This window comes from Pseudophryne corroboree, chromosome 7, assembly GCF_028390025.1.
Source record: "Pseudophryne corroboree isolate aPseCor3 chromosome 7, aPseCor3.hap2, whole genome shotgun sequence".
Lineage (NCBI taxonomy): Eukaryota > Metazoa > Chordata > Amphibia > Anura > Myobatrachidae > Pseudophryne > Pseudophryne corroboree.
Genome location: NC_086450.1, coordinates 424,752,289 through 424,824,377, shown reverse-complemented (window position 1 = coordinate 424,824,377; position 72,089 = coordinate 424,752,289). Strand labels below are relative to the sequence as shown.

Genomic DNA, 72,089 nt, shown 5'->3' with positions numbered 1-72,089 from the left:
ATTCCTAGGTATGATTCTCGATAAGGAAAATCAAAGAATTTACCTACCAGAACAGAAAGTATAGATTATTCGTCATCTGGTACAATTAGTGCTCAAGCCACGCACAGTCTCGGTACATTTGTGTATTCGCCTCTTAGGCACAATGGTGGCGGCTTTCGAAGAGCTTCAGTTCGGAAGATTTCACTCACGTCCTTTTCAACTGGATGTGCTCGCACAGTGGTTGGGCTCGCATCTGCAGATTCACCAGAGGGTGAGGTTGTCGCCACGGGCCAGGGTATCTCTACTCTGGTGGCTCAAAGTACACAATCTATCCGCAGGGAAACGGTTCGGCGCCTGGAATTGGATAATTCTAACGACGGACGCGAGTCTCAGAGGTTGGGGAGCTGTAGTTCAAAATTGTCAGCTCCATGGTCTCTGGGCGGATCATGAAAGATTGCTGTCGATAAATGTCCTGGAACTCCGGGCAATTTACAATGCACTACGACAAGCAATGCACATGCTTCGGTCTCAGACTGTCCAGGTGCAGTCAGACAACGCGACGGCGGTCGCGTACATCAACAAACAAGGAGGAACGAGAAGCCGCATGGCAATGCGGGAAGTAGCTCGAATCCTCAATTGGGCCGAGCATCACCAAGTGATATTGTCGGCAGTGTTCATTCCGGGAGTGGACAACTGGGAGGCGGATTATCTCAGCCGTCGGGATTTTCATCCAGGAGAATGGGCATTAAATCCAGAAGTGTTTCACATGTTGGTCCAGAGGTGGGGTTACCCTCAAGTGGACCTGATGGCATCTCGCCACAATCACCAAACGCCCCAGTATGTGTCCAGAACGTGAGATCCAAAGGCAGTGGCAGCTCTCACAATCGCGTGGCCGTACAGCCTCGTGTATCTGTTTCCACCGTTTCCGCTGCTCCCTCTGTTGCTAAAACGGATCAAAAGAGAGTCCGCCACAGTCATACTAGTGGCGCCTCATTGGCCTCGGAGAGCTTGGTTCTTGGATCTCCGCGGACTACTCGCAGACGATCCTTGGCCGCTCCCACTTCGTCCGGACCTGTTACAACAGAGTCCGTTCCTTTACCCCGATTTAGCGCGGCTGCGTTTGACGGGGTGGCTGTTGAGACCGCCCTCTTAAGAAGAGAGGGCATTCCAGAATCTGTTATACCAACCATGTTACGAGCTAGGAAGCCAGTTACGGCAGCGCATTATTACAGAATTTGGCGTGCCTATATAGGTTGGTGTGAAGTTCGGAAGTTTCCGACATCATCTTTCAAGTTATCCCGTCTTTTGTTATTTCTACAGATGGGGTTAGATGGAGGACTGCGTTTATCTACATTAAAGGTGCAGGTATCTGCTTTGTCGATTTACTTTCAAAGACGATTGGCTCTATTGCCGTCTGTACACACCTTTCTGCAAGGTGTCCTCAGAGTGCAGCCTCCATTCATTCCACCTACAGCGCCATGGGACTTGAATCTGGTTTTGGATTTCTTACAGTCTTCATATTTTGAACCCTTACAACAAGTGGATATTAAGTTTCTCACTTGGAAAACAATTTTTCTACTAGCCTTAGCTTCGGAACTTCGGACAAGTTCCGCTTTCTTGCCAAAGGTAGTGTCATCTTTTCACCAATCAACCAATAGTAGTTCCTGTGTTAACAGGACATTCTGGAACTTTGGATGTGGTACGCGCATTACGCGTTTATGTATCCCGAACGTCTACAGCAGAGGTTCTCAAACTCGGTCCTCGGGAGCCCACACAGTGCATGTTTTGCAGGTCTCCTCACAGAATCGCAAGTGAAATAATTAGCTCCACCTGTGGACCTTTTAAAATGTGTCAGTGAGTAATTAATACACCCGTGCACCTGCTGGGTTACCTGCAAAACATGCACTGTGTGGGCTATCGAGGACCGAGTTTGAGAACCTCTGGTCTACAGTTCGTAAGACGGATACAGTGGGGTATATTTACTAAGGTCCCGATTTTGACCGAGATGCCGTTTTTTCTTCAAAGTGTCATTTCGGTAATTTACTAAGCAAAAATCTCGGCAGTGATGAGGGCATTCGTAATATTTTGGAAGTCCTAGGAATAAATCACGAATCAATACACCATCGGTCAAATACGCCTGCAATTTGGTAGAAATCGGTAATTTACTAAAAAGTGCAAATCACAAACACTGCCGACATCAGCCAAACACTGCCGTGATGAAATACAATTCGTGAAAAAGTGCTAAAAAAAACCAGACCTGCTTTTTTATCCCGTGTTTGGATAGGCATGCAGGGATCCATGAGATCCATGCATGTTTATCAGTGGGAAGGGGATGGGAAAGTGTTTATTTTTTGGAAAAAAAATGCGTGGGGTCCACCCTCCTAAGCAAAACCAGCCTCGGGCTCTTTGAGCCGGTCCTGGTTGCAAAAATATGGGGAAAAAAATGATAGAGGTTCCCCCATATTTAAACAACCAGCACCGGGCTCTGCGCCTGGTCCTGGTTCCAAAAATATGGGGTACAAAAAGCGTAGGGGTCCCCCGTATTTCTGAAACCAGCACCGGGCTCCACTAGCCACATACATAATGCCACAGCCGGGGGACACTTTTATATAGCTCCCGGCGGCCCTGGCATTACATAACCAACTAGTCACCCCTGGCCGGGGTATCCCTGGAGGAGTGGGGACCCCTTCAATCAAGGGGTCCCCCCTCCAGCCACCCAAGGACCAGGGGTGAAGCCCGAGGCTGTCCCCCCCCATCCAAGGGCTGCAGATGGGAGGCTGATAGCCGTTGTGTAAAAAAATGAATATTGTTTTTAGTAGCAGTACTACAAGTCCCAGCAAGCCTCCCCCGCAAGCTGGTACTTGGAGAACCACAAGTACCAGCATGCGGAGGAAAACCGGGCCCGCTGGTACCTGTAGTACTACTACTTAAAAAATACCCCAATAAAAACATAAGACACACACCTTGAAAGTATAACTTTAATACATACATACACACCTCCATATACACATACTTACCTTATGTTCACACGAGGGTCGGTCCTCTTCTCCATGTAGAATCCATGGTGTACCTGTGGAAAAAATTATACTCACAAAATCCAGTGTAGAAGGCTCTTCTTCTTGTAATCCATTTGTAATCCACGTACTTGTCAAAATAAAAAAACGGATACCCGACCTCGCACTGAAAGGGGCCCCATGTTTTCACATGGGACCCCTTTCCCCGAATGCCAGAAACCCCCTCTGACTTATGTCTAAGAGGGTTCCATCAGCCAATCAGGGAGCGCCACATTGTGGCACCCTCCTGATTGGCTGTGTGCTCCTGTACTGTATGACAGGCGGCACACGGCAGTGTTACAATGTAGCGCCTAAGCGCTCCATTGTAACCAATGGTGGGAACTTTGTGGTCAGCAGGTGACCGAAAGTAACCTCACCGCTGACCACAAAGTTCCCACCATTGGTTATAATGGAGCGCATAGAAGAGCCTTCTACACTGGATTTTGTGAGTATAATTTTTTCCACAGGTACACCATGGATTCTACATGTAGAAGAGGACCGACCCTCGTGTGAACATAAGGTAAGTATGTGTATATGGAGGTGTGGATGGATGTATTAAAGTTATACTTTCAAGGTGTGTGTGTGTGGTCTTTATTGGGGTATTTTTTTTAGTAGTAGTACTACAGGTACCAGCGGGCCCATTTTTCCTCCGCATGCTGGTACTTGTGGTTCTCCAAGTACCAGCTTGCGGGGGAGGCTTGCTGGGACTTGTAGTACTGCTACTAAAAACAATATTCATTTTTTTACACAACGGCTATCAGCCTCCCATCCGCAGCCCTTGGATGGGGGGGACAGCCTCGGGCTTCTCCCCTGGTCCTTGGGTGTCTGGAGGGGGGGACCCCTTGATTGAAGGGGTCCCCACTCCTCCAGGGTACCCCGGCCAGGGGTGACTAGTTGGTTATGTAATGCCAGGGCCGCCGGGAGCTATATAAAAGTGTCCCCCGGCTGTGGCATTATGTATCTGGCTAGTGGAGCCCGGTGCTGGTTTCAGAAATACGGGGGACCCCTACACTTTTTGTCCCCCGTATTTTTGGAACCAGGACCAGGCGCAGAGCCCGGTGCTGGTTGTTTAAATATGGGGGAACCTCTATCATTTTTCCCCCCATATTTTTGCAACCAGGACCGGCTCAAAGAGCCCGAGGCTGGTTTTGCTTAGGAGGGGGGACCCCACGCAATTTTTTAAAAAAAATTTAACACTGATTTTTTTAAATAAAAAAGTGCACAATGAAGCCCAGCACGGATCTATCAGATCCGGCCGAGATTCATTGTATTAAAGTCGGCAGTGTTTTACAAATCACTCACGTAAAACACTGCCTAAAACAACGAATGACATCGACATCGGTAAACCCGAAAATGCAGAATACGGCAGCTTAGTAAATTAGTCGTACTAAATTCAAAAAGTTGCATATTTACACTTTCGATGTCATTCGTGATTGAACTTTGACCTCAAACGGGAAAATACGATTTTTAGTAAATATACCCCGTTGTTTGTTCTCTATGATGCTTCCAAGATGGGTTGGCCAGCTTCTAAGCAGACCTTATCCAGATGGATAAAACTGACCATACGTCAGGCTTACCTTCATGCTAGGTTACAACCGCCTACATCAGTAACAGCTCATTCCACACGTTCTGTGGGAACTTCATGGGCAGCTGGTCGTGGGGCTTCTACGACGCTGCTTTGCCGTGCAGCTACATGGTCATCAGTGCACACGTTTGTGCGCTTTTACAAGTTTGATACGTTTGCGGCATCAGCATCTAGCTTTGGCCGCCTAGTGTTACAGGTGCCAAACAGCTCTCCCGCCCACGGGGGAAGCTTTGGTACGTCCCAAGAGTACTCCAGTGACCCCTAGTGGATGAAAAAGAAAATAGGATTTTGGTACTTACCAGGTAAATCCTTTTCTTTGAATCCATAGTGGGCACTGGACGCCCACCCAGAGCAGTTTACCTGGTTTGTTTTAAGTTCAGGGGATCTTATGGTAACACATTCTCACCGACTGGTTCAAAGTTTCATGTTCTATCGGTTATGGTGTCAACTGTTTAGTTGTCAGTAACGTTATGTGTCAACTTTATCGTTGTCCGTTATGTTATATGTAATTCTCCATTGTCAACCTCTCTATAGCTCCTGTTCGGCTCAGTAAAAAACACTGAGGTACTCTGGGATATGGAGGGGTGGAGAGTTCTAAATTTAAATATTCAGTGCCCTGTTCCTGCGGAAGCCATCCATGTCCCAAGAGTACTCCAGTGCCCCCTATGGATTCAAAGAAAAGGATTTACCTGGTAAGTACCAAAATCCTATTTTTACTTACCTTCTGAGTTACTGTAATAGTGAAATATTTGATTTAACACCATGAAAAGTGTACACTAAGGCCAGGTTACCGTCTCCCTTCTCTTTCTCCGGCAGGGTCCACAGGTTATCCACAGGATAACAATGAGATATGATGGAGCGACAGCAGATTGGCACCAAACGATCACAAGCTTTCAGTCCTCCCAGGATGCAACGGGCCCGTATATATATCTCCGCCCACTGGCTCAGGCAAATCAGTTTTTTGTTTGGTGCGGCAGGAGCCGGACCATGGTCAGAGGGCTGCTGTTCTTGGCAGCCCTAAGCTTTCTTATTTTATTTTTATAGTCTTACTATGTTTTTCAGCGATCTTTCCTAACAGTGTCTTATACGCATATTGGAAAGAGTCGCTCCAACAGCTCTCCACCGGGTCGCAAAAACGCTTACCCATGTGTACAGTGCTGTCTCGATGGGCGTCTGTGTCGGATATACTAGCAGGTCCAGCAGATGTTACCAGGCTGTGGCCGGAGCACGGGGAGAAGGTAAGGCATCGGTTCCACGTAGTCGGGGAATTCGGACACAGCCGCACTGTATTGGGGGGAGACTACCAAACAGTAGCTGACGCGCCACCACCACGGGTGCTCCAGCGCTAGGCCTTAGGGATCATAAAGCACCAGGATTATTATGAGGCTACGATCCCTAGGGTTGATGTCAGCGGTGGGGAGTTAGACGCTCTCCTGGTCGCCCCTTCCCCCAATTCATGACCAGTTTCCGTGAGTCTCCCGCCATGAACTGTTGCCTCACTTCCATCTCGGTCGCAGCATAGGCCGCTGCGTCTGTGTTCACTAAGCGCTACCACGAGGAGACCCGGTCGCAGTACAGGCATCTGTATGACCGGTGCGTCTGTGTCCACCTAAACGTTCCCGGAGCGGCAGTGTACACTAGTAGCGTCTGGAACCACTCAGCGTTCGTTAAAGTATTGATCGATCTTGGAAGTGAGGTGAGTCTCCCTGTATCCCACTCTACTGAGTATGGGTTATACAGCACTAAATTTCTATCTACTTTTGTCAGTATGAATAGTTAAATTTTAATGCCTTTTGCATATGAGTCTGTGTACATTACTGTGGTTTTCTTTGCATTGCGTCTGAATACTTTAAGATCTGTATAAAACAGAATTCAGTAATATGTACTCCTACATAATTTCAAATGTGTTTCTAGTTGATTATATGCTCATATGACTAATATATAACATGTGACTGACTGCTAGTGTGATTGCTGACTTTAATATATGTTTGTTAGTTGTTTCTTCTGGTCCTCAATGCTGGTGCATGGGTAGGATCAGATTGATATCACTTTAGAAAGTTAAAGTGATTAGTGTCACAAATTGTGTAGTACACTGTGAAAGTGCTGATTATTTATCATGATTAAGAGCGGCAAAGGTGACGAGGGTACACTCACAGCAACACCAACACTCATATCATGTTTGTCTTGCAAAACTGTATTATCCTCTCAGGATCTGGTACAGGATGGTTTATGTGCAAATTGTTTTGCATTTCAGCAGATTACAAGGCAGATCCCTGTTCAACGTCAGGTACAGATAGATCCACCTTGGGCGATGTTTGCACAGACCTTGTCCAGTATAGCTGAACGGGTAATTCCTACAGCTTCACTACCAGGAATGGGGAACACTAATAACCCATACATGCAGCTCCCTACTTACAGTATATCTTTTCCCTCACCAGCTTCTCCAAAGAGACAAGCTGATAAATCTAGTGTAAGTAAACTGTCAACTTCACAGGCTACAAAGGATGATTCATCGGACGATGAAAGCTCTATATACTCTACTTCGGCATACGAGGAACAAGTAGAAGGTCTCAGCTCAGTGGATATAGCTGAGCTAATTAGAACAATAAAGGCCATTCTATCCTTAGAGGATTCAGCAGAGCCTGTGTTAAAAACCAAGGCACCTGTATTTAAACGGCCCAATGCAGGTAAGACTGAGTTTCCAGGGTCAGACCAGCTAACGGAAATCATGGAAGAGGCTTGGCCTACACCCAGTAAAAAATATAGAATTCCCAAAAAATGGGATTCCAATTATCCTTTTCCAGTTCGGGACTGTTTAAAATGGGAAATGGCTCCCAAAGTAGATACGCATGTCATTCGATTATTGCGAAAATCTATATTTCCTTTGCCATCAATGTCATTGGATGATGTCATGGATAGGAGAGTAGATGGTTTTCTGAAGACCATATTTTCTCTGTCGGGGGCAGTCATAAGGCCAGCCGTGGCTTCAGCTTGGATGGCAAAAGCAGTTGCTGCCTGGATAGAGGTACTGGAAGACGGTCTTTCAGCACCTTCAAGGGAGCAAGAATCCTATATAGCTCACATTAAACAGGCTGCAATATTCTTGGAAGAAGCAGCAATAGATATGGGCACTATTTCCTCCAGGGCATCGGCTTCAACAATAGCTGCTCGCAGAGCACTTTGGTTACATACATGGAAAGCTGATTCAGAATCTAAGAAGGTTCTGGAATCTTTGCCTTTTACTGGAGGCATTCTGTTTGGTAAAGAATTGACAGATATTCTGGAGTCAGAAGCAGACTCCAAAAAGGTAAAATTTCCTTCCACATATAACCCCAAACGTAGAGGTCCTACTCTTCGGCCCTTTGGGTCACAAGGAAAAGCAAAAGGAAAAAGTGATCAGAAGCAGCCCCAATATAATACATTTGGTAAGGCGAAAAAGCAATGGGCTACCAGAACGTCAGTCTCAAAACCAGAGAATAAGCCATCAGTTTGATGGTGCGGGCCTCCTCCTGGGGGACCCCATGGTAGGGGGTTGGCTTCTTCAGTTTGCACAGATCTGGCAGCAGTCTACAACAGATGCCTGGGTGCAAGTAGTATCTCTGGGGTATGTTTTTCCCTTCAAGAAGTATCCTCCTCGAAGGTTCTTCTGCACACCAGCCTATCTCGGGTAGAAATGAAGGCCAGGGCTTTGCAAGAAGCAGTTCAGAAATTTCTTCAGTCAGGAGTAATTATTCCAGTACCCCCTGCACAACGGGGACAGGGGTTTTACTCCAACCTGTTTTTGGTTCAGAAGCCAAATGGGTCATTCCGGCCAATTCTCAATCTCAAAATGCTGAACAAATATATTTGGGTCCCACGGTTTCACATGGAGACGTCACGCTCCATAGTTTTGGCCATGGAACCAGGGGATTATATGGTATCCCTGGATATTCAGGATGCTTACCTACATGTTCCTATAGCACTGTCCCATCAGTGCTATCTCAGGTTCGCTATCCTCCAGCAGCATTTTTAGTTCCATGCATTACCTTTTGGATTAGCCACAGCCCCGAGAGTATTTACCAAGATCATGGTGGTTATGGCAGCTTATCTTCGCAAGCAGGGGATAAGAATTTTTCCATACCTCGACGACCTGTTAATACTAGCACAATCACAGGAAATGCTCCTGGACCATCTCCAACAGACAATAACATGTCTGCAGAGGCATGGATGGCTCATAAATTGGGCAAAATCGTCTCTAGTTCCGTCACAACGAATGAATCACTTGGGGGTTGTACTGGATTCAAGTCAGCAGAAAATATTTTTACCTCGGGACAAGATAGCCAAGGTACAGTCAAGGACTCAGGAGTTGTTACACAGTCAAACAATATCAATCCACGCAGCGATGCGACTGATGGGTTTGATAGTGTCAACATTCGACATGATGGAGTATGCACAATTCCACTCAAGACCTCTGCAGTGTCTGATTCTGGCCAGATGGAATGGAATACATCAGACAATAAAGAAACAGACGATGGTACTTCCAGTAAAGGTAAGAAAGTCATTAGCCTGGTGGCTATAGACATCTCATCTAAACAAAGGGAGACCCTTTTGGATATCAGAGTAGGAGATCCTGACAACAGATGCCAGTCTTCAGGGCTGGGGAGCAGTGTCCGGAAGATTATGGTTCCAGGGACAATGGACCACAGAAGAAAGTTGCCTGCCAATAAATCTGTTAGAACTTCGGGCCATATACATGGCACTGATTCAGGCAAAGGACACTCTTCAAGGAAGACCAGTCCAGATCCGCTCGAACAATGTAACGGCGGTAGCGTACCTCAACCATCAGGGAGGAACGCGCAGTCAAACAGCAATGAAGGAGGTAAGTCACATACTAAAATGGACAGAACTCAATTTTCCAGCATTGTCCGCAGTATTCATTCCGGGAGTCCTAAACTGGGAAGCAGACTTTCTCAATCGACACGCCATTCAAGCAAGCGAACGGGCTCTACATCTGGAAGTCTTTCAGACTCTAGTAGACAAGTGGGGATTGCCAGAGATAGATCTGTACAACAAAGTGCCCGTGTATGGGTCAAGAACAAAGGATCCCGGAGCGATCTTTGTGGACGCCCTGTCAGTGAAATGGGATTTTCATCTGGCGTATCTGTTTCCTCCGATCATCCTGCTACCCAGGGTGGTGAGGAAGATAAAGGAAGCAAAGGGTGCCGTGATTCTAATAGCTCCGGCTTGGCCCAGAAGGCATTGGTACATAGATCTGCAGAGAATGTCGATGGATGCTCCACTTCTGCTCCCTCAACGTCCAGATCTACTAATGCAGGGTCCTTGTTACCACAGGCATCTGGATCGACTATCATTGACAGCGTGGCTCTTGAAACCTCTATCCTGAAGTCAAGAGGATTCTCACAACAGGTAATTCAAACAATGCTCAGAGCAAGGAAACTCTCCTCCGCTCGCATTTATCACTGAATATGGCAAGCCTATATTTATTGGTGCAGTGAAAGAAATATGGACCCGAAATCTTTCCAAGTTTCTAGGGTCTTAGATTTCCTTCAGGCGGGAATGGATAAAGGTTTGAAGGTGGCTTCCTTGAGAGTACAAGTATCAGCATTGACTGTATGGTTCCAAAAGAAAATTGCCAATTTACAGGATGTGTGTACTTTCTTCCAGGGAATGCTGCGCATTCAACCTCCCTTTGTTCCTCCTACAGTGCCTTGGGACTTAAATTTAGTCCTGAAAGCCCTTCAAGTTGCTCCATTTGAACCACTTATACCCCTACCCCTTTTACACTCGCACACCCGGGTCACTCCCGGTATGCTTCCCGGGATGCGTCCCAGGATGCATTCCCGGGACTGACCCCTTTCACACTGCACTAAGACCTGGGATCGACCCGGGACAGCCCCATTTACACTGATCCCGGGATATCCCTGCAAATGCATATGTATGTCATTAGAAATGGCCTTGGGCTCAGAAAAGATGACATCTTCTTTTCTGAGCCCAAGAAAGCTCCAATCCGAGGCCTTTTAACAGTCCCGGGATAGTGAATCCCGGGACGGGCCCTTTCACACTACACAGCTTCCCGGGACGGTCCCGGGACGGTCCCGGGACCAACCCTGGTCGAGACCTGGGTTGAAATCCCGGGATGCTCGTCCCGGGAAATTGACCCTGTACCCTTTCACACTGAGAAAAATCCCGGGATGATGCGCGTTCACGTGCAAAGTCCCGGGATTTTCATGCGAGTGTAAAAGGGGTAGATTGTCAGAGCCGGGTCACACCCGGGAATGTGTTCCGGGACGCATCCCAGGATTGATCCCTTTCAGACTGCACTTAGACCTGGGATGGACCCGGGACAGCCCCATTCACACTGATCCCGGGAAATCCCTGCAAATGCATATGTATGTCATTAGAAATGGACATTTCTCTGACGTCCTAGTGGATGCTGGGACTCCGTAAGGACCATGGGGATATAGCGGCTCCGCAGGAGACAGGGCACAATAATAAAAGCTTTAGGATCAGGTGGTGTGCACTGGCTCCTCCCCCTATGACCCTCCTCCAAGCCTCAGTTAGATTTTTGTGCCCGACGAGAAGGGTGCAATCTAGGTGGCTCTCCTGAGCTGCTTAGAATAAAAGTTTAAGTTAGGTTTTTTATTTTCAGTGAGTCCTGCTGGCAACAGGCTCACTGCTACGAGGGACTTAGGGGAGAGAAGTAAACTCACCTGCATGCAGGATGGATTTGCTTCTTAGGCTACTGGACACCATTAGCTCCAGAGGGATCGAACACAGGCCCAGCCATGGAGTCCGGTCCCGGAGCCGTGCCGCCGACCCCCCTTGCAGATGCCGAAGTTGAAACAGAGGTCCAGAAACAGGCGGCAGAAGACTTTCAGTCTTCATAAGGTAGCGCACAGCACTGCAGCTGTGCGCCATTGTTGTCAGCACACTTCACCAACAGTCACCAACTGTCACTGAGGGTGCAGGGCGCTGGGGGGGGCGCCCTGGGCAGCAATGTATAATACCTTTTTATGGCTAAAATACATCACATATAGCCCTTGAGGCTATATGGATGTATTTAACCCCTGCCAGATCTCACAAACTCCGGGAGAAGAGCCCGCCGAAAAGGGGGCGGGGCCTATTCTCCTCAGCACACGGCGCCATTTTCCTGCTCAGCTCTGCTGTGAGGAAGGCTCCCAGGCTCTCCCCTGCACTGCACTACAGAAACAGGGTTAAAACAGAGAGGGGGGGCACTTATTTGGCGATATGATTACATATATAAAAATGCTATAAGGGAAAACACTTGTATAAGGGGTTGTCCCTGTATAATTATAGCGTTTTTGGTGTGTGCTGGCAAACTCTCCCTCTGTCTCCCCAAAGGGCTAGTGGGGTCCTGTCCTCTATCAGAGCATTCCCTGTGTGTGTGATGTGTGTCGGTACGTGTGTGTCGACATGTAGGAGGACGATGTTGGTGAGGAGGCGGAGCAAATTGCCTGTATTGGTGATGTCACTCTCTAGGGAGTCGACACTGGAATGGATGGCTTAATTTGGAATTACGTGATAATGTCAACACGCTGCAAGGTCGGTTGACGACATGAGACGGCCGGCAAACAAATTAGTACCTGTCCAGGCGTCTCAGACACCGTCAGGGGCTTGTAAAAACGCCCATTTACCTCAGTCGGTCGACACAGACACGGACACTGACTCCAGTGTCGACGGTGAAGAAACAAACGTATTTTCCTTTAGGGCCACACGTTTCATGTTAAGGGCAATGAAGGAGGTGTTACATATTTCTGATACTACAAGTACCACAAATAAGGGTATTATGTAGGGTGTGAATAAACTACTTGTAGTTTTTCCTGAATCAGATAAACGCTCACACGCTTATAAAAACAAGGGGCGTTACCGTCTCCAGATACGGCAGCCCTCAAGGAGCCAGCTGATAGGAAGCTGAAAAATATCCTAAAAGTATATACACACATACTGGTGTTATACTACGACCAGCAATCGCCTCAGCCTGGATGTGCAGCGCTGAGGGGGCTTGGTCGGATTTCCTGACTGAAAATATTGATACCCTTGACAGGGACAAGATTTTATTGACTATAGATGCATTTCTATATATGCGAGATGCGCAGAGGGATATTTGCATTCTGGCATCAAGAGTAAATGTGATGTCCATATCTGCCAGACGAAGACACGACAGTGGTCAGGTGATGCAGATTCCAGACGGCACATGGAAGTATTGCCGTATAAAGGGGCGGTCCATCGGACCTGGTGGCCATGGCAACAGCTGAAAAATCCACCTTTTGTTACCCCAAGTCACATCTCAGCAGAAAAGGACACAGTCTTTTCAGTCTCAGTCCTTTCGTCCCCATAAGGGCAGGCGGGCAAAAGGGCCAGTCATATCTGCCCAGGGGTAGAGGAAAGGGAAGAAGACTGCAGCAGGCAGCCCATTCCCAGGAACAGAAGCCCTCCACAGCTTCTGCCAAGTCCGCAGCATGACGCTGGGGCCGTACAAGCGGACTCAGGTGCGGTAGGGGGTCATCTCAAGAGTTTCAGCACGCAGGGGGCTCACTCACAAGTGGACTCCTGGATCCTACACGTAGTATCCCAGGTGTACATTGGAAATTCGAGACGTCTCCCCCTCACAAGTTCCTGAAGTCTGCTTTACCAACGTCTCCCTCCGACAGGGAGGCAGTATTGGGAACAATTCACAGGCTGTATTCCCAGCAGGTGATAATCAAAGTACCCCTTCTACAACAAGGGAAGGGGTATTATTCCACACTATATTGTGGTACTGAAGCCAGACGGCTCGGTGAGATCTGAAATATTTGAACACTTACATACAAGCGTTCAAATCAAGATGGAGTCACTCAGAGTAGTGATAGCGAACCAGGAAGAAGGGGACGATATGGTGTCACTGGATATCAGGGACGCTTACCTACATGTCCAAATTTGCCTTCTCACCAAGGGTACCTCAGGTTCGTGGTACAGAACTGTCACTATCAGTTCAGACGCTGCCGTTTGGATTGTCCACGGCACCCCGGGTCTTTACCAAGGTAATGGCCGAAATGATGATTCTTCTTAAAAGAAATATGGACGCTTTCCTGATAAGGGCAAGGTCCAGAGAACAGTTGGAGGTCGGAGTAGCACTATCTTAAGTAGTTCTACGACAGCACGAGTGGATTCTAAATATTCCAAAATCGCAGTTTTTTCCGACGACACGTCTACTGTTCCTAGGGATGATTCTGGACACAGTCCAGAAAAGGATGTTTTCTCCCGGAGAAGAAAGCCAGGGAGTTATCCGAGCTAGTCAGGAACCTCCTAAAACCAGGAAAAGTATCAGTGCATCATTGCACAAGGATCCTGTGAAAAATGGTGGTTTCTTACAAAGCGATCCCATTCGGTAGATTTCACGCAAGAACCTTTCCGTGGGATCTGCTGGAAAAATGGTCCGGATCGCATCTTCAGATGCATCAGCGGATAACCCTGTCTCCAAGGACAAGGGTGTTTCTTCTGCGGTGGCTGCAGAGTGCTCATCTATGAAAGGGCCGCAGATTCGGCATTCAGGACTGGGTCCTGGTGACCACGGATGCCAGCCTGAGTGGCTGGGGAGCAGTCACACAAGGAAAAAATTTCCAGAGAGTGTGATCAAGTCTGGAGACTTCTCTCCACATAAATATACTGGAGCTAAGGGCAATTTACAATGCTCTAAGCTTAGCAAGACCTCTGCTTCAAGGTCAGCCGGTATTGATCCAGTGGGACAACATCACGGCAGTCGCCCACGTAAACAGACAGGGCGGCACAAGAAGCAGGAGGGAAATGGCAGAAACTACAAGGATTCTTCGCTGGGCGAAAAATCATGTGATAACACTCTCAGCAGTGTTCATTCCGGGAGTGGAAAACTGGGAAGCAGACTTCCTCAGCAGGCATGACCTCCACCCGGGAGAGTGGGGACTTCATCGGGAAGTCTTCCACATGATTGTAAACCGTTGGGAAAAACCAAAGGTGGACATGATGGCGTCCCGCCTGAACAAAAAACTAGACAGATATTGCGCCAGGTCAAGGGACCCTCAGGCAATAGCGGTGGACGCTCTGGTAACACTGTGGGTGTACCAGTCAGAGTATGTGTTCCCTCCTATGCCTCTCATACCAAAAGTACTGAGAATCATAAGAGGGAGATGAGTAAGAACGATACTCGTGGTTCCGGATTGGCCAAGAAGGACTTGGTACCCGAAACTTCAAGAGATGTTCACGGAAGACCCGTGGCCTCTACCTTTAAGAAAGGACCTGCTCCAGCAGGGGCCTTGTCTGTTCCAAGACTTACCGCGGCCGCGTTTGACGGCATGGCGGTTGAACGCCGGATCCTGAAAGGGCATTCCAGATGAAGTCATCCCTACCCTGGTCGAAGACAGGAAGGATGTAACCGCAAAACATTTTCACCGCATTTGGTGAAGATATGTTGCGTGGTGTGAGGCCAAGAAGGCCCCTACAGAGGAATTCCAACTGGGTCGTTTCCTACATTTCCTGAAAACAGGACTGTCTATGGGCCTAAAATTAGGGTCCATTAAGGTTCAAATTTCGGCCCTGTCGAATTTCTTCCAGAAAGAACTGGCTTTAGTGCCTGACGTTCAGATGTTTGTAAAAGGGGTACTGCATATACAGCCTCCTTTTGTGCCCCAGTGGCACCTTGGGATCTCAATGTTGTTTTGAGTTTTCTAAAGTCACATTGGTTTGAACCACTCACCACTGTGGACTTAGCATCGTCACCTTCCATGTGAGATATTTTATTAGCCCTGGCTTCAGCCAGGCGTGTGTCAGAATTGGCGGCTTTATCATATATAAAGCCCTTACTTAATTTTTCATTCTGACAGGGCAGAATTGAGGACTCGTCCTCAATTTCTCCTTAAGGTGTTTTCTGTTTTTCACATGAACCATCCTATTGTGGTACCTGCGGGTACTAGGGACTTGGAGGACTCCAAGTTACTTGACGTTGTCAGGGCCCTGAAAAATATGTTTCCAGGACGGCTGGAGTCAGAAAATCTGACTCGCTGTTTAGCCTGTATGCACCCAACAAGATGGGTGCTCCTGCTTCTAAGCAGACGATTGCTCGCTGGATTTGTAATACAATTCAGTTTACACATTCTGTTACAGGCCTGCCACAGCCAAAATCTGTAAAAGCCCATTCCAAAAGGAAGGGGGCTCATCTTGGGCGACTGCCCGAGGGGTCTCGGCTTTACAACTTTGCCAAGCAGTTACTTGGTCAGGGGCAAACACGTTTGCTAAATTCTACAAATTTGATACCCTGGCTGAGGAGGACATGGAGTTCTCTCATTCGGTGCTGCAGGGTCATCCGCACTCTCCCGCCCGTTTGGGAGCTTTGGTATAATCCCCATGGTCCTTACGGAGTCCCAGCATCCACTAGGACGTCAGAGAAAATAAGATTTTACTTACCGATAAATCTATTTCTCGTAGTCCGTAGTGGATGCTGGGCGCCCATCCCAAGTGCGGATTGTCTGCAATACTTGTACATAGTTATTGTTACAAAAATCGGGTTATTCTTGTTGTGAGCCGTCTTTTCAGAGGCTCCTTCGTTGTTATCATACTGTTAACTGGGTTCAGATCACAGGTTGTACGGTGTGATTGGTGTGGCTGGTATGAGTCTTACCCGGGATTCAATATCCTTCCTTATTATGCACGCTCGTCCGGGCACAGTATCCTAACTGAGGCTTGGAGGAGGGTCATAGGGGGAGGAGCCAGTGCACACCACCTGATCCTAAAGCTTTTATTATTGTGCCCTGTCTCCTGCGGAGCCGCTATATCCCCATGGTCCTTACGGAGTCCCAGCATCCACTACGGACTACGAGAAATAGATTTATCGGTAAGTAAAATCTTATTTTTTCTGGTCAGCCCCATTCTTTTTACGGCTGTTGTCATGCACCTTCAAGAACTGCTTCTTTAGAGTCTTCATTTTATGTACAACTTGCTGTTGTGTACGTATAATGCCTCTTGCTTCAAGCAGCTTTGCAATGTTTTTATAAATGACTGCATCCTTCACTTTGCCTGTGATCTGTTTTTTAATCTCCTCCTCACCCCTTATGCTGAGCAGCTCTTTCACCTCCTGATCTGTCCAGGTCGCCATGACTGTCTCCTCCGCTTCCTGGATGTTTCCCCCGGGCTCTGGATGATGACATCATCTTTTCTGAGCCCGGGGAAGCTCCAATGAGAGGCCTTTTAACAGTCCCGGGTACTGTATACCGGGTAGGGCCCATTCACACTACACTGCATCCTGAAACGATCCCGGATTCAACCCTGGTCGAGACCTGGGACGCTCGTCCCGGGATATTGTTCCTGTACCCTTTCACACTGAGCAATTTCCCGGGTTGATGCGCATTCATGTGCAATAACTCGGGAAATTTTTGTCAGTCTGAAAGTGGTATTAATAAAGTGGATCTTAAATGACTGACGGCTAAAGTTCTCTTTCTACTGACTATGGTATCAGCTAGAAGAGTGTCAGATTTAGGAGCGCTGTCATGTTGTTCTCCTTTTCTGATTTTTTATCCAGATAAAGCAGTTCTCAGAACTAGGTCTGGGTATCTTCCGAAGGTGGTGTCTAAATTCCACCTTAATGAAGAAATTGTAGTCCCGGCTTTTCAGGTATCGGAACTTTCTGCGGGAGATGCGTCGCTGGACGTGGTCCGGGCATTAAGGATCTACGTGGATCGTACCAGTGCCATCTGAAAGACAGATTCTCTGTTCATTCTCTACGGATTTCACAAGAGAGATGGCCTGCTACTAAACAGACACTGGCGAGGTGGCTTCGAATGACGATTTCAGAAGCATATTCTCAAGCTGATCTCCCTGTTCCGGATAATGTCTCTGCTCACTCTACACGTAAGGTAGGTCCTTCATGGGCAGCACAAATGGAGCTTCAGCAGAAAAGATATGTAAGGCAGCCACATGGTCTTCCATTAACACATTTATTAGACATTATGCCTTGGATACTTTTGCCTCTCATGACGCTGAATTCGGGCGTAAGGTTCTCCTGTCCAATCAGGAGCGTCCCCACCACTAAATTGCTTTGGGAAATCCCATTGTTATCCTGTGGATAACCTGTGGACCTTGCCGGAGAAATATACGTTATGGTAAGACCTTACCGTTGATAACGGTATTTCTCCTAAGTCCACAGGGATCCCACCCTGACGCACCTGATTTGAGGATCTTTCTACTCCCTAAACCTCTTCCTTCTTGTATGGAAAGGTGTGCATGTGTGTTCTTCTTGCCTGATTAGGGCTCTACATGATGCTCCTGCCTAAATGCTTTGGAATCCAACTGATTTGCCTGAGCCAGTGGGCGAGGATATATGGACGGGCCCGTTGCATCCTGGTAGGACTGAAAGCTTGTGATCGTTTGGTGCCAATCCGCTGTCGCTCTATCACATCCCATTGTTATCCTGTGGAACCTGTGGACTTAGGAGAAATACCGTTATCAACGGTAAGTTCTTACCATAACGTATATTTCTCCTTATCTTCCTTGATTTTGAACTGGATTAATCCCTAATCAAAAGCACAAGATGTTCTTTAATTTACTGTATAATAACCTTACACCAGATATACAATTATTCACAGAATGGTATTTGTCCAAATCAGTTTATTGGTCCATCACATGTAAGGGATGAGTTAGTCTATACCATGCTTTCCCAACCTCGGTCCTCAAGGCAAACTAACAGTTCATATTTTAGTGATATACATGCTCAAGCACAGGTGACTCATGCCGCTTTCACATCTCCAGTGCCGGATCCCACTCGGGAATTGGAAACGGGTCCTTCCCGGGCGGGATCCGGCATTGGAGACTATGTGCTGGCTTCCCGACCCGGGAAATTGCCGAGTCAATTGCCATAGCGGTGGGGGGCGGAGCCGGCAGCGGGGGAGGGAGTGGGGGTGGAGGAGGCGCTGGGAGATGAGCTCATTTCCACGCTGCCTCTCCCTATGCTGTGAATGGGCACTGGGTCGCATCGACCTGGCAAACCACTCATACTGCACCTGACCCAGTATTCAACCCGGGAATAACCCTTTTTATTACCCGGGTTGAATTACTGGGTCAGGCGACCCGAGAATTCGGACATGGCCCTTTCACATCGGACACTGACCCGTGTTGACCTGGCAATATGCCGGGTCGATACTGGGTTGTTTGTGCGGTGTGAAAGGGGTATGAGGGGGTTATTCAGGTTTGGGTGGGTTATATTCTTTCTGTGCAGGGTAAATACTGGCTGCTTTATTTTTACACTGCAATTTAGATTTCAGTTTGAACACACCCAAATCTAACTCTCTCCGCACATGTTACATCTGCATTGCGACGTCCGGGATCTCGACTAGATGTATGGTGACCGCTTCCTATACATCCAACATGATAATAGTGCAGAGATATTAGTTACTGTACGTACATTGCACTGATGTAGTAAGTCACAGCAAGGTGCCTCTGCTCTGTTGGTCCTCTGCTACGTGATAATATAGCATTACTGTTATCATGTCAGATATATGACTTTTGCTGGCCCATTATTTGTTTTTTAACCAACCCCTATTCTGGAAGTGTCATCTTACTGGTGATATATCTGGAAATACATAGGCGTGCGCAGCACATTTTATTAGGGGGTGCACCATCGGAGGGGTGTGTCTACACCACCTTTTGGGTGTGTCTAGCACCATCTATTGACGGTCAACGCAATATAAAATATCCACCCTTGTACCAATCCTAATAAAGCAGATACATTGTCAGATGTTGTGGAGTGCACCAAACAAACACCCCTGATGGCACTCACTGCAATTACACTGCTCCTCCTCAGCCTGGTCTGGCTCCCTCTCACTTTCCCCTGTAAGCTGCAGCAGCTTACTTACAAGTCAGTCACTCACTAACACTGACAGTCACAGACTAGTACTGCTGCTGCTGGAAAAACGAGTGACGTGTCAATGTTCCTGCCGACCACCTGCCAGTATTGAATTTGTCTTCCTAAGAGGAACGCTGGCTGCATGCTGCTCCTCATCAGTGGCTAGCGTTGGCATAGCATAGAAGGATAGAGGTGGGCATGTGGCGGGTGCGATCAGCATGATGTAATCACGTCACATCACACTGTTTTTGTACATGGAGGTGGAGCCGGGAGTTTGAAAGCTGGTGGCAGTGGCACCCTTGATTAACCCAGGCGTCCGATCAGTACTGCAGTCCTGACAGGGTGCAGCACAGAGGGGACAGTAATCAGCCTGCTCGGCGATCCCTGCATCAGGCATGTGTGATCGGAGTGCCAGACATTAGGGGGTGCATGTGCGCACGAGGCACCCCCCCTGCGCACCCCTATGTGGAAATATATAGTGCCTGCTCAGAGGAAAGACTCGGTGGCACAGTGCTGGTGGGCTCTGGGTGGTGCTCCCCAGCTAGAGTAGGGGTGAAGGGTGTGTGGTGCTGGGCCCCCTAGGTGCTATGGGTCCATGTGCACTCCACAGCACCAGGCAGCCTTGTGCCACTGAAGGGAAGTATGGTTTGGGTCATACTGTAGTGGGGAAGGCAGTATGTGGCTTACTAATTCTGTACGGGTGTGGGTTGATAGACAGTGTCTAGTTAGACAGTCAATAAATAGACACCATATGTTAGACGGACATTAGGTCGACAGGGTCAAAAGGTCGACATGAAAATGGTCGAGATAAAAAAGGTAGACACCATGTTTTTTGCATTTTTGTGGTTTGTGTGGATAGTTTTGTCATCTGGGACCCCCACTTGTAGAAAGGCATACCCTCGCGGGGCTCGCTTCACTCGTCACGCTTCGGGCTCGGTGGCTTGCTGCGTTTGCCACAAGGTTTATAACCAACTCTATGCCGACATGGATAGAGAAGGTATGAAATAGTCCAAAACCATGTTAAATAAAAAAAAAAATTGTCAATCTTTTTTATGTCAACCATTTTCATGTCGACCTTTTGACACTTGACCTTTTGTACAGTCTACCTTTTTCATGTTGATCTTTTGATCCTGTCGACCTAATGTCGGTCTAACATATGGTGTCTATCTATGGACTGTCTAACATAACTAGACACTATCAACCGGATACCCTCTGTACCATGAGGTAATAAGACTATAATGGATTTCTGCTAGAGTAGACGCTGGAGAGTGACTAGCTCTGCCCTGCAGTAACACGCTCACACCACTGGAGGGAGCATGTGCAGATGACAGCTCCCAGTAGCTGAGCTGGCCGGATCAGCTGACATACCTCGTGCAGGCGCTGCGGGTCAGACCATTCTCTCGCTCTGTAGGGGGGACCCGCGGTATTGGCGAAATCTCTTGCGACACCCGCCGGCCCCCCTACTCGCGGCAGCATTACACCCGGTGCGGGCGGTGTAACCATATGTCCGCGTTGTTGTGACACTGTTTCCCGGAGTGTACGGTCTGTATCCCCCCCACCCCCCCGTTACAGTGTCCTCGCCTAGAGAGCAGTCAGCTGTCATGTGATGTAAACATGGCGACCTGACAGGTGGGTATGAGTGCCTGCTCTGGGGTATACAGTCCGTATAATATAAAGTTAAGGTGGGGATGCAATCAGTGTAACATGAGGTTATAGGGGGGATGTAGTGAAACACGGGGTCCTAGGGGGAGGATACAGTGTCACATGGGTTTATAGGGGGGATAATACACTGTGACACAGAGTTATGGGGGGAGGGTACAGTGTAACATGGGGTTATGGGGGAGGATACAGTGTAACATGGGGTTATGGGGGGATAATACATTATAACATGGGGTTATGGGAGTATGATACAGTGTAACATGGGGTTATGGGGGGATAATACATTATAACATGGGGTTATGGGAGTATGATACAGTGTAACATGGGGTTATGGGAGTATGATACAGTGTAACATGGGGTTATGGGGGAGGATACAGTGTAACATGGGGTTATGGGGGAGTATACAGTGTAACATGGGGTTATGGGGGGATGATACAGTGTGACATGGGGTTATGGGGGGATAATACATTATAACATGGGTTTATGGGAGTATGATACAGTGTAACATGGGGTTATGGAGGGATGATACAGTGTGACATGGAGTTATGGAGGGATGATACAGTGTGACATGGAGTTATGGAGGGATGATACAGTGTGACATGGAGTTATGGGGGGAGTATACAGTGTAACATGGGATTATGGGGGGGATGATACATTAGAACATGGGTTTAAAGGGTGGATGATACTGTGTAACATGGAGTTATGGGGGGGTACATAGTGTAACATGGGGGAAGATACAGTGTAAAGTGAGTTTATAGGGGGACACATCACATTGGATCTTAGGGGGGGTCGTGGTGTAATATGGGGTTATAGGGGAGATTATACAGTGTATCATGGTGTTATATGGGGGACATAATGTAACATGGGGTTATAGGGGGGCATCAAACAGTGTTACATGGGATTATAGTGGGGATGATACAGTGTAATATATAGAATAATTAGAATGTAAGCTCTCACGAGCAGGGCCCCCAACCCTTATGTCCTTATCCTTATCTTACTTAAACCATCCTCGATGGCACCTAATCCTGCGGTTTTCTGTCACCCTGATACGTATGTATAATGACTTTGTACAGTTTCCAATATAGAGCAACCAGCAGATACTAGGTGTACTTGATAGAATATTTGTTGCCCACACTGAAAAGGTGATGGCTCTTCAATGAAAATTATAAGTGTTAATTTTGTTCACCACAACACTCAAGACAAATGAATGGACTGCATGCAGAGGGAGAGTCATTCCATAATTGCTATTGTAGGGCTGAAGACCTGATAGTAAAAAGAAGCAGCACGCAGAGAGAAAATGTTTGGAATGAATGCATGCTCTTATCTACGGGTTGCAGACACGCATCACCTCTGGATATGGCCACAATCAACGGTTAAAAAGCACCAGTGGCCGGGAGGACAGCGGTAACAATTCATTCATTCATTACAAACATTTTCTCTCTGCAATCTGCTTCTTTTTACTATCAGGCTTTCAGCCCTGCAATAGAAATGATGGAATGACTCTCCCTCTGTATGCAGTCCATTCATGATAAGGCTTTAGCTTTTTTCATCACTGCCAAATTAAATAAATTGCAGTCCAATGGACTCTTTCTCCACACAGTAACAATCAACTTCATTTGCCTTGAGTGTTGTGGTGAACAAAATGAACACTTAGAATTTTCATTGAAGTGCCATCACCTTTTTGGGCAACAAATATTCTATCAAGTACACCTAGTATCTGCTGGTTGCTCTATATTGGAAACTGTATACAAAGTCATTATACAGGTTTAGCGGATCACAATTACTATTGCAAATTTGCATATATATTTTTATTACTGTTTTTTATCCCAGTAGTGGGAAGGGTAATTATGTGTAATTTGTAAGTTATAATTTTCTGTGTGTTCGGCCGGCCGATATATGTTCAAGCTCTTGAGATAATCTATATGCTTATAAATTTTAAATAAAAGCTAAATATGTGTTAGCCAATTACTAGCACTTTTTCATTTTTCTGTACATTTTCCTTGTTGTATATGGGTTAAGTATACCCATGGAATAAGCTGCATGTATTTGGCTTGTTAATAGGTGCCGGGTCATATTGTTTTCTAGAGGAGAGGTTGCCCATAGCAACCAATCAGCATCTCCCTTACATTTTATAGAATGTATTCGATAAAGGCTTCCTTCAAAGCTGGTCCTTTTCTCCACTCTTTCCACTGCTTCATAAATAGACCCTTAAATCTAATGACTGTCTCGCCAGAATCTCGCAGGCTCCCGCAAACATTAAAAAAAAAAAAGTTTCAAAACCCAACTTTATTAGTAGATAAAATACTGAGCATGTGAGAGCTGTGGGGATCCTTCTGCATCAAATCTCTTGTGATCACAGGAGAGATTGACTGTGCTTCATTTTCAATAAGTATTAAAGTTAATCAATACTAGAAAAAAACCTACTAACCACTTTCATAGGTTTGTAGAGAATCCTGACACAACATTTTATTTTGTAGGTTTATTTCTATTTGTTTTAGCCCGTGTTGAAGCACCGCAGCATTACATGGCTGCTGGTTGGGTTCCATGAGACCAGCAGCTCTGTGACGTCTTTGCATTTTGGATTAGAGGACTCTCGGCAGACAACATGAATGCCATGGTGGCGCTGTGCCACTTCTGTGAGCTCCATGGACCACGCACTCTGTTCTGCACCGAGGCTCTGCATTCTCCGCTGCCCCAAGGGGCTACTTGTGGGGACACTTTGGGCCATGGGGAGCAGGCGGAGGAGGAAGAAGGGGGCATCCAGATGAGCAGCAGGATCCGTTCACACAGTCCTGCGGAAGGAGCTAGCGCAGAGTCCAACAGCCCCAGGCTCAAGAAGTCAGACATGTGTGAGGTGAGTAGGAATAACGGTTGGGAATGAATTATACTAACTTCTGGACTGATCCTTTTTTTCTTGGGGGTATATCCTGATCACCTGCCATGCAACTGGCAGCTGTAAACCATATTGTATGGTAGTAGTGATAAGAATGTTTCAAACATTATTTCTCTGTCCACATTCAGGGCTGCCGGTCTTTGGCTGCTGGACATCCTGGATACATTAGCCATGATAAGGAAACCTCCATTAAATATGTCAGCCATCAGCACCCCAACAATCCGCAACTGTTCAGCATTGTGCGCCAAGCCTGTGTGCGGAGCCTGAGCTGTGAGGTAATAATGACAACACGGCTCAGATGATTAAATGTTCTTTGAAATGTGATTACTGCAGAAAAAGCAATTGCAGTACAGTACCTCCGGCATCCGGCTAGATCATGGCCAATTAGGTACTTCAGTACTATGAGTTATCACATCCCAAAATTCTACGATTAGCGCATTCCTAGAGGTGACTCTTTTCCACCAGTAGTACTGAGGAAAAGTCCACTATCTTCTGTTTAAAGGGTTTGCTAGCAGTTCAGGGAAATATGCATAGACTTTGTGATCCTAATAAATGAAGGAATACAAGATTACTCTGTCAACAAACTGTCTGTACCCTATGCAAGTCTTCAGTTACATTACAGCTGCAAATTCATATTGCCCAGGGAAATATAGGGAAAGTCTTCTGGTGGGATTGAAAATCGACACCAGGGGCCAGATTCAGGGCTAATTCAGTAAGGATTGTAAAATTTGCGAATCATAATCCGGGCGATTATCATTCGCATTGCGCATGCGCTAGCAAAAACACCAACCAAAAATGTGTACATATTGCGATTGCAATGTAGCCGCTGTTTGAGTGACAGGAAGATGGCATTTTTGGGCGGAAACATGCCGTTTTCTGGTTGTGTCTGAAAAACTGCAGATGTGCCCAGGCGTTTTAAGGATGGCCTCTGACGTCAGCGATGACCACTTCCAGCTTCTTGTGTAGCAAAAATTGTGACAAGCTTGCCTGGCGCAGATAGGAAAAATCTTCGATGTCCCAGTAATTGCGTATGGTTTTGCGATCAGCCCACATATTGCGATGCATTTGCAGTTTTTATGATGCGCATTATTTCTCACTTTCTGGGCGGCAACTATTTGATCGCAGAAACTGGTTCTTAGCAGGAACTGCAATCCTTACTGAATGAGGCCCTTAATTCAGACCCGATCGTAGATGTGCGAGAAAACACACATCTACGATCAACTTCTTTGACATGCGGGGGGACGCCCAGCACAGGGAAAGTCCGCCTCGCATGTCGAATCCAGCCCTACCCCCCATGCAGACATGCAAGGGCATCGCACGGCGGTGATGCTTTCTCATGTTTAGAGTAGCCCTCTGCCTGTGAAGGCAGACGGCTACCCGCCATGTTAAGGGTCGCAGCGGCTGTGTGTGATGTCACACAGCCACTACGGTCCACCACGCAGACGGTCTGGATACGCCTGCGTTGTCCGGACCGCACCGCTAAAACGACGCCCCGTTCCCACCCCCTCCAGGTCTTAAATTGCGTTCTGAAGAGAACACAGTTTAGAACATTGCACATGTGCGTACCGGCATACGCAGATGTGCATAAATCGGTTCATATTGATTCTTGCACATCAGCACCAGGGTTTGAATCTGCCCTTCAGTTAGCCGCGGTTAATTACAACAGGGTAACTGATCTGCCGGGACTATTCAGTTAGAGTCCACGATCAGCCCACAGGCTGCACTTAACGCAGATTTTTGTCAGAGCCTGAGAGAGGCTTGAAAAGGAATGCGTGTTAAATGCCCTGATTGCGGGGACCTGGAACACGTTACCCATAGCTACAGGAACTTTTCCTGGATTCTATGAATTAACGTGCAAGGAAAAGGGGCTGTAATTGAATAGCCCCGGGTGTTAAAGCCAGAGGCTTCCATCCTGTAAATGGTGTTGAGTATGATAATGTAATAGCTAAAATGAAACAAGAGCTGCTGTAGGAGGAGCTTCTTCTCTCTCTGTGTCTGTTTTTTAAATAACAGCAATAAAATAAAATACTCTTATATTATATACTCTTATATTATCTAATGAACAGCTGATGAGAAAGCCAAACAGATTATTATACAGTAATAACATTGTTACAATACTAACAAAGAAGAGACTTTGTGTCACATCACGCTCTCAGTATAATAAGTACATGTAGAACATGATATACCCGTGTAGGGTTTGACAGGTCCTATTATAATCCCCATGTGTACCACTGAGGTTCCAGAGCTGTATCATTTCTAGGCTGTACCGGAGGACAAAGCTTTTCCTCTTTGTGTACTGCTGCTGACACACACACCTCTTGTCATTGGTGGACTTGCACAAAGACACATCCTGATTGGTTTCTCTGGTTTTAGTACAGATTTGCAATTCCTTTCTTCAACTAAGAATTTTAACGCATTAATGTGACTATACTCCACCTGCCACATCCCCATTTGTGCAAGGAGAAGTTAGAGGACCCCCTCAATCCCTTGGCCAATGTCTTATGATATCAAGTCATTTGATTTGACACTAACGAAACTCACCTTTAATTTTTATTGCTTAGAGCAGCGGTTCTCAACCCATAGGCGGATTTACGGGGAGGCGATCAGGGCGATAGATCCCTGCTCTTTTAAAAAGACAGTGAGAATCTGCCTTGTGTCTGTGAGGGTGGAGATGGTGTTTTCTGGTCAGTCAGTGACCTTGTCATTGATGTTTGTGTTGTCCAGGTCTGCCCCGGTCGGGAAGGTCCCATCTTCTTTGGGGACGAGCAGCATGGCTTTGTGTTCAGCCACACGTTCTTCATCAAGGACAGTCTAGCACGTGGATTTCAGCGCTGGTACAGTATCATAATCATCATGATGGACAGAATCTATCTGATCAACTCCTGGCCCTTCCTGTTGTCCAAGATCCGAGGGGTCATAGATGAACTTCAGGGAAAGGCACTAAAAGTGAGTAGAGCCATGGAGGGTGTCTTTTTTGCTATTTCATAATTTCCCCCAATAATGCAGATTATACTCTTGGGATTACCAGAATTTAAATTTTTAATTTTTACAGCAATCCAGTTAAAGAAACAACAAACTATAAGTCAACCATTGCCGAGTCATCAGTTAAGAGATTGTGTCTGAGGACATCATTGTGGAAAGCATGCCCGTTACCTATTAGCCTGCAAACCAATCAATCCATTATATTTAATTATAAAACGGCATGATGATTGTGATGCGTTATATATGCTACTGAAAACAACTAGGCAATTCAATAAGTGACCATAACTGGTGAAAGTATAGACTGTATTATCACCTTATTAGAGCATCATAAGAAAGGGGATATGTTAAAAATAAATGATATAGAAGTAGATAGGATATTTGAATAATTTGAGGTATAGCAATGGATCCATACCACTCCTCCTACTCTTTCTATGTATAATGGACTGGCCAGAAATGTCTTTGCATAAAGAACAGAAACCGAATCCTTTTTGTCACTATGGGAGAGTTTTATTGATACCATTGCTTTTGAAATTAGAGAAAATATAAAAAATGCCTCAAATCAGACTTTTCCTGAGTGATCCAGAATTTTGAATCAGACTTTTCCTGAGTGATCCCCAGATCAGTTGGAAACCAGATCACAGGAAACCAGACTATATCCTGAGTGATCCACAGATCAGTTGATCACTTCTTTTTCGCTATACATTACCGCACCTGGCCCAACTACCACCCACCCCACCAGTGGCGGTGATGACACTATTCCTTACAGTGTCTGGCAGTGTAGGACTGGGGATAGCTCATGAAATCCATGCCTGGTTTAGTGACACTGTGCAGATATACATTAATGTTATGTGTGTGATGCATTCTCTGTAAATATTATGCGTGACAATGTAGCGCAGTATTACGTTAGTTCATTTTGAAAAATTAGTGTGTTAAATGACATGGCATACAATCACAGTTTGTATAGAAAGCTAACAATAACATTTAATTGAAGAAAAAAAAGGGGATTTTTGTTTACTTACCGTAAAATCTCTCTCTCTGATTCCGTCTGCGGGACGCTGCACACTTACTGATGGGTTAGAGTGTGTGGTTAAATATTTCCCTGCAGTTTCTGAGTAGCTACAGACCTACTCCTACCTTGCGATCACTTCAAACTGTTTAGTTTCCGTTTTGACATCACAAACACGCCCTGCGTTCGGCCAGTCACTCCCCCGTTTCCCCAGGCACGCCTGCGTTTTCATCTGACACGCCTGCGTTTTTTAGCACACTCCCGGAAAACGGTCAGTTACCTCCCAGAAACGCCCCATTCATGTCAATCACTCACCGATCAGCAGAACGACTGAAAAGAGCTGCTCGACCTTGTGTGAAACTGCATAGGTTTTTGTGAAAGTACGTCGCGCGTGGGCACTGCGGCCCATACGCATGCGCAGAAATGCCGATTTTTAGCCTGATCGATGTGAACAACGGCAGCTAGCGCTCAACTCGGAATGACCCCCTTAGTCACTAATGCCCCCCAGTCAAACAGTCCCCATATAACCCAGCCCTATGACACACACCGCAGTGGGAACAAAAGTGGGAGGAGGGGAGCAAGAGAGAAACACGGCATTACACACATCAATGGAAGCAGCAGCCCAACACTGCCCAGGCAGGCTGTGGCTGTCCTACCTGAGAAATGCCTCCCCGGATCACTGACCGGAATAAGCAAGCCCCAGTGACCTTAGTTTGGTGGCTTCTCAGAGGCCATGTAGAGTGGGAAGAATTCTTAACTAGCTAACCCCACTCCTGCTACACTTGTCACCTGTACACAGGGACTAAGTATGTAAGAAAACTGAAATCAAAACAAAAGAAACAGCTAAAAACTATAGACAAAAAAACCTGTGACTGTACTCCTCAGGCACAAAACTAAAACTGAGGTGATTCTGTGACAGACTGGGAATGGGAGGGGTTAGAGGGGGGAGGAGTTAGTTTCTATAGGTTCTGTGCCAAACTCCCTTCACACACACTAACCCAGTGGTTCTCAAACTGTGTGCCGCGGAACCTTGGGGTGCCTCAGGACACTTGCAGATTGGCTTGAATTAGTGATCTAGGACCAATTAAATTATTTATGGTCAATGTAACAGGCAAAACCAGTGCTGGTGGCTGCTAATCATGTCCCTCCCCACATAACTGAACCTAAGGATGACATATAGACACAATTTACTTAATTTAATAATTCTTTCTAAATTGCTCAGTAAGAAACTTTTGGCCTAGGGGTGCCGTGAAAAGAATTCTGATATTCTAGGGCGTCGTAATTAAGAAAAAGTTTGAGAACCACTGCTCTAACCCATCAGTAAGTGCGCAGCGTCCCCCAGATGGATGAAAGAGAAATAATAGATTTAAAAAAATGAAACTAAACAGGCCAATTCAGTTGGAAGAATATAACTCATAAGGGGAAGATGTATCAATATTTCAAAAGAGAGAAAGTGGAGTTGTCCATAGCAACCAAACTACCTTTAACTGTTATTTTATCCCTTGCAGGTGTTTGAAGCAGAGCAGTTCGGCTGCCCACAGCGCCCCCTTCGGAGTAACATGGCATTCACACCCTTCGTGCACCAGAGAAATGGCAACGCAGCTCGCTCCCTGACCTCTCTCACCAATGATGATAGCCTGTGGGCCTGCCTGCACACCTCCTTCGCTTGGTAACATGAACTCACTATAAACAGCTGGGAATAAAAATCTGGGGCTTTTGTGCTTAAAATGAGCTTTTCCTTTTAGTTGTTTTTTTTTTTTTTTTTTTTTCCCCCCCTCTAAAAAACGCTCAGAAATTGTCAGGTTTTTTTAGGCGTGAATTAGGTGAAGAACATTTATTTAACCTTACCCAAAATGATTTTAGTGGGAAAAAAAAAGTTTTTTTTGATATTTGAAAACAAAATTAAGTTTTCAAACATCGATCATCACCATTGGAACATCACGGCTTTCATTTTAAAAGCCCGGAGAGTCACCGGTAACACTGGGGAGGTTGCTATTGTCTGCAGCTGCTGGGGTGGGGGGTGTTTCCTGCCATGCTGACCTATCAGCAGTGATCGGCACCCCGGCAAACACCGTGGGAGGGTGCCGGGATTCAGAGGGACCTTCCGGTTTATCTGTTTATCTGACCTGGTCACATCCTGTGCAACCAGATCAGATAAAGCCCTTGCTAGTGTGGTTGCATCTGATGCGACTAAGCCAGGCAAAAGGAAATAAGGGTCACCACTAAATGGGAAATAACACTTGTGTTTAACTATTAGTGTGCTGACTTGTGTTCGTACCCCTTGCTCATTCTATTCTGGCCAGCTGTAAAACACCTTACATATTATAGTGCGGATCCAGCCAGGCTAGTATTGTATGTGTAACAGACTTGAGTAAAGCATCAGTTTGGTTATAGATAGATAGATAGATAGATAGATAGATAGATAGATAGATAGAACAAAATACCTCAGATGTGCTGTATAAATAGGAAATATATCCTTAATACCCTTATAGTGTCTTTGAATCTCCGTATTTTTATTTAAAAAGCATTAATAAAGTTTCCTTAAAAAATGTATTCATGTGTAATAAACAGAGGAATATAGTGCCTTCACATGAAGCATAATACAATATTTTTGCTACAATGCAACAATAACATAAAACCTGCTGGTTAAGGATATATTTCCTATTTATACTGCGCACCTGAGGTATTTTGTTCTGTTTCTATTTTTAGTCCCTGCTTGCAGTGATCAACCAAAAGGGTGCAAGTATACAGTTTTCAGCGCATAGGGTATTGTTGATATATATAAATACATATATATATAAAATTATATATACAGGTTGAGTCTCCCTTATCCAAAATGCTTGGGACCAGAGGTATTTTGGATATGGGATTTTTCCGTATTTTGGAATAATTGCATACCATAATGAGATATCATGGTGATGTTACCTATATCTAAGCACAGAATGCATTTATGTTACATATACACCTTATACACACAGCCTGAAGGTAATTTAATACAATATTTTTAATAACTGTGTGTGTTAAACAAAGTGTGTGTACATTGAGCCATCAGAAAACAAAGGTTTCACTATCTCACGCTCACTCAAAATAATCCGTATTTCGGAATATTCCGTATTTCGGAATATTTGGATATGGGATACTCAACCTGTGTATGTGTGTATATATATATATATATATATATTTATAGAAACTGAAGCTTAAATCCTGTTTTTCATAAGGTGACAGTTAAAATAATAACGGGGACATTTTTCAAAAATCGCATTACCAATGCAATCTGGGAGCAATGTTACCACCCAAGATCGCATTGCAAAATGCAATCACACTGGATGAATGTATCACCTGGAACAGGGGCTCCGAAAGGAGATATAGTAGACCTACCTTTGTTATCTCTTTTTCTTCATAGGGTCTACATGGATAGTATGGGGCGTAGGTGGTTGGAGTGGAGTTAAGCTTTCAGCTCCCAGAATGCTCGGGCCTATACCCCACCGCCAGTCCCAGCCTGGCCAGTTTGAGTTTGGTGGTGGCTGGAGCCAGAGGCACCATTAGACAGGGGCAGCCACAAGCTTTCTTTTTCTTTTTTTTTAAGCTTGTTGTCTCTGAGAAAGCAGCCCTGGATACTGGTAAATCTGGCAGCATCGCACCCCCTATGGGGGGATGCAGCTGCCGGTGGGAATGAAGGGATCTAAGCAGGTATCGGAGATACCAGCTGAGGTCCCTCCTACATACATTGCATGCTTAATATTTGCAGCTAACCCCCGAAAACTAAAGAGCCACAAATATTAATGATAAATGGGCCCCTGAATGTTTTGCAGATTATTATAATAAGATTTTACTCACCGGTAAATCTATTTCTCGTAGTCCGTAGTGGATGCTGGGAACTCCGTAAGGACCATGGGGAATAGTGGCTCAGCAGGAGACTGGGCACAACTAAAGAAAGCTTTAGGACTACCTGGTGTGCACTGGCTCCTCCCTCTATGACCCTCCTAAAGACCTCAGTTAGGATACTGTGCCCGGAAGAGCTGACACAATAAGGAAAGGATTTTGAATCCCGGGTAAGACTCATACCAGCCACACCAATCACACCGTATAACTCGTGATACTATACCCAGTTAACAGTATGAAATATAACAGCCTCTCAACAGATGGCTCAACAATAACCCTTTAGTTAAACAATAACTATATACAAGTATTGCAGACAATCCGCACTTGGGACGGGCGCCCAGCATCCACTACGGACTACGAGAAATAGATTTACCGGTGAGTAAAATCTTATTTTCTCTGACGTCCTAGTGGATGCTGGGAACTCCGTAAGGACCATGGGGATTATACCAAAGCTCCCAAACGGGCGGGAGAGTGCGGATGACTCTGCAGCACCGAATGAGCAAACTCAAGGTCCTCCTCAGCCAGGGTATCAAACTTGTAGAATTTTGCAAATGTGTTTGAACCCGACCAAGTAGCAGCTCGGCAAAGTTGTAAAGCCGAGACCCCTCGGGCAGCCGCCCAAGAAGAGCCCACTTTCCTCGTGGAATGGGCTTTTACAGATTTAGGATGCGGCAGTCCAGCCGCAGAATGTGCAAGTTGAATCGTGCTACAGATCCAGCGAGCAATAGTCTGCTTTGAAGCAGGCGTACCCAACTTGTTGGGTGCATGCAGGATAAATAGCGAGTCAGTCTTTCTGACTCCAGCTGTCCTGGAAACATAGATTTTTAGGACCCGGACTACGTCCAGCAACTTGGAATCCTCCAAGTCACGAGTAGCCTCAGGCACCACAATAGGCTGGTTCAAATGAAAAGCTGAAACCACCTTTGGGAGAAATTGGGAACGAGTCCTCAATTCCGCCCTATCCTTATGAAAAATCAGATAAGGGCATTTTCGTGACAAAGTCGCCAATTCTGATACACGCCTGGCCGACGCCAAGGCCAACAGCATGACCACTGTCCACGTGAGGTATTTTAGCTCCACGGATTTAAGTGGTTCAAACCAATGCGACTTCAGGAAATCCAACACCACGTTGAGATCCCACGGTGCCACTGGAGGCACAAACGGGGGCTGAATATGCAGCCCTCCCTTAACAAAAGTCTGAACTTCAGGCAATGAAGCCAGTTCTTTTTGGAAGAAAATGGACAGAGCCGAAAACTGGACCTTACTGGAACCCATTTTAGGCCCATAGTCACTCCTGACTGTAGGAAGTGCAGAAATCGACCCAGTTGAAATTCCTCCGTTGGGGCCTTCCTGGCCTCACACTAAGCAACATATTTTCGCCATATGCGGTGATAATATTTTGCGGTCACATCTTTCCTAGCCTTAATCAGCGTAGGAATGACTTTATCCGGAATGCCCTTTCCTTTAGGATCCGGTATTCAACCGCCATGCCGTCAAACGCAGCGGCGGTAAGTCTTGGAACAGACAAGGGCCCCTGCTGCAGCAGGTCCTGTCTGAGCGGCAGAGGCCATGGGTCCTCTGAGATCATTTCTTGAAGTTCTGGGTACCAAGATCTTCTTGGCCAATCCGGAACCACGAGTATAGTTCTTACTCCTGTCCTTCTTATTATTCTCAGTACCTTGGGTATGAGAGGCAGAGGAAGGAACACATACACCGACTGGTACACCCACTGTGTTACCAGAGCGTCCACAGCTATCGCCTGAGGGTCCCTTGACCTGGCGCAATAACATCCTAGCTTTTTGTTGAGGCGGGACGCAATCATGTCCACCTGTGGCCCTTCCCAATGGTGTACAATCATTTGGAAGACTTCTGGATGAAGTCCCCACTCTCCCGGGTGGAGGTCGTGTCTGCTGAGAAAGTCTGCTTCCCAGTTGTCCACTCCGGAAATGAACACTGCTGACAGTGCTAACACATGATTTTCCGCCCATCGGAGAATCCTTGTGGCTTCTGCCATTGCCATCCTGCTTCTTGTGCCGCCCTGTCGGTTTACATGGGCGACCGCCGTGATGTTGTCTGACTAGATCAGCACCGGCTGGTTTTGAAGCAGGGGTCTTGCCTGACTTAGGGCATTGCAAATGGCCCTTAGTTCCAGAATATTTATGTGTAGGGAAGTCTCCTGACTTGACCATTGTCCTTGGAAGTTTCTTCCCTGTGTGACTGCCCCCCAACCTCGAAGGCTGGCATCCGTGGTCACCAGGACCCAGTCCTGTATGCCGAATCTGCGGCCCTCTGGAAGATGAGCACTCTGCAGCCATCACAACAGCGACACCCTGGCCCTTGGAGACAGGGTAATCAGCCGACGCATCTGAAGATGCGATCCGGACCACTTGTCCAACAGATCCCACTGAAAGATCCTTGCATGGAACCCTCCGAATGGAATTGCTTCGTAAGAAGCCACCATCTTTCCCAGGACTCGCGTGCAATGGTGCACCGACACCTGTTTTGGTTTTAGGAGGTCTCTGACTAGAGATGACAACTCCTTGGCCTTCTCCTCCGGGAGAAACACTTTTTTCTGTTCTGTGTCGAGAACCATCCCCAGGAACAGTAGACGCGTTGTAGGAACCAGCTGCGACTTCGGAATGTTCAGGATCCAGCCGTGCTGTTGTAGCACTGCCCCAGCTAGTGCTACTCCGATCAACAACTGTTCCCTGGACCTCGCCTTTATAAGGAGATCGTCCAAGTACGGGATAATTATAACTCCCTTCCTTCGAAGGAGTATCATCATCTCTGCCATTACCTTGGTAAATACCCTCGGTGCCGTGGACAGACCAAACGGCAACGTCTGGAATTGGTAATGACAGTCCTGCACCACAAATCTGAGGTACTCCTGGTGAGGGGGGTAAATGGGGACATGCAGGTAAGCATCCTTGATGTCCAGTGATACCATGTAATCCCCTTCATCCAGGCTTGCAATAACCGCCCTGAGCGATTCCATTTTGAACTTGAACCTTCGTATATAAGTGTTCAAGGATTTAAAATTTAAAATGGGTCTCACCGAACCGTCCGGTTTCGGTACCACAAACATTGTGGAATAGTAACCCCGTCCCTGTTGAAGAAGGGGTACCTTGACTATCACCTGCTGCGAATACAGCTTGTAAATTGCCTCCAGCACTGCCTCCCTGTCTGAGGGAGCTGTCGGCAAGGCAGATTTGAGGAAACGGCGAGGGGGAGACATCTCGAATTCCAGCTTGTACCCCTGAGATACTACCTGTAGAATCCAGGGATCCACCCGTGAGCTGAAATTCGCTGAAATTCTTGAGACAGGCCCCCACCGTACCTGGCTCCGCCTGTGGAGCCCCAGCGTCATGCGGTGGACTTAGAGGAAGCGGGGGAGGACTTTTGTTCCTGGGAACTGGCTGTATGCTGCAGCTTTTTCCCTCTACCTCTGCCTCTGGGCAGAAAGGACGCGCCTTTAACCCGGTGCTTTCTTTGGCTGTGAGGGAACATGGGGCAAAATGTTGATTTCCCAGCTGTAGCTGTGGAAACGAGGTCCGAGAGACCATCCCCAAACAACTCCTCACCCTAGTAAGGCAAAACTTCCATGTGCCTTTTAGAATCAGCATCACCTGTCCACTGCCGAGTTCCTGGCAGAAGTGGACATTGCGTTTATTTTAGATGCCAGTCGGCAATTATCCCTCTGTGCATCTCTCATGTATAAGACTGCGTCTTTAATATGCTCTATGGTTAGCAATATAGTGTCCCTGTCTAAGGTACAGAGAATCTGACCACGCAGCTGCAGCACTGCACATTCATGCTGAAGCAATAGCTGGTCTCAGTATAATGCCTGAGTGTGTATATACAGACTTCAGGATAGCCTCCTGCATTCTATCTGCAGGCTCCTTTAGGGCGGCCGTGTCCTGAGACGGTAGTGCCACCTTCTTTGACAGACGTGTGAGCGCTTTATCCACCCTAGGGGATGTCTCCCAACGTGACCTATCCTCTGGCGGGAAAGGGTACGCCATTAGTAACCTTTTAGAAATTACCAGTTTCTTATCGGGGGAAACTCACGCTTCTTCACACATTTAGTTCATCAGATGGGGGAAAAACCACTGGAAGCTTTTTTCTCCCCAAACATAATACCCTTTTTTGTGGTACCTGGGGTAATATCAGAAATGTGCAACACATTTTTCATTGCCGTAATCATGTAACGGGTGGCTCTATTGGAATGTACAGTAGTCTCATCGTCGTCGACACTGGAGTCAGTATCCGTGTCGACATCTGTGTCTGCCATCTGAGGTAGTGGGCGTTTTAGGGCCCTTGATGGCTTTTGAGACGCCTGGGCAGGCACGGGCTGAGAAGCCGGCTGTCCCACATCTGCTATGTCGTCAAACCTTGTATGTAAGGAGTTGACACTGTCACGTAATTCCTTCCACATGTCCATCCACTCAGGTGTCGACCCCGCAGGGGGTGATATCACATTTATCGGCATCTGCTCCGCCTCCACATAAGCCTCCTCATCAAACATGTCGACACAGCCGTACCGACACACCGCACACACACAGGGAATGCTCTGACTGAGGACAGGACCCCACAAAGTCCTTTGGGGAGACAGAGAGAGAGTATGCCAGCACACACCAGAGCGCTATATAATGCAGAGATTCACACTACCCACAGTGATTTTTCCCTTATAGCTGCTATAATACACAGATTTGCGCCTAAATTTAGTGCCCCCCCTCTCTTTTTAACCCTTTGAGCCTGAAAACTACAGGGGAGAGCCTGGGGAGCTGTCTTCCAGCTGCACTGTGAAGAGAAAATGGCGCCAGTGTGCTGAGGGAGATAGCCCCGCCCCTTTTTTGGCTGACTTCTCCCGCTCTTATAATCATAATGTGGCAGGGGTATTTTATACATATATAGCTTATTAGGCTATATTATGTGTGATTTGCCACTCTTAAGGTACTCTAATTGCTGCCCAGGGCGCCCCCCCCAGCGCCCTGCACCCATCAGTGACCGGAGTATGTGGTGTGCACAGGGAGCAATGGTGCACAGCTGCAGTGCTGTGCGCTACCTTAATGAAGACCGGAGTCTTCTGCCGCCGATTTCCTGGACGTTCTTCTTGCTTCTGTCTCTGCAAGGGGGACGGCGGCGCGGCTTCGGGACCGGACGACCGAGGCTGGGCCTATGTTCGATCCCTCTGGAGCTAATGGTGTCCAGTAGCCTAAGAAGCCCAAGCTAGCTGCAAGCAGGTAGGTCCGCTTCTCTCCCCTAAGTCCCTCGTAGAAGTGAGTCTGTTGCCAGCAGATCTCACTGAAAATAAAAAACCTAAAATATACTTTCTTTTCTAGGAGCTCAGGAGAGCCCCTAGTGTGCATCCAGCTCGGCCGGGCACAAAATTCTAACTGAGGTCTGGAGGAGGGTCATAGAGGGAGGAGCCAGTGCATACCAGGTAGTCCTAAAGCTTTCTTTAGTTGTGCCCAGTCTCCTGCGGAGCCGCTATTCCCCATGGTCCTTACGGAGTTCCCAGCATCCACTAGGACGTCAGAGAAAATAAGATTTTACTCACCGGTAAATCTATTTCTCGTAGTCCGTAGTGGATGCTGGGGACTTCGTAAGGACCATGGGGAATAGACGGGCTCCGCAGGAGACTGGGCACTCTATACGAAAGATTTGGTACTATCTGGTGTGCACTGGCTCCTCCCTCTATGCCCCTCCTCCAGACCTCAGTTAGGATACTGTGCCCGGAAGAGCTGACACAATAAGGAAGGATTTTAAATCCCGGGTAAGACTCATACCAGCCACACCAATCACACCGTATAACTCGTGATACTATACCCAGTTAACAGTATGAAATATAACTGAGCCTCTCAACAGATGGCTCAACAATAACCCTTTAGTTAGGCAATAACTATATACAAGTATTGCAGACAATCCGCACTTGGGATGGGCGCCCAGCATCCACTACGGACTACGAGAAATAGATTTACCGGTGAGTAAAATCTTATTTTCTCTAACGTCCTAGTGGATGCTGGGGACTCCGTAAGGACCATGGGGATTATACCAAAGCTCCCAAACGGGCGGGAGAGTGCGGATGACTCTGCAGCACCGAATGAGAGAACTCAAGGTCCTCCTCAGCCAGGGTATCAAATTTGTAGAATTTAGCAAACGTGTTTGCCCCTGACCAAGTTGCAGCTCGGCAAAGTTGTAAAGCCGAGACCCCTCGGGCAGCCGCCCAAGATGAGCCCACTTTCCTCGTGGAATGGGCTTTCACTGATTTAGGATGCGGCAATCCAGCCGCAGAATGCGCCAGCTGAATTGTGCTACAAATCCAGAGAGCAATAGTCTGCTTAGAAGCAGGAGCACCTATCTTGTTGGGTGCATACAGGACAAAAAGCGAGTCAGTCTTCCTGACTCCAGCCGTCCTGGAAACATAAAGTTTCAAGGCCCTGACTACATCCAGTAACTTGGAATCCTCCAAGTCCCTAGTAGCCGCAGGCACCACAATAGGTTGGTTCAAGTGAAAAGCAGATACCACCTTAGGGAGAAACTGGGGACGAGTCCTCAATTCTGCCCTATCCATATGAAAAATCAGATAAGGGCTTTTACAAGACAAAGCCGCCAATTCTGACACACGCCTGGCCGAAGCCAAGGCCAATAACATGACCACTTTCCACGTGAGATATTTCAGATCCACAGTTTTAAGTGGTTCAAACCAATGTGATTTTAGGAAACTCAACACCACATTGAGATCCCAAGGTGCCACGGGAGGCACAAAAGGGGGCTGAATATGAAGCACTCCCTTTACAAAAGTCTGAACTTCAGGCAGTGAAGCCAGTTCTTTCTGGAAGAAAATCGACAGGGCCGAAATCTGGACCTTAATGGAACCCAATTTTAGGCCCATAGTCACTCCCGACTGTAGGAAGTGTAGAAAGCGACCCAGCTGAAATTCTTCTGTTGGGGCCTTCCTGGCCTCACACCACGCAACATATTTTCGCCAAATACGGTGATAATGGTTCGCGGTTACTTCTTTCCTGGCTTTTATCAGCGTAGGAATGACTTCCTCCGGAATGCCCTTTTCCTTTAGGATCCGGAATTCAACCGCCATGCCGTCAAACGCAGCCGCGGTAAGTCTTGGAACAGACAGGGCCCCTGCTGCAGCAGATCCTGTCTGAGCGGTAGAGGCCATGGGTCCTCTGATATCATTTCTTGAAGTTCCGGGTACCAAGCCCTTCTTGGCCAATCCGGAACCACGAGTATCGTTCTTACTCCTCGCCTTCTTATTATTCTCAGTACCTTTGGTATGAGAGGCAGAGGAGGGAACACATAAACCGACTGGTACACCCACGGTGTCACTAGAGCGTCCACAGCTATCGCCTGAGGGTCCCTTGACCTTGCGCAATATCTCTTTAGCTTTTTGTTGAGGCGGGACGCCATCATGTCCACCTGTGGCCTTTCCCAACGGTTTACCAACAGTAGGAAGACTTCTGGATGAAGTCCCCACTCTCCCGGGTGTAGGTCGTGTCTGCTGAGGAAGTCTGCTTCCCAGTTGTCCACTCCCGGAATGAACACTGCTGACAGTGCTAGTACGTGATTTTCCGCCCATCGGAGAATCCTTGTAGCTTCTGCCATTGCCATCCTGCTTCTTGTGCCGCCCTGTCGGTTCACATGGGCGACTGCCGTGATGTTGTCTGACTGGATCAGTACCGGCTGGTTTTGAAGCAGGGGTCTTGCCTGACTTAGGGCATTGTAAATGGCCCTCAGTTCCAGAATATTTATGTGTAGGGAAGTCTCCTGACTTGACCATAGTCCTTGGAAGTTTCTTCCCTGTGTGACTGCTCCCCAGCCTCGAAGGCTGGCATCCGTGGTCACCAGGACCCAGTCCTGTATGCCGAATCTGCGGCCCTCTAGAAGATGAGCACTCTGCAGCCACCACAGTAGAGACACCCTGGTCCTTGGAGACAGGGTTATCAGTTGATGCATCTGAAGATGCGATCCCGACCACTTGTCCAAGAGGTCCCACTGGAAGGTCCTCGCATGGAACCTGCTGAATGGAATTGCTTCGTATGAAGCCACCATTTTTCCCAGGACTCGTGTGCAGCGATGCACCGATACCCGTTTTGGTTTTAGGAGGTCTCTGACTAGAGATGACAGCTCCTTGGCTTTCTCCTGCTGGAGAAACACTTTTTTCAGTTCTGTGTCCAAAATCATCCCCAGGAACAGTAAGCGAGTGGAAGGAACCAGTTGTGACTTTGGAATGTTCAGAATCCAGCCATGCTGTTGTAGCACTTCCCGAGGTAGTGCTACTCCGACCAGTAACTGCTCCCTGGACCTCGCCTTTATAAGGAGATCGTCCAAGTACGGGATAATTAAAACTCCCTTTTTTCGAAGGAGTATCATAATTTCTGCCATTACTTTGGTAAACACCCTCGGTGCCGTGGACAGTCCAAACGGTAGTGTCTGGAATTGGTAATGGCAATCCTGTACCACAAATCTGAGGTACTCCTGGTGAGGAATGTAAATAGGGACATGCAGGTAAGCATCCTTGATGTCCAGGGATACCATGTAATCCCCCTCGTCCAGGCTTGCAATAACCGCCCTGAGCGATTCCATCTTGAACTTGAATTTTGTTATGTAAATGTTCAAGGATTTCAAATTTAAAATGGGTCTCACCGAACCGTCTGGTTTCGGTACCACAAACAGTGTGGAATAGTAGCCCCGGCCTTGTTGAAGTAGGGGTACCTTGACTATCACCTGCTGGGAATACAGCTTGTGAATGGCCTCTAGCACAGCTTCCCTGCCCGATGGAGTCGTCGGTAAGGCTGATTTGAGGAAACGGCGGGGGGGAGGCGCCTCGAATTCCAGCTTGTACCCCTGAGATACTACTTGAAGGATCCAGGGATCCACCCGTGAGCGAGCCCACTGATCGCTGAAATTCTTGAGGCGGCCCCCCACCGTACCTGGCTCCGCCTGTGGAGCCCCATCGTCATGCGGCGGATTTGGAAGAAGCGGGGGAGGACTTTTGGGAACCTGCTGTGTGTTGCAGCTTTTTCCCCCTTCCTCTGCCTCTAGACAGAAAGGACCCGCCTTTTCCCCGCCTGTTTTTCTGGGGTCGAAAGGACTGTACTTGGTAATACGGTGCTTTCTTAGGCTGTGAGGGGACATGGGGCAAAAACGCAGACTTCCCAGCTGTTGCTGTGGAAACAAGGTCTGAGAGACCGTCCCCGAATAACTCCTCACCCTTATAAGGCAAAACTTCCATGTGCCTTTTAGAATCTGCATCTCCTGTCCACTGCCGAGTCCATAAGCCTCTCCTAGCAGAAATGGACAAAGCACTTGTTCTAGATGCCAGCCGGCAGATCTCCCTCTGTGCATCTCTCATGTATAAGACTGAGTCTTTTATATGCTCTATGGTTAGCAATATAGTGTCTCTGTCTAGGGTGTCAATATTTTCCGACAGGGAATCTGACCAAGCAGCAGCAGCACTGCACATCCAGGCTGAAGCAATAGCTGGTCTCAGTATAACACCAGTGTGTGTGTATATAGATTTTAGGATAGCCTCCTGCTTTCTATCAGCAGGTTCCTTTAGGGCGGCCATATCCGGAGACGGTAGTGCCACCTTTTTAGACAAACGTGTGAGCGCTTTATCCACCCTAGGGGGAGTTTCCCAACGTGACCTATCCTCTGGCGAGAAAGGGAACGCCATTAGTAATTTTTTTGAAATCACCAATTTTTTATCGGGGAAAGCCCACGCTTCTTCACACACCTCATTCAATTCCTCAGATGGGGGAAAAACTATAGGCAGTTTTTTCTCCCCAAACATAATACCCTTTTTTGAGGTACCTGGGTTTATATCAGCAAGGTGTAATACCTCTTTCATTGCCTCAATCATGCCACAAATGGCCATAGTGGACATTAAATTTGACTCATCGTCGTCGACACTTGCATCAGTATCCGTGTCGACATCTGTGTCTGCCATCTGAGGTAGTGGTCGTTTCAGGGCCCCTGACGGCCTTTGAATCGTCTGGGCAGGCACGAGCTGAGAAGCCGGCTGTCCCGCATTTGGCATGTCGTCAAATTTTTTATGTAAGGAGTCGACACTTGCACGTAATTCCTTCCATAAATCCATCCACTCAGGTGTCTGCCCCGCAGGGGGTGACATCACATTTATAGGCATCTGCTCCGCCTCCACATAAGTCTCCACATCAAACATGTCGACACAGCCGTACCGACACACCGCACACACACACAGGGAATGCTCTTAAAGGAGACAGGACCCCACAAAAGCCCTTTGGGGAGACAGAGAGAGAGTATGCCAGCACACACCAGAGCGCTATAATAATACAGGGACTAACTGAATTATGACCCTTTATAGCTGCTTATTGTATTAAACTGCGCCCAAATTTAGTGCCCCCCTCTCTTTTTTACCCTTTCTGTAGTGTAGACTGCAGGGGAGAGTCAGGGAGCTTCCTTCCAGCGGAACTGTGAGGGAATAATGGCGCCAGTGTGCTGAGGGAGATGGCTCCGCCCCTTTTTCGGCGGCCTTTTCTCCCGCTTTTTTCTGTATTCTGGCAGGGGTAATTACCACATATATAGCCTCTGGGGCTATATATTGTGGTTATTTTGCCAGCCAAGGTGATATTATTGCTGCTCAGGGCGCCCCCCCCCAGCGCCCTGCACCCTCAGTGACCGGAGTGTGAAGTGTGTATGAGGAGCAATGGCGCACAGCTGCAGTGCTGTGCGCTACCTTGGTGAAGACTGAAGTCTTCTGCCGCCGATTTTCCGGACCATCTTCATGCTTCTGGCTCTGTAAGGGGGACGGCGGCGCGGCTCTGGGAACGAACACCAAGGACGAGTCCTGCGGTCGATCCCTTTGGAGCTAATGGTGTCCAGTAGCCTAAGAAGCCCAAGCTAGCTGCAAGCAGGTAGGTTCGCTTCTTCTCCCCTTAGTCCCTCGATGCAGTGAGCCTGTTGCCAGCAGGTCTCACTGTAAAATAAAAAACCTAATTTAAACTTTCTTTCTAGAAGCTCAGGAGAGCTCCTAGTGTGCAACCAGCTCGGGCCGGGCACAGAAATCTAACTGAGGTCTGGAGGAGGGGCATAGAGGGAGGAGCCAGTGCACACCAGATAGTACCAAATCTTTCTTATAGAGTGCCCAGTCTCCTGCGGAGCCCGTCTATTCCCCATGGTCCTTACGGAGTCCCCAGCATCCACTAGGACGTTAGAGAAATGGGGTTTGTGGCTATAGTGAGGTTCTTATATCGGTCTTCTGCAGGTTACTGAAGGCTTGCGCCTGCCGTCTGACTGAGAAACTGCTGGAAGGAGCCCCTACAGAGGACACGCTGGTGCAGATGGAAAAGCAGGCAGGTATGTGTTACTCTGCCATTACCTGCTGTATTCTGATGCTAGTTATCCAGGTCCTGCTGATGGTATGCAGTGTGGAATAGATCCAGAATGAGGGTGTGCTGGGCAGGAAGAAGGTTTTAGGGGCAGCAAAATGTAGGGAATTTAAACAAATGGCTATTTTCATATAGTGGTGTGGTTGATACTTGCTCCTTCCACTATATAACTCCCAGTCTCTGACTTCCTGCCGCCTCCATTCACCTCTTCACATCATGTCACATGCGGCCCTGTCCTCACTCATACATCTCTCATTACCTGATATACTCTGTGCTGCTGGGAGACCCTGCTCCTTCCACTATATAACTCCCAGTCTCTGACTTCCTGCCGCCTCCATTCACCTCTTCACATCATGTCACATGCGGCCCTGTCCTCACTCATACATCTCTCATTACCTGATATACTCTGTGCTGCTGGGAGATCATGCTCCTTCCACTATATAACTCCCAGTCTCTGACTTCCTGCCGCCTCCATTCACCTCTTCACATCATGTCACATGCGGCCCTGTCCTCACTCATACATCTCTCATCTCCTGATATACTCTGTGCTGCTGGGAGATCCTGCTCCTTCCACTATATAACTCCCAGTCTCTGACTTCCTGCCGCCTCCATTCACCTCTTCACATGATGTCACATGCGGCCCTGTCCTCACTCATACATCTCTCATTACCTGATAAACTCAGTGCTGCTGGGAGACCCTGCTCCTTCCACTATATAACTCCCAGTCTCTAACTTCCTGCCGCCTCCATTCACCTATTCACATCATGTCACATGCGGCCCTGTCCTCACTCATACATCTCTCATTACCTGATAAACTCTGTGCTGCTGGGAGACCCTGCTCCTTCCACTATATAACTCCCAGTCTCTGACTTCCTGCCGCCTCCATTCACCTCTTCACATCATGTCACATATGGCCCTGTCCTCACTCATACATCTCTCATTACCTGATATACTCTGTGCTGCTGGGAGACCCTGCTCCTTCCACTATATAACTCCCAGTCTCTGACTTCGTGCCGCCTCCATTCACCTCTTCACATCATGTCACATGCGGCCCTGTCCTCACTCATACATCTCTCATTACCTGATATACTCTGTGCTGCTGGGAGATCCTGCTCCTTCCACTATATAACTCCCAGTCTCTGACTTCCTGCCGCCTCCATTCACCTCTTCACATCATGTCACATGCGGCCCTGTCCTCACTCATACATCTCTCATTACCTGATATACTCTGTGCTGCTGGGAGACCCTGCTCCTTCCACTATATAACTCCCAGTCTCTGACTTCCTGCCGCCTCCATTCACCTCTTCACATCATGTCACATGCGGCCCTGTCCTCACTCATACATCTCTCATCTCCTGATATACTCTGTGCTGCTGGGAGATCCTGCTCCTTCCACTATATAACTCCCAGTCTCTGACTTCCTGCCGTCTCCATTCACCTCTTCACATGATGTCACATGCGGCCCTGTCCTCACTCATACATCTCTCATTACCTGATATACTCTGTGCTGCTGGGAGATCCTGCTCCTTCCACTATATAACTCCCAGTCTCTGACTTCCTGCCGCCTCCATTCACCTCTTCACATCATGTCACATGCGGCCCTGTCCTCACTCATACATCTCTCATCTCCTGATATACTCTGTGCTGCTGGGAGACCCTGCTCCTCCCACTATATAACTCCCAGTCTCTGACTTCCTGCCGCCTCCATTCACCTCTTCACATGATGTCACATGCGGCCCTGTCCTCACTCATACATCTCTCATTACCTGATAAACTCTGTGCTGCTGGGAGACCCTGCTCCTTCCACTATATAACTCCCAGTCTCTGACTTCCTGCCGCCTCCATTCACCTCTTCACATCACGTCACATGTGGCCCTGTCCTCACTCATACATCTCTCATTACCTGATATACTCTGTGCTGCTGGGAGACCCTGCTCCTTCCACTATATAACTCCCAGTCTCTGACTTCCTGCCGCCTCCATTCACCTCTTCACATCATGTCACATGCGGCCCTGTCCTCACTCATACATCTCTCATCTCCTGATATACTCTGTGCTGCTGGGAGATCCTGCTCCTTCCACTATATAACTCCCAGTCTCTGACTTCCTGCCGCCTCCATTCACCTCTTCACATCATGTCACATGCGGCCCTGTCCTCACTCATACATCTCTCATTACCTAATATACTCTGTGCTGCTGGGAGACCCTGCTCCTTCCACTATATAACTCCCAGTCTCTGACTTCCTGCTGCCTCCATTCACCTCTTCACATCACGTCACATGTGGCCCTGTCCTCACACATCTCCTGATATACATAACTGCTTACAATGGGCAGGGTGAAGTTTTACACTGCAAAGTTAGTTTTTTTGTAATCCTAGATATACTGTACATTGAGTTTTGGTTCATGAAAACAAATGAATTCCATTCACATGCATAATGCGGATCAGTTTTTCCCAAATGTCTTTTGTCTGCAGACCTAGAGGAGGAAGTGTGCGCTGCCTTGGAGGGTCATGAGGGTGAACAGGGAAGATCCAGAAGCCAGTCTGACGTTATAAAAGGACGCGAGTTGTCCAAGTGTCACACAGAATCGTCATCCCTGTCAGATTGTAGCTGGAACATCCAGACTCGCAGGACAGCCGTGTTCAGGTCTCTGCGGCACATGAGACAGGTAGGATTTAGCGGAACACTTTGACATCACATCTGCAGCATAACATCACTAGGTCCTAAGTAACAGGAATAACATCTCCTGTGCTGGGCGGCTTCCACCTGTGATTAGAGAGGAGGGACCAGCAGGACGTGATGCGATCTCTTGTATATAGTCAGCTTTGACTGTTAATGGTCCATACCTCTTTTCTTCTTGTATTTAGGTGCTTGGTGCTTCTGCTTTCCGCATACTGGCCTGGCATATTCTGATGGGGAACCAAGTCATTTGGAAAGGACAGGATCGAGAACTCATAGAATCTGCTTTTGACGTCCTACAGGTTTGTGTGTCTTGTCAGGCAATTGCGATAAATGCAAGACAGATGTATTACTGCTGGGATTCTGCCGCTAGCTTACAGGAAGACAGAACGATTTCTTCTTCCTCTCTCCTGCCCCTAGGCCATGCTTCCTGTGGGCTGTGTCCGTGTGATCCCATACAGTGAGAAGTACGAGGATGCTTATCGCTGCAACTTCCTTGGATTAAGTCCTCAGGCTGAGATCCCTCCACATGTGCAGTCATCTGGTGAGTATAAAGTGGATCACAGACTAATGTGATGGACAGGTCTGCCTGTAATTGGTGCATCAGTAAAGACAGCTCACCGCTATAATGTTATCTTGTTTATAAATCACCACATTTTCCAAGATGTAATGAGGGTGGTCCCTTTCATGTTCTGCGTCATGGTCTAAGTAAAACAAGGGCACTCCCATCCTGCAGCAGATATACTTTTGCTGTAAAAGTCTTTTTGTCAAAAAAGAAATCATAGTTAATCATAATTCAGCCCCTCTTCCACTTCATAGGCAATAGGGTGGCCAATCCTGGGCCATTTTTTCAATCCCGGGTATCGGGATTGAAAAATGGTCAATCCCGGGTTTCCCGGGATTGGCTTTTCCCTATGTGGCCGCCCCCTCGCCCCGCACACATAACTCACCATATATCGTGGGCGGGTAACACCCTCTACTCTCTACCAGCGGCGGTCAGCGGCGGGTGACGGCGCAGCGTGACCTCTCACTGCACGTCAATCTGCACTGGGGAGCCGGAAAGCGTCTGAGCGTCTTGAGGACGCTCAACGCTGATCCCTCAATTCCCGGGTTTGTACCTTCTAATCCTGGGATTGAATCCCGGACGTTTTTGGGCCTAAATACCGGGATCCCACCGATCCTGGGTTTGGCCTCCCCAATAGGCAATACTCATAGCTGACCCGTCACCGACACACCCGCAGTGGAAGACGACACTTTGTGGGCTCAAATAATATTCATAAAAATATACCCTGGCAGTTCACTAGGAACTGGCTGGGAGTGAATTAATAGGGTCCATTCTCATCCATATTGGATTCAGGCCTCAGAGTTTCTGCCGGCATTGTGGTGTCACTGGTTCCTAGTTAGATCATAAGCTGCATTCTTATACAGTAAATGTTGTTTAGCCCACAAAGAGACTTTGCAGTATGCTAAAGTGGCAAAGTAACACTTGGACAGACCATGGGCTTAATCCAGACTCAGTCTGAATCCCTATGTGGAGTGCGCACACGCACCCCGGGAGCTCAGTGAGATGCATCTCAGGGCTATGATTGCTTCTGCCTGATTGACAGGCAGAGGCGGTCGCAGGGCGGGAGGGGGTGTGCCAACGGCGTTAGAACACCGTTGGCGGGGCACGGTCCAGACAATGGAGGCGTGTCCAGACCATTGTGGGGGCGGGCCACGGCAGCTCCTGTTACCAGGGACGTGGAGGTTAGCCCCCTGCCAGCGCGCAGGAGTTGCGCTGGCAGGGAGCTACTCAGCGTGTGCAAAAGCATCGCCGCTGTGTGATGCTCTTACACCCTGGCAGGGGGTTAGGGCCAGACATGCAGGGCGGACTAGCCCTGTGATGGGCGTCCCCCCGCATGTCTGAGAAACTGATCGTAGATGTGCTAAATTTAGCACATCTAAAATCAGATCTGAATTACCCCCCATGCTGAGAAGCAGGGAGTTTAAATGCAATTTGTTTTTGTACCCAGGGAGCGCTCTGGCTGTTTTTATACAGTATGTAACATGTTTACTGGGCAGTTTTATGTTTACATTAGATTGTAGAACAGATGCGTCCTCATCTTGCCTCAATTCACAACGCCGCTGGAGATACCTGGCGTGACTGACAGGTCCCGTGCAACTCTGTTAGCGTTGGGCATCTTTGTACAAAAAAAAGCATCTTAATATACTGCATGCCTATATTCTGTGTGCGACCACGCCTCTATTCCTCTTACGAAATGCTACATTACAGTGTTTTCTAGGAGAACACTGTAGCTTAGCATTTTGTTTAACGTACATGGAGGCTTGATGTCAGTGGACACATCTGTAGAATCCTCTCAAGAGGCCACAATAGAAGATGTCAGGAAGTCACCGTCAACAGACACTTCATGGAGGACATCCTCATCAGAACCCTCCCTACTTTATGTCTGTTGGATATATTAAATCCCCCCCCCCGATTGTATATTCTGTGTGTAGTATGTTTCTGCTTTTATCCTCTCTTTATTGGTAATCAGCACATTCTTGTAAGATGTCATCCTTTTAATATGAAACCTCTAATCCCAGCCAAGTAAATATATGTATTATTCTCCCAACTTTCATTACTTGTTTTTGTACTCACAGAATTTGCTGTCATGATTGATGTCCGCACAGCTCCACGCTCAAACCTTTATCCTGTTTTATTTGTTGACGACGAGCCACTCAGCAAGTATGAATTTGAGGTTACGAGTGGGAGCCCGGTGGCCACAGACAGGGGTCAGTATGTCGGCATGGTGAAGCAAACGATGAGGGTGTACAAAAGCTGCACAACGCGTTTCATTACAGCCTGGGGTTTGTAATGAAACGCGTTTCCATATATCAGTGGATCAATTTACTGAACTTTGGACTACTGATTGGATAAGCTCATGACCATCCAGCCAAGAGCCAATTGCTGTTTCCTGGCATGCATACAGTTCTCCCTTTTCCAACCCTTCTGGGTTGGAAAAGGACACCCGCCAGCATAGCGTATATAAGAGAATGAGTGATTACCCATACCCAGCATTACCTAGCTGTCTGGCCAAAGGATAGAGGTGGAATTGGGTAACGCCTAAGCCCTCTCCCCCATTCACTGTCTGCAAGATAATTCCAAGGCTTAACACCTATGTTCCAGAAATTCATCACAAAAGTCTTCAGATGTCCCCCCTCTTTTTATGGCCCAGGAAGGGATCAATATGGGAAATGAACACCAGTTTAGGCAATGATTCCATTTCAACCCAAATATTACCACTCAACGTGGTTCCAGGCCTTGGACTGAGCTGTTGACACAGCTTCCCTGTTAACAGCAGATTAGTATAAAGCCTTCTTAACCCCTTCAGTGGTGGGTTTTATTAAAATATACACACACCTCCCATGCTGTGTTTTTAGAATCAGGTAATGCAGGGGTCGATCGCCCCCGGCGAACACCCGCGGGCATCGCCAGCATCATAAACAATGACTTTATACCTTACCATAAACCATTACTTTATTTATAAAATACACACCTCCCAGGGTGTGTTTTTTAATTCAGTGAGTGCAGGGGTTAAAAATGCTGGGGGGAGTGCAGGAGGGTGATCGCCCATGGGGGAACACCCGCTGGGAACGCCAGTTTCAGCGCTAATTCCTGGCCACCTTACGGCCAGTGACATGCAGTGGGGTGAGGCAGAACCTTTCCTGTCATACTAACTTTTGTACCAGAGTTTCTCTAACGTCCTAGTGGATGCTGGGGACTCCGTCAGGACCATGGGGATTAGCGGCTCCGCAGGAGACAGGGCACAAAAATAAAGCTTTAGGATCAGGTGGTGTGCACTGGCTCCTCCCCCTATGACCCTCCTCCAAGCCTCAGTTAGGATACTGTGCCCGGACGAGCGTACACAATAAGGAAGGATATTGAATCCCGGGTAAGACTCATACCAGCCACACCAATCACACCGTACAACTTGTGATCTGAACCCAGTTAACAGTATGACAACGTAGGAGCCTCTGAACAGACGGCTCACAACAAGAACAACCCGATTTTTTTGTAACAATAACTATGTACAAGTATTGCAGACAATCCGCACTTGGGATGGGCGCCCAGCATCCACTACGGACTACGAGAAATAGATTTATCGGTAAGTAAAATCTTATTTTCTCTAACGTCCTAGTGGATGCTGGGGACTCCGTCAGGACCATGGGGATTATACCAAAGCTCCCAAACGGGCGGGAGAGTGCGGATGACTCTGCAGCACCGAATGAGAGAACTCCAGGTCCTCTTTAGCCAGGGTATCAAATTTGTAGAATTTTACAAACGTGTTCTCCCCCGACCACGTAGCTGCTCGGCAGAGTTGTAATGCCGAGACCCCTCGGGCAGCCGCCCAGGATGAGCCCACCTTCCTTGTGGAATGGGCCTTGACAGATTTAGGCTGTGGCAGGCCTGCCACAGAATGTGCAAGTTGAATTGTGCTACAAATCCAACGAGCAATCGTCTGCTTAGAAGCAGGAGCACCCAGCTTGTTGGGTGCATACAGTATAAACAGCGAGTCAGATTTTCTGACTCCAGCCGTCCTTGAAATATATATTTTCAATGCCCTGACAACGTCCAGCAACTTGGAATCCTCCAAATCGCTAGTAGCCGCAGGCACTACAATAGGCTGGTTCAGGTGAAACGCTGACACCACCTTAGGCAGAAAATGAGGACGCGTCCGCAGTTCTGCCCTGTCCGAATGGAAAATCAGATATGGGCTTTTATACGATAAAGCCGCCAATTCTGACACTCTCCTGGCTGAAGCCAGGGCCAGTAGCATGGTTACCTTCCATGTAAGATATTTCAAATCCGCCGATTTGAGTGGCTCAAACCAATGGGATTTGAGAAAATCCAAAACTACATTAAGGTCCCACGGAGCCACTGGGGGCACAACCGGGGGCTGTATATGTAGTACTCCTTTTACAAAAGTCTGGACTTCAGGAACTGAAGCCAATTCTTTTTGGAAGAAAATCGACAGGGCCGAAATTTGAACCTTAATGGACCCCAACTTGAGGCCCATAGACAATCCTGTTTGCAGGAAATGTAGGAATCGACCCAATTGAAATTCCTCCGTGGGGGCCTTCCTGGCCTCACACCACGCAACATATTTTCTCCAAATGCGGTGATAATGTTGTGCAGTCACCTCCTTCCTGGCTTTTACCAGTGTAGGAATGACCTCTTCCGGAATGCCTTTTTCCCTTAGAATTTGGCGTTCAACCGCCATGCCGTCAAACGCAGCCGCGGTAAGTCTTGGAATAGACACGGTCCCTGCTGAAGCAGGTCCCGTCTTAGAGGTAGAGGCCACGGATCTTCCGTGAGCATCTCCTGAAGTTCCGGGTACCAAGTTCTTCTTGGCCAATCCGGAGCCACGAGTATCGTTCTTACTCCCCTTTGCCGTATGATTCTCAGTACTTTTGGTATGAGAGGCAGAGGAGGAAACACATACACTGACTGGAACACCCACGGCGTTACCAGAGCGTCCACAGCTATTGCCTGAGGGTCTCTTGACCTGGCGCAATACCTGTCCAGTTTTTTGTTGAGGCGAGACGCCATCATGTCCACCTTTGGTTTTTCCCAACGGTTCACAATCATGTGGAAGACTTCTGGATGAAGTCCCCACTCTCCCGGGTGTAGATCGTGTCTGCTGAGGAAGTCTGCTTCCCAGTTGTCCACTCCCGGAATGAACACTGCTGACAGTGCTATCACATGATCTTCCGCCCAGCGAAGAATCCTTGCAGCTTCTGCCATTGCTCTCCTGCTTCTTGTGCCGCCCTGTCTGTTTACGTTGGCGACTGCCGTGATGTTGTCCGACTGGATCAACACCGGCTGACCCTGAAGCAGGGGTTTTGCCAGGCTTAGAGCATTGTAAATCGCTCTTAGCTCCAGTATATTTATGTGAAGAGATATCTCCAGGTTTGACCATACTCCCTGGAAGTTTCTTCCCTGTGTGACCGCTCCCCAGCCTCTCAGACTGGCATCCGTGGTCACCAGGACCCAGTCCTGTATGCCGAATCTGCGGCCCTCTAACAGATGAGCACTCTGCAACCACCACAGAAGAGACACCCTTGTCCGTGGCGATAAGGTTATCCGCTGATGCATCTGCAGATGCGATCCGGACCATTTGTCCAGCAGATCCCACTGAAAAGTTCGTGCGTGGAATCTGTCGAATGGAATCGCTTCGTAAGAAGCCACCATCTTTCCCAGGACTCTTGTGCATTGATGCACAGACACTTTTCCTGGTTTTAGGAGGTTCCTGACAAGTTCGGATAACTCCTTGGCTTTCTCCTCCGGAAGAAACACCTTTTTCTGAACCGTGTCCAGAATCATTCCCAGGAACAGCAGACGTGTTGTCGGGGTCAACTGAGATTTTGGAAAATTCAGAATCCACCCGTGTTGTTGCAGCACTACTTGGGTTAGTGCTACTCCGTCCTCCAGCTGTTCTCTGGACCTTGCCCTTATCAGGAGATCGTCCAAGTAAGGGATAATTAATACGCCTCTTCTTCGCAGAAGAATCATCATTTCGGCCATTACCTTGGTAAAGACCCGAGGTGCCGTGGACAATCCAAACGGCAGCGTCTGAAACTGATAATGACAGTTTTGCACCACGAACCTGAGGTACCCTTGATGTGAAGGGCAAATTGGGACATGCAGATAAGCATCTTTTATGTCCAGGGACACCATAAAGTCCCCTTCTTCCAGATTCGCTATCACTGCTCTGAGTGACTCCATCTTGAACTTGAATTTTTGTATGTACAGGTTCAAAGATTTCAGATTTAGAATAGGTCTTACCGAGCCGTCCGGCTTCGGTACCACAAATAGTGTGGAGTAATACCCCTTTTCCTGTTGTAGGAGGGGTACCTTGACTATCACCTGCTGAGAAAACAGCTTGTGAATGGCTTCCAATACCGTCGCCCTGTCTGAGGGAGACGTTGGCAAAGCAGACTTTAGGAACCGGCGAGGGGGAGACTTCTCGAATTCCAACCTGTAACCCTGAGATACTACCTGCAGGATCCAGGGGTCCACCTGTGAGCAAGCCCACTGCTCGCTGAAATTCTTGAGTCGACCCCCCACCGCTCCTGAGTCCGCTTGTAAAGCCCCAGCGTCATGCTGAGGGCTTTGCAGAACCCGGGGCGGGCTTCTGTTCCTGGGAAGGAGCTGCTTGCTGCCCTCTCTTACCCTTTCCTCTGCCTCGGGGCAGATATGACTGTCCTTTTGCCTGCTTGTTCTTATAGGACCGAAAGGACTGCGGCTGAAAAGACGGTGTCTTTTTCTGTTGGGAGGGGGTCTGAGGTAAAAAGGTGGATTTTCCGGCAGTTGCCGTGGCCACCAGATCCGATAGACCGACGCCAAATAATTCCTCCCCTTTATACGGCAATACTTCCATATGCCGTTTGGAATCCGCATCACCTGACCACTGTCGCGTCCATAAACTTCTTCTGGCAGATATGGACATCGCACTTACTCTCGATGCCAGAGTGCAAATATCCCTCTGAGCATCTCGCATATAAAGAAAAGCATCCTTTAATTGCTCTAAAGTCAATAAAATACTGTCCCTATCCAGGGTATCAATATTTTCAGTCAGGGAATCCGACCAGACCACCCCAGCACTGCACATCCAGGCTGAGGCGATGGCTGGTCGCAGTATAACACCAGTATGTGTGTATATACTTTTTAAGGTAGTTTCCAGCCTCCTATCAGCTGGATCCTTGAGGGCGGCCGTATCAGGAGACGGTAACGCCACTTGTTTTGATAAGCGTGTGAGCGCCTTATCCACCCTAGGGGGTGTTTCCCAGCGCGCCCTAACCTCTGGCGGGAAAGGGTATAATGCCAATAACTTTTTTTGAAATTAGCACTTTTCTATCTGGGTTAACCCACGCTTCATCACATACATCATTCAATTCCTCTGATTCAGGAAAAACTACAGGTAGTTTTTTCACACCCCACATAATACCCCTTTTTGTGGTACTTGCAGTATCAGAGATATGTAAAGTCTCCTTCATTGCCGCGATCATATAACGTGTGGCCCTACTGGAAAATACGTTTGTTTCTTCACCGTCGACACTAGATTCAGTGTCCGTGTCTGGGTCTGTGTCGACCGACTGAGGTAAAGGGCGTTTTACAGCCCCTGACGGTGTCTGAGACGCCTGGGCAGGTACTAACTGGTTTTCCGGCCGTCTCATGTCGTCAACTGATTTTTGTAATGTGCTGACATTATCACGTAATTCCATAAACAAAGCCATCCATTCCGGTGTCGACTCCCTGGGGGGTGACATCACCATTACCGGCAATTGCTCTGCCTCCACACCAACATCGTCCTCATACATGTCGACACACACGTACCGACACACAGCAGACACACAGGGAATGCTCTATTGAAGACAGGACCCCACTAGCCCTTTGGGGAGACAGAGGGAGAGTTTGCCAGCACACACCCAAGCGCTATAATATATATGGGAACAACCCTATATAAGTGTTGTATCCTTATAGCAGCTTAAATATAGTAATATCGCCAAAAAAGTGCCCCCCCTCTCTGTTTTACCCTGTTTCTGTAGTGCAGTGCAGGGGAGAGTCCTGGGAGCCTTCCTCACAGCGGAGCTGAGCAGGAAAATGGCGCTGTGTGCTGAGGAGAATAAGCCCCGCCCCCTATTTCGGCGGGCTCTTCTCCCGGAGTTTGTGAGATCTGGCAGGGGTTAAATACATCCATATAGCCTCAAGGGCTATATGTGATGTATTTTTAGCCATAAAAAAGGTATTATACATTGCTGCCCAGGGCGCCCCCCCCAGCGCCCTGCACCCTCAGTGACCGCTGTGTGAAGTGTGCTGACAACAATGGCGCACAGCTGCAGTGCTGTGCGCTACCTCATGAAGACTGAAAAGTCTTCTGCCGCCTGTTTCTGGACCTCTTCAATCTTCGGCATCTGCAAGGGGGGTCGGCGGCGCGGCTCCGGGACCGGACTCCATGGCTGGGCCTGTGTTCGATCCCTCTGGAGCCTAAGAAGCCAATCCATCCTGCACGCAGGTGAGTTCACTTCTCTCCCCTAAGTCCCTCGATGCAGTGAGCCTGTTGCCAGCAGGACTCACTGAAAATAAAAAACCTAAAAACTTTTTCTAAGCAGCTCTTCAGGAGAGCCACCTAGATTGCACCCTGCTCGGACGGGCACAAAAACCTAACTGAGGCTTGGAGGAGGGTCATAGGGGGAGGAGCCAGTGCACACCACCTGATCCTAAAGCTTTATTTTTGTGCCCTGTCTCCTGCGGAGCCGCTAATCCCCATGGTCCTGACGGAGTCCCCAGCATCCACTACGGACTACGAGAAATAGATTTATCGGTAAGTAAAATCTTATTTTTGACTGTATAAAGTATATGAAAAAATAAGAATTTACTTACCGATAATTCTATTTCTCGGAGTCCGTAGTGGATGCTGGGGTTCCTGAAAGGACCATGGGGAATAGCGGCTCCGCAGGAGACAGGGCACAAAAAGTAAAGCTTTAGGATCAGGTGGTGTGCACTGGCTCCTCCCCCTATGACCCTCCTCCAAGCCTCAGTTAGGTACTGTGCCCGGACGAGCGTACACAATAAGGAAGGATTTATGAATCCCGGGTAAGACTCATACCAGCCACACCAATCACACTGTACAACCTGTGATCTGAACCCAGTTAACAGTATGATAACAGCGGAGCCTCTGAAAAGATGGCTCACAACAATAATAACCCGATTTTTGTAACTATGTACAAGTAATGCAGATAATCCGCACTTGGGATGGGCGCCCAGCATCCACTACGGACTCCGAGAAATAGAATTATCGGTAAGTAAATTCTTATTTTCTCTATCGTCCTAGTGGATGCTGGGGTTCCTGAAAGGACCATGGGGATTATACCAAAGCTCCCAAACGGGCGGGAGAGTGCGGATGACTCTGCAGCACCGAATGAGAGAACTCCAGGTCCTCCTTAGCCAGGGTATCAAATTTGTAGGGTTTTACAAACGTGTTTGCCCCTGACTAAATAGCCGCTCGGCAAAGTTGTAAAGCCGAGACCCCTCGGGCAGCCGCCCAAGATGAGCCCACCTTCCTTGTGGAATGGGCATTTACATATTTTGGCTGTGGCAGGCCTGCCACAGAATGTGCAAGCTGAATTGTATTACACATCCAACTAGCAAAAGTCTGCTTAAAAGCAAGAGCACCCAGTTTGTTGGGTGCATACAGGATAACAGCAAGTCAGTTTTCCTGACTCCAGCCGTCCTGGAACCTATATTTTCAGGGCCCTGACCACATCTAGCAACTTGGAGTCCTCCAAGTCCCTAGTAGGCGCAAGACACCACAATAAGCTGGTTCAGGTGAAACACTGACACCACCTTAGGGAGAGAACTGGGGACGAGTCCGCAGCTCTGCCCTGTCCGAATGGACAAACAGATATGGGCTTTTTTGAGAAAAAAACCACCAATTTGACACTCGCCTGGTCCAGGCCAGGTCCAAGAGCATGTTCACTTTTCATGTGAGATGCTTCAAATCCACAGATTTGACTGGTTTTAAACCAATGTGTTTTGAGGAATCCCAGAACTACGTTGAGATCCCACAGTGCCACTGGAGGCACAAAAGGGGGTTGTATATGCAATACTCCCTTGACAAACTTCTGGACTTCAGGAACTGAAGCCAATTCTTTCTGGAAGAAAAATCGACAGGGCCGAAATTTGAACCTTAATGGACCCCAATTGAGGCCCATAGACACTCCTGTTTGCAAGAAATGCAGGAATCGACCGAGTTGAAATTTCTTCGTGGGGCCTTCCTGGCCTCACACCACGCAACATATTTTCGCCACATGTGGTGATAATGTTGTGCGGTCACCTCCTTTCTGGCTTTGACCAGGGTAGGAATGACCTCTTCCTGAATGCCTTTTCCCTTAGGATCCGGCGTTCCACCGCCATGCCGTCAAACGCAGCTGCGGTAAGTCTTGGAACAGACATGGTACTTGCTGAAACAAGTCCCTTCTTAGCGGCAGAGGCCATAAGTCCTCTGTGAGCATCTCTTGAAGTTCCGGGTACCAAGTCCTTCTTGGCCAATCCGGAGCCATGAGTATAGTTCTTACTCCTCTACGTCTTATAATTCTCAGTACCTTAGGTATGAAAAGCAGAGGATGGAACACATACACCGACTGGTACACCCACGGTGTTACCAGAACGTCCACAGCTATTGCCTGAGGGTCTCTTAACCTGGCGCAATACCTGTCCCGTTTTTTGTTCAGACGGGACGCCATCATGTCCACCTTTGGTAATTCCCAACGGTTTACAATTATGTGGAAAACTTCCCCATGAAGTTCCCACTCTGCCGGGTGGAGGTCGTGCCTACTGAGGAAGTCTGCTTCCCAGTTTCCATTCCCGGAATGAAACACTGCTGACAGTGCTATCACATGATTTTCCGCCCAGCGAAAAGTCCTTGCAGTTTTTGCCACTGCCCTCCTGCTTCTTGTGCCGCCCTGTCTATTTACGTGGGCGACTGCCGTGATGTTTTATCCCACTGGATCAATACCGGCTGATCTTGAAGCAGAGGTCTTGCTACGCTTAGAGCATTATAAATTTACCCTTAGCTATATTTATGTGGAGAAAAATCTCCAGACTTGATCACACTCCCTGGAAATTTTTTCCTTGTGTGACTGCTCCCCAGCCTCTCGGGCTGGCCTCCGTGGTCACCAACATCCAAAACTGAATGCCGAATCTGCGGCCCTCTAGAAGATGAGCACTCTGTAACCACCACAGGAGAGACACCCTTGTTCTTGGATATAGGGTTATCCGCTGATGCATCTGAAGATGCGATCCGGACCATTTGTCCAGCAGATCCCACTGAAAAGTTCTTGCATGAAATCTGCCGACTGGAATTGCTTCAAAGGAAGTCACCATTTTTTTTACCATGGCCCTTGTGCAATGATGCACTGATTTTAGGAGGTTCCTGACTAGCTCGGATAACTCCCTGGCTTTCTCTTCCGGGAGAAACACCTTTTTCTGGACTGTGTCCAGAATCATCCCTAAGCACAGGAGACTTGTTGTCGGGATCAGCTGCGATTTTGGAATATTTAGAATCCACCCCTGCTGTTGTAACAGTATCCGAGATAGTGCTACTCCGACCTCCAACTGTTCCCTGGACTTTGCCCTTATCAGGAGATCGTCCAAGTAAGGGATAATTAAGACGCCTTTTCTTCGAAGAAGAACCATCATTTCGGCCATTACCTTGGTAAAGACCCGGGGTGCCGTAGACAATCCAAACGGCAGCGTCTGAAACTGATAGTGACAGTTCTGTACCACGAACCTGAGGTACCCTTAGTGATAAGGGCAAATTTGGGACATGGAGGTAAGCATCCCTGATGTCTCGGGACACCAGATAGTCCCCTTCTTCCCGGTTCGTTATCACTGCTCTGAGTGACTCCATCTTGATTTGAACCTTTGTAAGTGTTCAAATTTTTTTAGATTTAGAATAGGTCTCACCTAGCCTTCTGGCTTCAGTACCACAATATAGTGTGGAATAATACCCCCTTTTCTTGTTGTAGGAGGGGTAATTTAATTATCACCTGCTGGGAATACAGCTCGTGAATTTTTTTTTTTTTCCCATACTGCCTCCTTGTCGGAGGGAGACCTTGGTAAAGCAGACTTCAGGAGCCTGCGCAGGGGAAACGTCTCGACATTCCAAACTGTACCCCTGGGATACTACTTGTAGGATCCAGGGGTCCTGTACGGTCTCAGCGTCATGCTGAGAGCTTGTCAGAAGCGGTGGAACGCTTCTGTTCCTGGGAATGGGCTACCTGCTGCAGTCTTCTTCCCTTTCCTCTATCCCTGGGCAGATATGACTCTTATAGGGACGAAAGGACTGAAGCTGAAAAGACGGTGTCTTTTTCTGCAGAGATGTGACTTAGGGTAAAAACGGTGGATTTTCCAGCAGTTGCCGTGGCCACCAGGTCCGATGGACCGACCCCAAATAACTCCTCTTCCTTTATACGGCAATACACCTTTGTGCCGTTTGGAATCTGCATCACCTGACCACTGTCGTGTCCATAAACATCTTCTGGCAGATATGGACATCGCACTTACTCTTGATGCCAGAGTGCAAATATCCCTCTGTGCATCTCGCATATATAGAAATACATCCTTTAAATGCTCTATAGTCAATAAAATACTGTCCCTGTCAAGGGTATCAATATTTTTAGTCAGGGAATCCGACCAAGCCACCCCAGCTCTGCACATCCAGGCTGAGGCGATCGCTGGTCGCAGTATAACACCAGTATGTGTGTATATACTTTTTATGATATTTTTCCAGCCTCCTGTCAGCTGGCTCCTTGAGGACGGCCCTATCTATAGACGGTACCGCCACTTGTTCTGATAAGCGTGTGAGCGCCTTATCCACCCTAAGGGGTGTTTCCCAACGCGCCCTAACTTCTGGCGGGAAAGGGTATACCGCCCATATTTTCTATCGGGGGGAACCCACGCATCATCACACACTTCATTTAATTTATCTGATTCAGGAAAAACTACGGTAGTTTTTTCACATCCTACATAATACCCTCTTTTGTGGTACTTGTAGTATCAGAAATATGTAACACCTCCTTCATTGCCCTTAACGTGTGGCCCTAATAAGGAATACGTTTGTTTATTCACCGTCGACACTGGATTCAGTGTCCCTGTCTGTGTCTGTGTCGACCGACTAAAGTAAACGGGCGTTTTAAAACCCCTGACGGTGTTTTTGAGACGTCTGGACCGGTACTAATTGTTTGTCGGCCGTCTCATGTCGTCAACCGACCTTGGCGCGTGTTGACATTATCACGTAATTCCCTAAATAAGCCATCCATTCCGGTGTCGACTCCCTAGAGAGTGACATCACCATTACAGGCAATTGCTCCGCCTCCTCACCAACATCGTCCTCATACATGTCGACACACACGTACCGACACACAGCACACACACAGGGAATGCTCTGATAGAGGACAGGACCTACTAGCCCTTTGGAGAGACAGAGGGAGAGTTTGCCAGCACACACCAAAAACGCTATAATTATATAGGGACAACCTTATATAAGTGTTTTCTCTTATAGCATCTTTTTTATATATTTCTAACGCCAAATTAGTGCCCCCCCTCTCTGTTTTAACCCTGTTTCTGTAGTGCAGTGCAGGGGAGAGCCTGGGAGCCTTCCCTCCAGCCTTTCTGTGAGGGAAAATGGCGCTGTGTGCTGAGGAGATAGGCCCCGCCCCTTTTTCGGTGGCCTCGTCTCCCGCTCTTAACGGATTCTGGCAGGGGTTAAATATCTCCATATAGCCCCCGGAGGCTATATGTGAGGTATTTTTAGCCAAAAAAGGTTTTCATTTGCCTCCCAGGGCGCCCCCCTCCCAGCGCCCTGCACCCTCAGTGACTGCCGTGTGAAGTGTGCTGAGAGGAAAATGGCGCACAGCTGCAGTGCTGTGCGCTACCTTAAGAAGACTGAGGAGTCTTCTGCCGCCGATTCTGGACCTCTTCTCGTTTCAGCATCTGCAAGGGGGCCGGCGGCGAGGCTCCGGTGACCATCCAGGCTGTACCTGTGATCGTCCCTCTGGAGCTAATGTCCAGTAGCCAAGAAGCCAATCCATCCTGCACGCAGGTGAGTTCACTTCTTCTCCCCTAAGTCCCTCGTTGCAGTGATCCTGTTGCCAGCAGGACTCACTGTAAAATAAAAAACCTAAGCTAAACTTTTCTAAGCAGCTCTTTAGGAGAGCCACCTAGATTGCACCCTTCTCGGCCGGGCACAAAAATCTAACTGAGGCTTGGAGGAGGGTCATAGGGGGAGGAGCCAGTGCACACCACCTGATCCTAAAGCTTTACTTTTTGTGCCCTGTCTCCTGCGGAGCCGCTATTCCCCATGGTCCTTTCAGGAACCCCAGCATCCACTAGGACGATAGAGAAATACAAAGAATATGTTTGAAATATCTTCTTTGTATTATTCTAATCATTTTTATAGCCAAAACTCTGGAGTAAAAAGTCTATGGCATGTGAGGCAGTGCCTCACCTGCTGACCTTTTCTGCACTTCTCAGATCACAACTCACCAAATTTCCAGGAGTTTATATTGCTGCACCTGTGTATAATGCCCACATGAACCCTTTGGCTCATATATTGCATGTAAAACTGGCTCTGGTGCTAGCCAGTGCCTCCTGAACCATTTAGCTCACTGCATGTCCCTGCTTACGGCGCCCGGGAATCAGCATAAACCATTGCACAGTTAAGCCCCCCCCCCCCCCCGGCCCATAGGAGTTTGGGGGGGCGGGTTTAACTCTATAAGAGCTTATGCTGATTCCCGGCAGCCGGCTGTCCCCGGGGAATCAGCCAGTAGTATGCACAGAAATATTCCGGGGTGGCCAGTGGTGACAACCACTGAAGGGGTTAAATGACATAAGGCCTTACTGTTCTGCCTGAGTAACTTAAATTGTTACAACAGTGATTTTAATATCACTGGTCATCAGAGATGGACCTACTGTATAGGACACAGTCCAGAGGTCAGTGCCAGCCAACAGGAGGAGCACAAGCTTTGCTTGTAGCATGGATTGAGGCGATTCACTGAAGGGCTGCTGCAGAGTTTGGACATACGTCTGTCTGCGGCACATAGCTTGTGTGTGTTTGCACCGCACATGTGCTAGAACTGTGCGTACACAAGTACAGGAAATGCAGAATTGTACTTAATTCAGTCGCATCTGCACTTGAGTCTGAAGAGATGTAATTGTAATGTTCTCAGGTTGGAGTCCCTTTAACTGCTGTATGACTTTTTTGACAGTGGGACTGACGATCCTCAGCAAGATAGAAGCTGCTCTCAGCAATGAGAACCTGTCTATGGATGTGGTGGAGCAGTGCCTGGTGTGTCTGAAGGAGGAATGGATGAAGTAAGGCCATTGCCTAGCCGTGACTTGTCTCTAGCAATAATCATAATGAAGGGATAATGTCTGCGCTGTGTCTATTCTCTCCTGTGTATTCCTCAGTACTTTCCAGGTTCTGGACTGGCAGCTCATTTATACATTCATAGTGCCAGTGCTTGTATAAAATAAAATGGCTTCCCCCATGTCCAGAGCTATGGGTTAACCTTTTGCAAGCAGCTGCGATAAGCCCCTAGCGCTCTGCTTACCTCCAGGGGGTGCACACAGAAATATGAGGTAAGTGCAGGCAGCGGCTATAATTGAATAGCCCTTGTAAGTGACGCTGCTAATTAAATTCAGCTCTGTGACATACTGTGCACTTTTCTGAATAAAGAATATTAGTAACAAGCTTCCATTTTACCTAACTCCATATAGCCGTTTCCAAGATGGCAAGGACATTTTCAGTTCTTACAAGCAATTGTACTATAAATCTGCCAAAATCTAATATTAGGGCAATAGGGCCAGGGAAAGTCCAGATTTGGTCAGCCTCCTCTCTGTCAGCTGTTTTTGTAATGTGAGCTCTCAGTACAGAAAATGATGTGGAGGAGGGGGCGATAGGCGTTGTCCGATAGTAAACCTAATGTTATGGTAAAGGTAGTAAGAGATGTACGTGGACTATAGGCAGACAATTATTTTTTTAATTATAACATCAAAATGGGATTTTGATAATGATTGTGCAAAATACTTGTGTCTAACAAGCTTTCTGTTTTCCTGCAGCAAGGTGAAGGTCCTGTTTAAGTTCACAAAAGTGGATAGTCGCCCCAAAGAGGACACCCAAAAGCTGCTGGGCATCCTGGGGGCTTCAGAGGAAGACAATATAAAACTGCTTAAATTCTGGATGACCGGGCTCAGCAAGACCTACAAATCCCACCTTATGTCCAGCGTACGCAGCCCCACCTCATCAGAGTGTCGGAGCTGAATGCATTGGGCTGCGGAAGAAGAGAGCCTTCACGTTGCAGCCAACCGAGGGAGAAGCAGCACTGCAACATATGTCATACAATCAGGAACCCTATTTTGACATAATTGCTTGTAGTGAACTCTAAGAGGAGACTAACCCACCAGTATGATCAAAAGTTAACTACACCCCATGGAAGAGACAGGATTTCCTACAATGTGCTGCAGCAGTGGACAATATGATCTGCCTTAGTAAGCCAGTCCGTGACTTGCTCCTTTGCCTCCAGTACTAGATACGTGTTATTCCAAGGATTCGGTTTTCTAGCATACTGATAACTAGGAAGCAACTAAAGAGAAAGGTGCGAAATATCAAACAAACTGCAACAGTAGACTTTATGCTGTGCTATTATGTTGTCTTTATATTTCAGTCCCTAAAGCTGAAGTTACCTAAACACTGTGGATGAAATAGTTTTGTGGACTGAGTGTGTGAGAATGGAGCCTACTATTCACTAAGAACTTTCAGTGATGTTACTGGTTCCCTGAGAATCGCCAGGCTGCAGCTCATACGTCATGCTTTAGCCTAAAAAAGTTCTGCGCTGAATGTGTGTGGTCGTTATGTAAGTGCAGAAATAACAAAAGGATTGGGGAAGCTTTATCCTAAATTAATTGTACAAACAAGTTAATCGCACCGACTATTATTATTGCTTGAGGACTCGAGAGTTTTGTTTTAACTTTCTATTCTAACATTCAGAATGTCTTTTTAATTCAGTTTACTGAGATGTCTGTTTTAGCCACGTTATTTAATAGTAGGATTGTATATTTACTTTGTGTAATAATTAAAGCTATTTTTGTAAACCAGACATTAAATTATAAATGTATACCGATAGAAAAGCATCAATACCTCTGTGTTCTAAAGCGGATATAACAATATTTATTCATCTTTATAATCTCTTTCTGAAAGAAATGGACCGGTAAGTAAATTGAAGGTGGCATAAGCAGGACTCATGACCGTAGGCTTACTCCGCATTTACACTCAGCTAGTGGAACATGCGGCAGATGATGCTTAGAAAAAAAATAGATAATGACTCTCTACTAGGATCACAGCAGACATAAAACTTGACATTGGAGGCATCCCATCCGTTAGGGGTCACGGGAGTACTCTTGGAATATGGACGGTGCAATAGCAGGGATAGGCACATTTAAATGTGTAACCCTCCTCCCCCTCCATACTCCCAAGATGCTTCAGTGTTATTTATATGCCTTCATGGGATAGCATGTTCTGGACTGAAGCTCCAGACTTTAATTTTTAATTTTTACCCACAGCCCTGCCCAGCTTATTAAGAAGCTTGGGCCCGAGTCTGTGTGGGCTGCTACAGGCAGCAGAGGCTTGTCCACGCTTACACAAGAAGCCCCACCATAGACTTTCATCAGCATACGCTGATTCCAGCCATGGTTGAGGGAGCAGGACAGCGCTTGGAGAGAAGCTCCGTCGATGCTCCAGACTCCAGATCAGGTACTGAGCGGGCGGCAGCGTGAGTGTGTCTGTGCTGGGCTGTCTATAGCGGTGGTCAGCCCATGCTGCCGCTGCTCCGGAGGTGGGGGTGTTTTAATCTGTACGCGCTGCAAGACACTCTGCGCCCATCCCCACCGCTCCCCTCATATGCAGGGGAATGGCGCATACACCACCACCGCTGGTCCCTGTCACCGCTTCCAAACAGCTCACATATAGCTGCAGGGCTGCGGAAGGAGCCTTTCGCTAGTGAGGTTTCCGGGGGACTGGCGCTATCGGCTGCCGCTGGTCCCCCGTCCCCGCGTCTCAAATCCCAGCCGCGGTCAGCTCACATATAGAGCTGCCGTGCTGCGGGAGGGGAAGGGCGCTTTCCGGCGCTCCCTAAGTACTCGCTCTACCAGTGGGGGGGGGAGGGGGAGTGGCGGTCCCAGTGTCTCATAGCACTGTGGGCTGGGACTGCATCACTTGCAAGTGGCTATAGGGGGCAAAGCAGGCTATTTAACCGATGCTGAGAATGTTTGTGTAACATTTATTTAGTCCAGCTTACTATAGTATGTATTGCATAGTTTGATGTATATGTTGAAAGGCAACAAGCACATGGTGAGATGCCATCTTATACATACTTCCTGGTTCTTCCTTCAGGAAGTTTGGTGAGGTCCTACAACACTCGGCCACTGAAGGGGGCAGGGGTGTTGGTAGGGTTTTGTAGTGCAACACAGACTTAGTGTGTACACGAGTGCAGTGCACTCAGTCTAATACACACTTTAGTTTTTATTATTGAGTCATGAAAATTCACGGTAATACTGTTGTGTATAAAGTCTGTCGCTGTACATCATAAGCTAATGAAAAATCTAAAACGCAGCTTGTCTGATTGTGTTACGTGTTGAAACTTTCTCTGGCACAGTAAGTCTTGCAAATACGTGTCTAAATAAGGACCTCTGCACTGATCCTCCTTAGGCAATAATGACAGGTGTGATGGCTGATTTTGCATCAGATTTGTCCGCAGCACGCAAAGATCATGAGGCGGCTAGTGGGCTCAGCATATTTCTAGAATTGCATTCCATCAAAACCAGATCTTGTATCTCAGCGAAACAAGAGGAGGGTGATTTGGACCAGGAGTCAGCTAGTAAGGTCACTGAGGCCCGGACATTGATGTCCTCTTCAGAGAGGTACACCAAGTGCACACTAAGACATTGTTTGCTAAATGACAAAGGGTGGCTGTGTGTTTTCTTTATTCAGCTTCTCTTAATAAGTAGTTGGTGTAAGCATGAAGAAATCCAGATAAACGTTTTTGTGCCAAAGCGATTTCTGTCTAACTCCCCTTTTCCAGGTTATGACAACTAAATGGGAAAATACGCCACCAGTGGTTTATTCAGTTTCAGAACTTTAAAACAAGTTATCTATTCCAGTCCCAGCTGCAACGACGCTAAAAGACTCATCAGAGCGTAAGCTGGAGACCATGTTAAAATCCATGTATACAGCAGCAGGAGTGTTGTTTGGTCCTGCTTTAGTTGGATGGGTTAACAAGGCAGTAGTTGCATGGTCAAAACAACTCTGGTTAGGCCTACAACAGGGTCTTTCCTCAGACCAGATTGTACTTTTTGCCGACACATTTTTAAAAGATCCACAGGTGGAGATAATTATCTCACTTGTGGTTTTATGAGACCTCAAAAACATAAACTGTTTGGGGTCCCGAGGACAGAGTTTGAGAACCTGTGCACTAGGCGATGTCGTAGTCAAAAATATTACATAAAGAGAACATACAAACTACACACATCATAAGTCGCTATACTTGCAAATATGCGCAGCGAGCACAGCAATATATGGTAACACAAGCATTTACACGGACATGCCACAGAGATGGATTCAACACTTATTTCATGCAGTACATAATTGTGGTGGTATCAAGCGCCAGACATCATGATGATTTAGAATTGTATATGATGGAGTGGTATCATGTATGTGTATTATTTGAACGAAGCAAGATAGACCTGTCATATTTACTATTAAAACAACCAGATTAATGTGTAGATTCATTTGATACTTGTTATTAAGTTGTAGGACATTGCAACACGGAATTATGATTACATGTATGAAAGCTAAAAATCACTCTTATTAGAACAATAGATATTCCAAACAGGTAGAGGACAGGAAACTCAGGCCAGCCCTTTGGATGTCTTCAAGGCTGAACCTGATCAGCATATACAAAGAGAATAGTGACTCATCATGAATCCCTCCCCCAGAAACTAGATAACACATTGCTGACCACACAGGAAGTTAGTGGCTTTTTGGTCTCAGAGGATGATGGACTTGCTGCCAGTTCAGTTCCTGTATTTATTTACAGAGAAAGAGAGACATAAGATGCATTGGAGGGAATGGTAATTGTATCGCTGGCCTGTAACTATGTAATTGTATGTAACTATGTAATTGTATGTAACTGTATGTTTTAACTGCTTACTGTGTGAGTGTAACCATGTAACTACAGGTATACTGTACTTTGTAATATATATTGAATCCATATCCTTTTTAATAACAAATATATACATCAATGAGCTTTGGAACTCAGATAATGTGTGGGTGTATTGTTTTCTATTATGGGATGCAGTGTTTTGCGATATATAGCGCACATTCATGGGATATGGTAATAAGAGGTGCAGGCGTTTACAATACAGGTTGAGTATCCCATATCCAAATATCCGAAATACGGAATATTCCGAAATACAGACTTTTTTGAGCGAGAGTGAGATAGTGAAACTTTTGTTTTCTGATGGCTCAATGTACACAAACTTTGTTTAATACACACAGTTATTAAAAATATTGTATTAAATGACCTTCAGACTGTGTATATAAGGTGTATATGAAACATAAATGAATTGTGTGAATGTAGACACACTTTGTTTAATGCACAAAGTTATAAAAATATTGGCTAAAATTACCTTCAGGCTGTGTGTATAAGGTGCATATAAAACATAAATGCATTCTGTGCTTAGATTTAGGTTTAGGTCCCATTGCCATGATATCCGATATCCAAAATACCTCTGGTCCCAAGCATTTTGGATAAGGGATACTCAACCTGTATATATTAGAGCGGGCATTTTAAATATTTGTGAGAAATCAATTTGGCATTCTTAGATGGGTGCTCGTCCGGGATATCACGTTCTTAATGATGCACTGTACAAACGCGGCTGTAATTGACCGGCTCCAATGGACGCATCGCGAAGCTGATGAAAGTAACATCCACGTTAATGTATTGTTGTGTTATCAGTAAGCCGCTGATATGAAATTCAAGGGACAATACGTTTCTCATAATATTTAAGATGCTAAAATGTAATTTGAACCTTGTTTTGCAACAATAAAAAAAGTCATATTGTCTTTGATTCAGATTGGATTGTTTATCTGTTTAAGTAGGTTTAAAAGTATATTTAAAAGTTGCTGCATAGCCTTGATATAGTTTATATTTTTAACTCAGGTCTAAAATAACTTCTGGTGCTTGTATGATGTGTGATTTCTTTGTGACAAAGGAAGCCGCATGGTCTGTCCTCAATTTTGGACTAACCACATGGCCTGTCCACCATTTTGTGTAACCCTCATGGATGTGGAAGGGGGAGGAGCAGCGGCCATTTTGGGAAGGTCATTTTCTAAATGGCTGATTTTCACTGCTCAGAATAATCAGCTTTCCTTGGTCACATCATCACCATTTATGAGTTACCAGTGCATTTATTTAACCCATGCCATAGTCAATTACAAATAGTTTCAGCTGGGCCTAGTGAGAGTTAATAGATGAATACTTGATGTAAGAATTACACACAGATATAAAAAAGTTTTTTTTTCTTTTACCTCTAGGATTTAGTTAACTCTGCTTGCTAGTTTAGGATATCCATTGAAATGTTAATTAACCTGTGTAACTGCTTTTTCTTAGCAGTGAAAAACCACTTTTACAGGCAGGCAAAAGCACATAGCTTTGATATGCAAATTAGAAGCACTGAATGGGTAAATGAGTCTCATAGGAGACCAGTGAATGGTACATATATATAATATTATTATAATTATGTGTCTGTTTATATCAGTGTATGTTCTGCAGGATAGCTATCCAATCTGAATCATATCATTTAAATGATTGATTATTGCTAGAGTCATTATAGATCTGTGTGAAACCGGATACATTTGTTGCTATATAGTTAAAACTAAAATAAGTGTTTAAGGAAGTAAGTATAAAGACACAAAACGCAGTTCTGGCCCAGTCGTAATAGGGTTAAACGGAACAATTGTGTGTTGTGTTTAGTGGGCAATAGTAGTTTTTATTGCTCACATTTATCGAAGTTGTGTGAGTTGTTTTATTGCGTACGCACATTGGTACACGTGGTACGGAACGTGAGGGCAGCGTACAAAAAAAAACGTGCACGTGGCGCAAGGCCGCCCACGTGGCATAGAGGTACACACGGTTGCGTAATTACGCAAGCTTGCGTAGGGTTGTGTGCGCATAATAAAACCACACGATAGTTCGTTTAGTTTAAAGGTGGGACAGTAGCCATGCTACAATAGCACAAAACTGCCCGGTTTCTAAAGCAGATTAGTATAAAAAAAAAAAAAAATTGCCTCTGGGGTAAAGCTGCCAATCTGAATGAATCCAAATTTTCTGTACAGAAAAACAAAGTGTATTTGAGTGAGCGAACGTAGGATTGAGTGGATATTTGAACCCCGGAAGTCGGGTCCTGTGGTACATCAAGTAAGAGGATGCTTGGTGGCGTGAAGTGGCTGACTCACGTTAATATAGATTGAAATACGCAAGTCGTGAGGTGATTTGCAGAGGAGCGTGATAGTGCATAGTATTGCGATTGAAGTTAAAAGTTTTTGTATTACGGTCCGGGCTGAGGGTCACAGTTTGTACATTGACCCGTGGTTGTGCGGCAGATAGGTAACAAGTACCTATACGCTGTGCGATTGGACCGCGCGTTTGTGGGTGCGATATATACAGCGCAACTTGATACCCCTTTACGAACGTTTGCGTAAAATTGCGGTATCATTAGCGCTGTATAGAGCATACGCAAGCGTGATTTGTGTATAAGTGTATAGGGAGTTTTTGCTGGTCTCTCTCAGGAAAATCGCCAGCGGTGTATATTCACTGGAATAGGTAAGTCACTCCTAAACACTTCCAGTGAATAGAAACCAGATAGGGGCCTCACTTGGTTCGCGGTGGTCACTATTGGAGTGAGTCGTGGTACTCGGCGGAGAAGGAGTGGGTGAAAGCGCTCTAAGAACTTTCACCGTCCATTCGTATTGTGCATTGGGGATTGCGTAAAAAGGAAAAAGTCCGCGATGGGATCCAATTGCACAAGCGGTGGACGTTTTGTAGCCAGGGTTCAGGTTGAAGAGCCGCGGCCCAAGGGGTCAGCGAGGTTTGTTATGTGTGGTAAATATGGATCACACACGGAAGACTTTTTGTCTGAATGGGTATGAATGACTGACAAAGATAGGGTACAATTCCCTAAAGTGGGCAGCTTTGAACCAGAGGTATTGCAGAACTTAAGGATAAGAATATGTCTGATAAAATCCCGAAAACAAAGGGTCAGACATACAAATTGTTTAAACCTGTGACAGCAAGAGGGGTTGGTGAGTTTGATCCTAAGGTATTGCAGGTGGTATGTCTAACCAAAGTCATATAAGACAAGAATGGAAATATAAGAACTGTTTGAACTTGTAGCAACAATAAATAAGTAGGAAGAAAAAAAAAAAGAGAATGCAAGTACACCGCCTTATGTAGATGTGGAAGCAGTTACGGCCAGCATACAAACTATAGAAAATAATAAAAATAGGAAAAATATGACTGTAACCTATATATGTACTAATGAATGTTGAAGTTTTATTTAGGAGGAGGTGACCTGATTGTTTTCAGCCATTTCTCATGCACCCAGAGGAGTATCCAACCGGTAAAAGAAGAGCAGTAGCCTGTGGGGGAAGTGGCTGAGACCAGTGGAACAGGTAAGTATGGTATAATTTGTGTACATATATAGTAAAACAAAAAAAATCAAGAAAGTAACGTCAGAAAAAAAAACTGTCTGCACATTAGTATTTGCCAGTAGGAAAGTGGACAGAGACAAGGTAACCCCCGGGTATTTCTTTCAGTTACCATATAAGAAGTATTCGTTCCTAGTAATGCCCCTAGTAAAGATGAGCTAGGAAATGTTTGTTGGACCATGTACAGACCCTTAATACGGGATGAGAAGGATTGAATGAAATACTTCGCATGACCTAGAAGCTTGTTAAACTTTTTTTTTGTTTTTGTCTCTTGCAGTGATAGAAAACTCTCCATCTGGATAAGACCACTAGTAAACACTAATTCGGCAAATGGGAGGTGGCTGTCTCTGTGCAAATGGACGGGCTCAATAAGGCATTGAGTGTCAGGGTGCAGAATTCTTAGCAAAATTGGAAAGGGGTCACAGTAGCTAATCTTAGATAGTGTGCTATTGAACATCACAAGAATAGTGCTAGGCGCAGAGAACAACAGGTGGAGAGGTTGAGGACGGTAAGTATACTGGCACATACAGGAAAGACCCATCAGTCCAAACCCCAGATCCCTAATGGTCAATAATATGTTACACTTGTAGGAAGGAAGGGCATTTTGCCAGAGATTGTAGGAGTAGTAGGACACATAGTCAATATAGATCCCCTAGACAGAAAACACAAGGCACATTATTAAACACATAGACGGGACCAAGTGACATATAGTAAGGAATCATAAGACATATAGAAAACACAGATTCGGCTAATGGGAAGAACAAAATAAATGCAACATTACCCTTTGACAAAACTTGAAGACTAATGTCGCATTCTGCTGTTCTAGATGCATGTCCATCACAGGTAGAGGAAATTATCTCACAGATACCGGGTTCCCTATGAACTTAGGATGGACAGGACACTGGATTGATGGCTGGGATAGTCCCAGTAGAGATAAGAAACACAGAATTTTTTTAAGGGGAGTAGACCAAGTAGAGAATCACTTCCCCGTAGTGCCCAATCCAGTTGTCATATTTTTATAAATCTTCTCCACCTCTACAAACTCATCTGTCACCAACCTCTATTCTGTTTCTCTACAGTTTCCTCTTCATCTTTTGCGTTCACACAGGGTGGAACAATACATGGACCCAAGTACAGTTCAAACTCCACATGCCTAGGTCCTTCAGAGTTCTGCCCAAACCCAGTATATCTCAACAGCACGATGACACCAGTATTACTGCAGTGTGCCTTGTCATGCACAAAGGGTGGAGAATGGGAATACTGGTGAAGGGAAATTTTGTATAGACACTGATATGCCTGTTGGTGAATGGCAAACCTGACATTTTCATTTTCTTCTTCTTCCTCCTCTCCTCTAGGGATGTTTCTTTTTTTTTTTTTGAGTTATGCTCATGGTACTCTACACTGCAAACACACGATAGTTAAATTAAGATACCAAAAAAATTTGTGTTCCCTGCAGGAAGAGGCAGTCTGGAGGACAAAGGGGTATGGCCAGGAGTCCTTAGGACTGTGGGCAGGTGGACACGGTAAGCCAGAAGCCCCCAGAGCATACCTTCCAAGTCTAGCTGAGGTGGCACACGGTCTGACTCATCTAGGCAAAGAGGGTAGGTGCAGGCTGATGAGAGCCTACTGGTGTGCGCCAGGATTCTATTCTCATGCAGGTAAGAGAGCAATGACATGTCTTACTTGCTTGAGGAAGAATATTGGTAAAGCAATACCAACAGAGCCATCCCATATCCCTCCTGCAGACGGATC

At 46.9% G+C, this 72,089-nt stretch overlaps 1 protein-coding gene across 2 annotated transcripts; it reads left to right on the top strand.

Annotated features, from left to right (window-relative positions):
* The first annotated feature begins 20,842 nt into the window (after nt 1–20,842).
* FLCN (folliculin) lies at nt 20,843–67,703 on the top strand. 2 transcript variants are annotated; one of them, XM_063934831.1, is made up of 12 exons: nt 20,843–21,112; nt 23,641–23,996; nt 24,164–24,310; nt 26,760–26,981; nt 29,532–29,692; nt 43,172–43,263; nt 45,768–45,961; nt 46,161–46,274; nt 46,393–46,516; nt 48,613–48,744; nt 61,783–61,888; nt 62,636–67,703. In XM_063934831.1, the coding sequence occupies exons 2-12, from the start codon at nt 23,748–23,750 to the stop codon at nt 62,835–62,837; spliced, it is 1,743 nt and encodes a 580-aa protein (XP_063790901.1). In that variant the 5' UTR covers nt 20,843–21,112; nt 23,641–23,747; the 3' UTR covers nt 62,838–67,703. The 2 variants fall into 2 exon arrangements, with proteins under 2 accessions (XP_063790901.1, XP_063790900.1); XM_063934830.1 differs by having other exon boundaries at nt 23,620–23,996.
* The last annotated feature ends 4,386 nt before the right edge of the window (nt 67,704–72,089 follow it).

Excerpts from the sequence above, each read along its gene's own strand:
- FLCN (XM_063934831.1), top strand. The coding sequence starts at position 23,748 with ATGAATGCCATGGTGGCGCTGTGCCACTTCTGTGAGCTCCATGGACCA. Across the intron at positions 46,275-46,392 it reads CTGCTTTTGACGTCCTACAG|GCCATGCTTCCTGTGGGCTG; the intron begins GTTTGTGTGTCT and ends TCCTGCCCCTAG. Across the intron at positions 61,889-62,635 it reads CTGAAGGAGGAATGGATGAA|CAAGGTGAAGGTCCTGTTTA; the intron begins GTAAGGCCATTG and ends GTTTTCCTGCAG.